Source organism: Bufo bufo, chromosome 1, assembly GCF_905171765.1.
Source record: "Bufo bufo chromosome 1, aBufBuf1.1, whole genome shotgun sequence".
In the NCBI taxonomy this organism is placed as follows: Eukaryota; Metazoa; Chordata; class Amphibia; order Anura; family Bufonidae; genus Bufo; species Bufo bufo.
The window spans coordinates 817,240,148-817,312,236 of NC_053389.1; the positions used below are offsets into that span (position 1 = coordinate 817,240,148).

General features: G+C 44.3%; 2 protein-coding genes across 4 annotated transcripts; one reads left to right on the top strand and one right to left on the bottom strand.

The window, feature by feature from the left end:
• Window positions 1–4,999: 4,999 nt before the first annotated feature.
• LOC120986630 lies at window positions 5,000–46,454 on the top strand. Of its 3 annotated transcripts, none has more exons than XM_040415296.1 (8): window positions 5,000–5,147; window positions 20,799–20,838; window positions 29,904–30,022; window positions 30,127–30,154; window positions 41,714–41,865; window positions 44,000–44,158; window positions 44,286–44,426; window positions 45,953–46,454. In XM_040415296.1, exons 2-8 carry the CDS (start codon window positions 20,829–20,831, stop codon window positions 46,238–46,240), a joined length of 897 nt encoding a protein of 298 aa, XP_040271230.1. In that variant the 5' UTR covers window positions 5,000–5,147; window positions 20,799–20,828; the 3' UTR covers window positions 46,241–46,454. The 3 variants fall into 3 exon arrangements, with proteins under 3 accessions (XP_040271230.1, XP_040271231.1, XP_040271232.1); XM_040415297.1 differs by lacking the exon at window positions 5,000–5,147 and adding an exon at window positions 15,290–15,393; XM_040415298.1 differs by lacking the exon at window positions 5,000–5,147 and adding an exon at window positions 15,469–15,572.
• Window positions 46,455–58,699: 12,245 nt separating this feature from the next.
• Window positions 58,700–59,662, bottom strand: LOC120989091 (olfactory receptor 10A7-like). Its single transcript, XM_040416983.1, has one exon. It carries the CDS (start codon window positions 59,660–59,662, stop codon window positions 58,700–58,702), a length of 963 nt encoding a protein of 320 aa, XP_040272917.1.
• Between the last annotated feature and the right edge of the window lie 12,427 nt (window positions 59,663–72,089).

Here is a 72,089-nt window from a genome sequence, read left to right on the forward strand (position 1 = left end):
GGGGCTTAGCTATAGTGGGCGCAGTTGCTTTGGAGCACAAATTCAGAAGAGGTCCACCAAGTTGGTGGTAGGATATGTTCTATATTTTTGTGTATCCAACAGCACATGGTGTGATGTCTGCATCTATTGCGGTCCCATTGATATGAATGGGTCTGCGTCCGACTTGCAAAAAATGCCGATCGGAAGCGGACAAAAACAACATACATGTGAGCCCTTACTGTGTGAATCTAATTTTCTTCTGTTTTAGGTATACCAGAAGCACAAATCTATTTTTAAACATTGTCCTAATGTTCAATCAAGACCTGTCACCATACTGTAGAACAAGTTTACCAGTTCTGAATTCTGTCAACACCCAAGCTGACATCTCTGCTGGGAGGTGGTTACTCATGCTGATTAATTTTGTACATTTTCCTAGAAGGACATGACGTTGGCGTCATATATTTACTGCTCATTGCTTGACAGCTGGGAATTACAGGAAACACAAAAACTCACAGAAAAAAGTGGCCTAAATGGGTGGAAATCCTCCAAACCCAGACACTGTAGCATGTCTATAACCAGGGGAGCAATTCCTCTGCATGCGGTCCACAGATACCGGCAATCCCTAGCAAAAAATGTGTACAATGGAGGATGCCTGGGCGGACCACATGCACCACAAGGACATTGTCATGCCCTGCTCTGACTATTGTTTTGTTTTGGAGTCGTGCTGGATCCGCCTCCCTTCAGGTGCACTGGGTGGGGTCATTGGTTTAAATCTCACTCAATCCCAGTGTTCTGTGCGGGTTATAGAAATCAGTCTGGCCTTGGAAGCAAGGAAGGAAGGATTGTCTGTTCCAGCTCAGATAAGATAAGTTTGGTTTCTGTTTTTGTTGTTTGCTGTCTAGGTTGTTTGTGTGTCATCTGTCCCCTCCAGGTTCTGAGGGAGCAGGCTGCTCCTATTCCCCTTTTCACCATCTCAGGGATTCTAGGGTATTTTAGCCCAGGCACGAGTACACATTATTCCTACCATCAAGGTCTGAATGTGGGCTTAGCAGTGTAGGGAGAGAAGTCAGGGATTTGCTAGGAGGTGACCCTTCCCCTGCTTCTCGCCTAGAAACTGGTTTGTTGGTTTATCTGTGTATCTGAGATCCCGTCCGCCGTGAAAGACATCTTACACAAAATGATACATTGTGCAGATGAAAAAATACACATACACAAATCACAGCAAAAAATGCACCAAAATGATACGCAACTGACAATACTAGCTAATTCCTCAAGCCGATGTTAAAAGCTGAGAACTGTGCCAATATCTTCCAGTCAGGAACATATCGGAGCCCCTCATGCACCACGTCACGGTGTCTCAGCAAGCATGGGGTCCTACCACTAACCTGCCCGTGGTGTGTGAGCAGGGTCTGAACAGTGCAATTAACTCACAGCCAGGCTCTCACATGCCTCCATAGTGGTATCACCAATGCACTGTAAGGTAGGATAAAGCTGTGAGCCGCACCCACAACAGACCATGTGACACAGAAGCCGCACCCACAACAGACCATGTGACACAGAAGCTACCAGGTGCAAAAGAATGTTACCAACAATATAAAGTGGCACATTCCATACACATAAGGACAAAAACTCACTGAAAAAAGTGGCCTAAACGGGTGGAAATGGTCCAAACCCAGACACTGTAGCGCGTCTATAACCGGGGGAGCAATTCCTCTGCACAATGTATCATTTTGTTTAAGATGTTCTTGTGATGCATGCGGTCCGCCCCGGCATCCTCCATTGTACGCATTTTTTGCTGGAGATTGCCGTTGTCTGCGGACCGCATGCGGAGGAATTGCTCCCCCGGTTATAGACACGCTACAGTCTCTGGGTTTGGAGCATTTTCACCCGTTTAGGCCCCTTTTTTTAGTGAGTTTTTTGTCCTTATGTGTATGGAATGTGCCACTTAATTTTGCTGGTAACATTCTTTTGCACCTGGTAGCTTCTGTGTCACATGGTCTGTTGTGGGACGCGGCTTCTGTGTCGCATGGTCTGTTGTGGGTGCGGCTTCTGTGTCACATGGTCTGTTGTGGGTGTGGCTTCTGTGTCACATGGTCTGTTGTGGGTGCGGCTCACAGCTTTATCCTACCTCACAGTGCATTGGTGATACCACTATGGAGGCATGTGAGAGTCTGGCTGTGAGTTGGTTTCTAGCACTGATTCGGACCCTGTTCACACACCACGGGCAGTTGAGTGGTAGGACCCCATGCGTGCTGAGACATCGTGACTAGAGATGAGCGAACTTCTGTTTTAAGTTTGGCGTCTAAAGTTCGGCTTCCGGTTAGCGGAGGATCCCGATATGGATTCCGAATTCCGTTGTGGTCCGTGGTAGCGGAATCAATAATGGTCATTATTGATTCCGCTACCACGGACCACAACGGAATTCGGAATCCATATCGGGATCCTCCGCTAACCGGAAGCCGAACTTTAGACGCCGAACTTAAAACAGAAGTTCGCTCATCTCTGATCGTGACGTGGTGCATGAGGGGCTCCGATATGTTCCTGACTGGAAGATATTGGCAACGTTCTCAGCTTTTAACATCGGCCTGGGGAATTAGCTAGTATTGTCAGTTGCGTATCATTTTGGTGCATTTTTTGCAGTGATTTGTGTATGTAAATACAGAAAACACCTAGTAAGTCCTTGCTCTTCCTGTAAAGTTGACGTTAATGTTGGTGAAACATTCACTGGAAACACAATATAAATGCTGTTCTTCAGTGAGATAGTGAGACACCTGTATTAATACTAATACATTTATCGATATGCATTAGTGCTCAGTCTGGCACATTGATGCTCTATAAGGGTACGGCCACGTGGTCAGGTTTCCTGATGACATTTTTGAAGTCAAAAGCAGGATTAAATTCAAAATGGGGAAATGTTGTTCCTGTCCTTTATACTTTCTCTTCTTTTATGATCCACACCTAATTTTGTCTTCCTGACTGTATGGCCATATCTTAAAGGTATGACACAATAAACGAACTAGGTAACAGCACTTAGACACCATCTGTGTATCCTTCACAGATATGTTCAGAGATGGAAATCTTTGATCCAAGAAGGATAAGAGTGTTCACCTCTTGTATTTGTCCGTAGCCTTATAAACATGGTGCACTGCTGGGGTTATGAGAGTAGAGCCTATTTTCCTCAATTACCAACACTTCCATCCATTTCTATAGGCTGCTAGCTAGTACATGTATTCCATTATCTAAAACTGCACTGAGTCTACCCATCTCCACTGTCAATTTCATCAGGGGTCAATTAGACATTAGCGGCAGAATTGAGGATAGTTTAGAGGGGTGCAAGGGTAGTAGATGGGAGTCCATAGAGGAGGATTTTGCAGTAGTCCAGGTGGGAGAGCACAAGGGCAAGCACTAGCATTTAAGTTGACTCATGGGTGAGGATAGAGAAAATACAATAGATGTTCTTGAGTTGAGCGGCAGGTGGAGGTAAGGGTTTGGATTTGTGGCGTAAAGCAGTGTTCCCCAACTCCAGTCCTCAGGGCCCACTTACAAGTCTTGATTTGAGAATATGCCTCAGAATGAAAACTATATTTCCTTCCCAATACTAAGGAAATCCTGAAAACATGACCGGCAGGAGGCCCTGAGCACTGGAGTTGAGGAACACTGGCTTAAAGGACAGGGTAAAATCAAATGTTATCCTGAGGCAGTGGACTTGTGAGACTGGAGAAATTGTGGTGCTGTTAACTGTAATGGATAGGTGCCAGGGTGGAAAGATAATGAATTCAGTTTTCTCTATGTTGAATTTTAAGAAGCAGGAGGAGAAGAATGAAGATAGAACTGATAGACATGCTGGGATTCTAGACAGAAGGGAAATTACATCTGGGCCAGCTAGGTAGATTTGAGTGTCATCAGAATAAAGGTGGTATTGGAAGCCCTGGGACTCTATGAGATGCCCAAAGCCAAATGTATAAATGGAGAAAAGTTGGGGACACAGATCAGCGCATTGGGAGACACCAACAGAGAGAAAAAGCATGATGAGGAAGTGGTATATGAAGCCATAAAGGTTCTGTTGGTGAGGTAAGAGGAGATCCAGGGGAGGGTCAGGTCTCTGATGCCATGGGAGACATTAGCGAGTAAATTTGTTAAAAGCCAGGTTTGCCTTTGTATTCACATATACATTCTGACAGTACGGTGCTGGCATTGGCAAGTGCTGTATGCTGGAGATTTGCTCAAATAGAAGAGAATACAGTGACTTTATAGTACATTGTCCTCTGGAACATTACTTTTTTATGAAAAAAAGCCTTGTATTTTTCTTTAAAAAATTGGACACATGCAACAGTACACTAAGGGTGGCCATACACATTAGACAGACGTTGTTTGATGGTTGAAAAGCAGTTGAACAAACAATCATCTGGTGAGCATTTATTTTGCACGTTACAGTTGTTCAAACTGGCCTTACACATTCAATGAACCCGGGCGATGGATGAAAGATCTTTTGTCTAACTATTGGATGAAAATTTCACTGCTGGCTTCTTTTCAGATATTGATAATCTGTCATCAATGAATTAAAACAACCATTCATTGTTAAATTACACACAATTAAAGATCATTTTGGTTGACAATTTTCCATTTTGGTCATCTTAAGCCATGTGTATGAAGCCTTAAAATGCCACTTAAAATAAGTAAAAACAGCAAAAAAAAGTTATAAAACTATAAGACCCTGATAGATAAAAAAAGGTAACAAAAATAATCTCGCATTACTACTACTGTATATGTAGCTTGAACATAGTCTACTCCAGAGACAACTTCAAGTTTTTTGTAGACCTGTTTGAACAAAGTTATCGTCCTGAAATCTTCATCAAGGAATTTTAACTGAGGGCCTGAGGGTATTTCTTGCGTAGTATACTTTTCACATCACATTACTGTGGTTGGCGTCTCTCCAGCTCTTTGGGGCTGACAGTCTTGTTCACCACTCCCATTCATTTCAGGGAAGTGTCATTACTTCATCTGATAATTAACACTGGAATCTACATTATGACGATGCATATTGAGTTATTCACCAGTTTCTGGAAATTTGACCCTAATCCGAGCTCTTAACCTAATCCAGACTTCCGTCTTCTTTATATTCCAGGTGAAGAACAGAAGAACAGAACTGAATCTGACCTCGAGCATTAGTAAGTTGAAATATTCTATTATAATGAGCAATTAGTGTAATCAGCAACAAGCTATATAAGTATCTTCGAGATGGAATGGGATGGAAATGGAAGACCATTATGAGGAACAACCCTACTACTTAGCATGGTTAAACATTGTATGATGGAGGGGTTCTTATGCTATTATGGCGATTCTTAGGGGTTTTTCAAGGTGGACCTACATCAGCTTCAGCTTCACCACCGTCTATCAGCTGCACTTCAATAGAGGTAGTAGGAGAGACAGTTTGACTTCATAGAGACCCATATATTACAGAATCTTGAGGCCTTTTTGCCACATTACTAGTGTTTTTTCCTTATTTTTTTGAGTAATGAAAAACTAGATCAAAATTTATTTTTGTTAAAGAAGCAGTCTTTACTTTCTTCTGAAAGCTGCACTGTTTGCATCAGCTTGTAAGCCATGATTGGTATTCTCACTAGAGTTGTATCTATCAGCTCAATATGACAACCTTCGTGAGAACGGCATGTTGTAGACAGAGCCTGAGGTAAGTAATAAGTTGTTTTATTTCATTGCCTCCTTTAGACAAGGTGACTCGCTTCCCCCACTGTAAACATGCTCAGCTGTTCCTGTAGCTACCATAGGAGTAAATGAAGGCAGTTCACATTTTCATTCGTTCTCCATCGTCTGTTAGTGGCTTCTTCAAAATACTGGACAATGGTCACAGGATACCTGTTCTCCACCTACAGTGAGGAACAGAAGTATTTGAACACCCTGCTATTTTGCAAGTTCTCCCACTTAGAAATCATGGAGGGGTCTGAAATTCGCATTGTAGGTGCATTCCCACTCTGAGAGACAGAATAAAAAAATAAAAAAATCATGTATGATTTTTAAAGAATTTATTTGTCTTGCACTGCTGAACATAAGTATTTGAACACCTGAGAAAATCAGTGTTAATATTTGGTACAGAAGCCTTTGTTTGCAATTACAGAGGTCAAACGTTTCCTGTAGTTCTTGACCAGGTTTGCAGACACTGCAACAGGGATTTTGGCCCACTCCTCCACACAGATCTCCTCTATATCTGTCAGGTTTCGGGGCTGTCGCTGAACAACATGGAGTTTCAGCTCCCTCCAAAGATGTTCTATTGGATTGAGGTCTAGAGACTGGCTAGGCCACTCCAGAACCTTGATATGCTTCTTACGGAGCCACTCCTTGGTTATTCTGGCTGTGTGCTTCGGGTCGTGGTCATGTTGGAAGACCCAGCCATGACCCATCATCAATGCTCTGACTGAGGGAAGGAGGTTTTTGCTCAAAATCTCACAATAAATGGCCCCATTCATCCTCTCCTTAATGCAGTGCAGTAGTTCTGTCCCTATTGCAGAAAAGCACCCCCAAAGCATGATGTTACCACCCCCATGCTTCACAGTAGGGATGGTGTTCTTGGGATGCAACTCATCCTTCTTTTTCCTCCAAACACGACGAGTGAAGTTTAGACCAAAAAGTTCTACTTTGGTCTCATCTGACCACATGACTTTCTCCCATACCTCCTCTGGATCATCCAGATGGTCATTGGCAAACTTCAGACGGGTCTGGACATGTGATGATGAATTGAGCAGGGGAACCTTCCGTGCAATGCATGATTTGAAACCATGATGGCGTAGTGTTCTACCGACAGTGACCTTTGAAACTGTGGTCCCAGCTCTCTTCATGTCATTGACCAGCTCCTCCCTTGTAGTTCTGGGCTGATTCCTCACCTTTCTTATCATCAGTGATACCCCACAAGGTGAGATCTTGCATAGAGCCCCACTCTGAGGGAGACTGACAGTCGTCTTTAGCTTCTTCCATTTTCTAACAATTGCTCCAACAGTTGATCTATTTTCACCAAACTGCTTGGCAATTGTCCCGTAGCCCTTTCCAGCCTTGTGGAGGTCCACAATTATGTCTCTGGTGTCTTTTGACAGCTATTTGGTCTTGCCCATGGTAGTAGTTGGCGTCTGACCAAGTGGGAGGACTTGCAAAATTGCAGGGTGTTCAAATACTTCTGTTTCCACTGTAGACGAGGGTCCACTATTCTGTGGATATCCCATAATAGGGGGTCCTCATTCCCCACATAGGTGAAGGTCCCTGAGGGCCCACTATCCAGTCGATATGTCATAAAAGAGTTGTGAATACCATACCAAAAGAGTGTCCTGTACATCAGCATACTGTACCTTTTCTAAAACCATATAGTCTTCTACACAATTCAGCACAGAAACACCCTATAAAATACACCCTATGATTTTTTTTTTTTTACATGGTGCCATTTTGTTGACATATGCACCTATAGCGGCATGAGGCCTTTATCTGTGGAATATCAGGAAATATTCGGCATGCCATGGTGTAACCGGCTTTGCTCTATGTTTCGGCCAAGAGGACCAGGAAGTGGTTCTGATCACTGTGGTCGCAACGGCTTTCTGTTTTTTTTTCCTTCAATTCAGTGATAGGTGGAACTGAAAAGTAAAAACTGGAGTGGGATCTGTAACGGTATAAAATGTTTTACTATATTGACAAAATTGGTATACTTTGGGCATGGTGATACAGGGTAACACAGTGATAGCCCTTGGTGAGCCACCATAGCTCTCAGCATGCAAAATGTGGAGAGCGGTTGACTTCTTGTGTGGACTCATTCTTGACTGTTAACAATTTATTTTGTTGCAGTAAAGACTTGTATTTTGGCCTCTGCACATCATTATTAATTCACTGTGATATGCTTTAGGACCTGTGGTCATATGACTATATTAGCAGGTCCTCAAGTGAGAGATGTAGAGCATGCTGCTGTAGAGACACTGTGGTGTAGGCTCGGTGAGGTGGCAGTACTTTCCCTGAGTACTGAAGAGTGATAATGGCAAGGATTATGAAAAACGACCAACAGATTAAGGCAATAATTTGGACTTTCCGATTCCTCAGATCTCAATCCAATTAGGCTCCTGTAGGATGTTCCTAAAATACAAGGCTATTCATGGAGGTCACACCAATAGCTTATGGGACTTAAAGCTGCTAACAACTTATGGCAGATATCATAGGACAACGTGAGAGGATGTGTGGAGTCCAAGCAAAAAATGGGTCAGGGCAGTTTTTTTGGGGGGTAACCTACACAATATGAGGCCTCATGCAGATGACCACATGTTCGGTCTGTGTCGAGACTCTAGTACAAATAATATAGTAGATGTCACCTGCAGTCCTAAGTAACACTACAGTTAACACACAGTGTCAGCTCTCTGAGTACAGATAATGTAGTAGATGTTCCCTGCAGTCCTATGTAACACCTCAGATAACACAGTGATAGCTGTCTGAATAAATATAATGTAGTAGATAGTACCTACAGTCCTATGTAACACTACAGATAACATAAGGTAAAGGAGTTCTCCGAGATTTTAGTATTGATGGCCAGTCCTTAGGATAGGTCATCAATATGAGACTCGCGGAGGTCCAACTTCTGGCACCCCTACCAATCAGCTGTTTGAGAAGACCTCACTGCTCACAGCACTGCTTGGTATTGCAGTTCAGGCCCATTCAATTGGATGGGACTGAGCTGCTCCTAGAATACGTGACCAATGAATGTAATGTCACATGGCCTTGGAAGAACTAAGGACTGCAAGTAATATCTACTACACTATCTCTACTCAGATAGCTATCACAGTGTTATATGTGGTGTTACATAGGACTGCAAATGACATCTACTATATTATCTGTATTCAGAGCATTATCACTGTGTTATGTGGAGTTACATAGGACTGCAGGTGACATCTACTACATTATCTGTACTCAGAGAGTTATCACTGTACTATCTGAGATGTTACATAGGACTGCAGGTGTTATTTACTATCTGTACTCAGAGAGTTATAACGGTGTTATGTGGTGTTACATAGGACTGCAAATGACATCTACTATATTATCTGTATTCAGAGCATTATCACTGTGTTATATGGAGTTACATAGGACTGCAGGTGAAATCTACTACATTATCTGTACTCAGAGAGTTATCACTGTGCTATCTGAGATGTTACATAGGACTGCAGGTGTTATTTACTATCTGTACTCAGAGAGTTATAACTGTGTTATGTGATGTTACATAGGACTGCAGATGACTAGAGTTGAGCGAACACCTGGATGTTCGGGTTCGAGAAGTTCGGCCGAACTTCCCGGAAATGTTCGGGTTCGGGATCCGAACCCGACCCGAACTTCGTCCCGAACCCGAACCCCATTGAAGTCAATGGGGACCCGAACTTTTGGGCACTAAAAAGGCTGTAAAACAGCCCAGGAAAGAGATAGAGGGCTGCAAAAGGCAGCAACATGTAGGTAAATCCCCTGCAAACAAATGTGGATAGGGAAATGAATTAAAATAAAAATTAAAAAAATAAAAATTAACCAATATCAATTGGACAGAGGTCTCATAGCAGAGAATCTGGCTTCATGTCAGCACAGAATCAGTCTTCATGTCATAGCAGAGAATCAGGCTTCACGTCACCCACCACTGGAACAGGCCACTGTCACATATTTAGGCCCAGGCACCCAGGCAGAGGAGAGAGGTCCCGTAACAGAGAATCTGGCCTTATGTCAGCACAGAATCAGTCTTCATGTCATAGCAGAGAATCAGGCTTCACGTCACCCACCACTGGAACAGGCCACTGTCACATATTTAGGCCCCGGCACCCAGACAGAGGAGAGAGGTCCCGTAACAGAGAATCTGGCCTTATGTCAGCGCAGAATCAGTCTTCATGTCATAGCAGAGAATCAGGCTTCACGTCACCCACCACTGGAACAGGCCACTGTCACATATTTAGGCCCAGGCACCCAGACAGAGGAGAGAGGTCCCGTAACAGAGAATCTGGCCTTATGTCAGCACAGAATCTGTCTTCATGTCATAGCAGAGAATCAGGCTTCACGTCCCCCACCACTGGAACAGGCCACTGTCACATATTTAGGCCCCGGCACCCAGACAGAGGAGAGGTTCATTCAACTTTGGGTTGCCCCGCAATATAATGGTAAAATTAAAATAAAAATAGGATTAAATAAGGAAGTGCCCTGGAGTAGAATAATATATTGTTAAGGGGAGGTAGTTAATATCTAATCTGCACAAGGGATGGACAGGTCCTGTGGGATCCATGCCTGGTTCATTTTTATGAACGTCAGCTTGTCCACATTGGCTGTAGACAGGCGGCTGCGTTTGTCTGTAATGACGCCCCCTGCCGTGCTGAATACATGTTCAGACAAAACGCTGGCCGCCGGGCAGGCCAGCACCTCCAAGGCATAAAAGGCTAGCTCTGGCCACGTGGACAATTTGGAGACCCAGAAGTTGAATGGGGCCGAACCATCAGTCAGTACGTGGAGGGGTGTGCACAGGTACTGTTCCACCATGTTAGTGAAATGTTGCCTCCTGCTAACACGTTCCGTATCAGGTGGTGGTGCAGTTAGCTGTGGCGTGGTGACAAAACTTTTCCACATCTCTGGCATGCTAACCCTGCCCTCAGAGGAGCTGGCCGTGACACAGCTGCGTTGGCGACCTCTTGCTCCTCCTCTGCCTTCACCTTGGGCTTCCACTGGTTCCCCTGTGACATTTGGGAATGCTCTCAGTAGCGCGTCTACCAACGTGCGCTTCTACGCGCGCATCTTCCTATCACGCTCCAGTGTAGGAAGTAAGGTGGGCACATTGTCTTTGTACCGGGGATCCAGCAGGGTGGCAACCCAGTAGTCCGCACACGTTAAAATGTGGGCAACTCTGCTGTCGTTGCGCAGGCACTGCAGCATGTAGTCGCTCATGTGTGCCAGGCTGCCCAGAGGTAAGGACAAGCTGTCCTCTGTGGGAGGCGTATCGTCATCGTCCTGTGTTTCCCCCCAGCCACGCACCAGTGATGGGCCCGAGCTGCTTTGGGTGCCACCCCGCTGTGAACATGCTTCATCCTCATCCTCCTCCACCTCCTCCTCATCCTCGTCCTCCTCGTCCTCCAGTAGTGGGCCCTGTCTGGCCACATTTGTACCTGGCCTCTGGTGTTGCAAAAAACCTCCCTCTGAGTCACTTCGAAGAGACTGGACTGAAAGTGCTAAAAATGACCCCTCTTCCTCCTCCTCCTCCTGGGCCACCTCCTCTTCCATCATCGCCCTAAGTGTTTTCTCAAGGAGACATAGAAGTGGTATTGTAACGCTGATAACGGCGTCATCGCCACTGGCCATGTTAGTGGAGTACTCGAAACAGCGCAACAGGGCACACAGGTCTCGCATGGAGGCCCAGTCATTGGTGGTGAAGTGGTGCTGTTCCGCAGTGCGACTGACCCGTGCGTGCAGCAGCTGAAACTCCACTATAGCCTGCTGCTGCTCGCACAGTCTGTCCAGCATGTGCAAGGTGGAGTTCCACCTGGTGGGCACGTCGCATATGAGGCGGTGAGCAGGAAGGCCGAAGTTACGCTGTAGCGCAGACAGGCGTGCAGCAGCAGGGTGTGAACGCCGGAAGCGCGAACAGATGGCCCGCACTTTATGCAGCAGCTCTGACATGTCGGGGTAGTTGCGAATGAACTTCTGCACCACCAAATTCAGCACATGCGCCAGGCAAGGGATGTGCGTCAAACCGGCTAGTCCCAGAGCTGCAACGATATTTCGCCCATTATCGCACACCACCAGGCCGGGCTTGAGGCTCACCGGCAGCAACCACTCATCGGTCTGTTGTTCTATACCCCGCCACAACTCCTGTGCGGTGTGTGGCCTGTCCCCCAAACATATGAGTTTCAGAACGGCCTGCTGACGTTTACCCCGGGCTGTGCTGAAGTTGGTGGTGAAGGTGTGTGGCTGACTGGATGAGCAGGTGGAAGAAGAGGAGGAGGAAGCTGAGTAGGAGGAGGAGGAGACAGGAGGCAAAGAATGTTGCCCTGCGATCCTTGGCGGCGGAAGGACGTGCGCCAAACTGCTCTCCGCCTGGGGCCCAGCAGCCACTACATTTACCCAGTGTGCAGTTAGGGAGATATAGCGTCCCTGGCCGTGCTTACTGGTCCACGTATCTGTGGTTAGGTGGACCTTGCCACAGATGGCGTTGCGCAGTGCACACCTGATTTTATCGGACACTTGGTTGTGCAGGGAAGGCACGGCTCTCTTGGAGAAGTAGTGGCGGCTGGGAACAACATACTGTGGGACAGCAAGCGACATGAGCTGTTTGAAGCTGTCTGTGTCCACCAGCCTGAATGACAGCATTTCATAGGCCAGTAGTTTAGAAATGCTGGCATTCAGGGCCAGGGATCGAGGGTGGCTAGGTGAGAATTTACGCTTTCTCTCAAATGTTTGTGAGATGGAGAGCTGAACGCTGCCGTGTGACATGGTTGAGATGCTTGGTGACGCAGGTGGTGGTGTTGGTGGTACATCCCATGTTTGCTGGGCGGCAGGTGCCAACGTTCCTCCAGAGGCGGAGTAAGAGGCCGAGGTGGCGGCAGCAGCAGAAGAGGCCGAGGCGGCAGCAGCAGAAGAGGTACCAGGGGGAGCCTTAGTGACTTCCTTGTTTTTAAGGTGTTTACTCCACTGCAGTTCATGCTTTGCATGCAGGTGCCTGGTCATGCAGGTTGTGCTAAGGTTCAGAACGTTAATGCCTCGCTTCAGGCTCTGATGGCACAGCGTGCAAACCACTCGGGTCTTGTCGTCAGCACATTGTTTGAAGAAGTGCCATGCCAGGGAACTCCTTGAAGCTGCCTTTGGGGTGCTCGGTCCCAGATGGCGGCGGTCAGTAGCAGGCGGAGTCTCTTGGCGGCGGGTGTTCTGATTTTGCCCACTGCTCCCTCTTTTGCTACGCTGTTGGCTCGGTCTCACCACTGCCTCTTCGTCCGAACTGTGAAAGTCAGTGGCACGACCTTCATTTCATGTGTGGTCTAGGACCTCCTCGTCCCCTGCATCGTCTTCCACCCAGTCTTGATCCCTGACCTCCTGTTCAGTCTGCACACTGCAGAAAGACGCAGCAGTTGGCACCTGTGTTTCGTCATCATCAGAGATGTGCTGAGGTGGTATTCCCATGTCCTCATCATCATGAAAAATAAGTGGTTGTGCGTTAGTGCATTCTCTCTCTTCCACCCCAGGGGAAGGGCTAGGTGGATGCCCTTGGGAAACCCTGCCAGCACAGTCTTCAAACAGCATAAGAGACTGCTGCATAACTTGAGGCTCAGACAGTTTCCCTGATATGCATGGGGGTGATGTGACAGACTGATGGGCTTGGTTTTCATGCGCCATCTGTGTGCTTTCTGCAGAAGACTGGGTGGGAGATAATGTGAACGTGCTGGATCCACTGTCGGCCACCCAATTGACTAATGCCTGTACCTGCTCAGGCCTTACCATCCTTAGAACGGCATTGGGCCCCACCAAATATCGCTGTAAATTCTGCTGGCTACTGGGACCTGAGGTAGTTGTTTCACTAGGACGTGTGGCTGTGGCAGAACGGCCACGTCCTCTCCCAGCACCAGAGGGTCCACTAACACCACCACGACCATGTCCACGTCTGCGTACGCGTCCCTTATTAGATGTTTTCCTCATTGTTCCCGTTCACCACAATTTTGCGAATGGCAAATTTGGGAATAGTTTTTCAACCCAGAACAAAAACTGTGCTTTTACGGTCACTACAAATAACTTGACCAGCTAAAACAGTACAGATTTGGTTGAATAGAAATGTCAGGTCTATTTTTTAGGCGCTGGGTGACAGGCTCAACTTGCCCCTGATGTAATATATGGCCAAAAAATAACCAGACTGTTGATGGTTAAATGCACTTCGGTGACACAGGCTCAGCCTGCACCAGATGTAGTATATGGGCAAAAAATAACCAGACTGTTGATGGTTAAATGCACTTCGGTGACACAGGCTCAGCCTGCAGCTGATGTAGGATATAGCACAAAATAACCACACTATTGATGGTTAAATGCACTTGGTGGTAACTTGTGCTGGCGCACCACAAGCCACAAAATGGCCGCCGATCACCCCAGAAAAAAGTGATCTAAAAACGCTCTGGGCAGCCTCAAAAAAGTGAGCAAGTCAATATCAGCACTTCAATGATCCACAGCTGCAGATCGATCACAGAATGAAGTCTTTTGGAGGAGTTAATCTGCCTAATCTCGCCCTAACGTCGCAGCTGCATCCTCTCCCTACGCTTGTATTAGCAGAGTGACGTGCAGCGCTACGTGACCCAAGCTTATATAGAGGCTGGGTCACATGCTGCACTGGCCAATCACAGCCATGCCAATAGTAGGCAAGGCTGTGATGGCCTCTTGGGGCAAGTAGTATGATGCTTGTTCATTGGCTGCTTTGCAGCCTTTCAAAAAGCGCCAAGAAAGCGCCGAACACCGAACCCGAACCCAGACTTTTACGAAAATGTTCGGGTTCGGGTCCATGTCACGGACACCCCAAAATTCGGTACGAACCCGAACTATACAGTTCGGGTTCGCTCATCCCTATAGGTGACATCTACAACTTTATCTGTACTCAGAGCATTATCACTGTTTTATCTCTGGTGTTACATATTGAAGGCAACTACACATTATCAGTACTCAGCACTATCACTGTGTTATCTGAGGTGTTACATAGGACTGCAGGTGACATAAACTACATTATCTGTACTCAGAGAGTTATCACTGTGTTATCTGTGGTGTTACATAGGACTGCAGATGACATCTACTACATTATCTTTAGGCCTCATGCACACGGCCGTTGTCTTGGTCCGCATCCGAGCAGCCATTTTGGCGGCTCGGATGCGGACCCATTCACTTCAATGGGGCCGCAAAAGATGCGGACAGCACTCCGTGTGGTGTTCCGCATCCGTTGCTCCGTTCCGTGGCCCCGCAAAAAAAAATATAACGTGTCCTATAGAATAGGCATTTATATTAAACGCTGTCCGTGCCGTTCCGCAAATTGCGGAACGCGCACGGACGCCATCCGTGTTTTGCGAATCCGCGATTTGCAGACCGCAAAACACACCACGGTCGTGTGCATGAGGCCTTACTCAGAGAGTTATCACTGTGCAATCTGAGGTGTTACATAGGACTGCAGGTTATTCCTGTGTTATGTGGCACTGCATTATTCCCATCCACGCAGTATCAGTATTTCTCCACCTCCCGCCCTGTGTCTTGATGAATCACCTGCTCACAATCCCGGGCTCCTTCCTCTCACCTCAGGCCCATTACTCAGGAGGAGGAGGCGGCAGACGTTGTGTTACCTAATCAGCCCCTTTGCTGCCTTCTGATGCTGTGCAGACTTCTGGGGCTCAGTCTGGCATTGAGGTAATGCCCCCTCCCTCACTCCCCTGTATGTGTTTTGTCTCTTTGTGCAAATTTTGCTTTTATCGCTGTAATCTACTAAGACAGAGCGACCCTCACCCTCGGCAGCAGAATGGCTCATAGTGTAACACATAGGGCAAGTAGTTGTATGTTCTCCCCATGTTCCTGTGGGTCCGGTGCAGGTGAGGCAACAAATGGACAGACACATTGGAGTAGATTTACTAGTCCTGCCTAAATTTCACACTAAACTTTTGGGGGACGTATCAAAAACGGAGTGATTTTGCTTGTTTTGTCAGTGGAGTAGCATTTGTGAGAAATTCATTGCATTGTTTTTAGGGAGTGTTGCACCCTGGCCTGAAGTTTTAATTTTCTGAAGGGTTGGACATGTGTTTGTGCCAAAAAGTCGCAGGTGTACTCCAGTCCCTGGTGGCGTACAGACTGACAGGCCCTTTATAGTAAATATGACAAACTTCGGACTAAAGAATCCATCAGTATTTTGTGGGACAAATTTAAAAAAATGGCGTGCAACATTTTGTAATTTTTTTTTTTTAAAAAAAAAAAAAAAAAAATTGGCTTCAAACCAAGCTACAAATAAAGAGCAAAAGAATATCTGACCCCCTAAGCCAGGCCGGGTAGACCTTCACAGTTTCGCAGGTCATGCTACCTAGTCTAAGGGGGTGATGTATCAAGATGCAACTTTTTGGGCTTTTTTTTTTTTTGGTATGTGCTTGGTTTTTGACAAATTTGCAAAATGTTGTGCACCATTTGTTACTTTTCCCTTATTATTTTTATTTTTTGCACAAAAGCTTCCAGCTAAGTCAAGCCTGCTCATTGAGTGTCTAACTCTACTTTCACACTAGCGTTTTTGCAGGGTCCAGCAAAAACGCTTCCGTTACTGATAAGTTATGAACGGAGGACGGATCCGTTTTTCATTGTGGCAGAGAAAACGGATTCGTCCTCATTAACTTGCATTGGGGGTCATGCTGGATCCATCTGGTTCCGCATCCCATGACGGAAAGCAAAATACAGCATGTTGAGGTTTACTCTCCGGTATGGGGATGCAACTAAACGGAAATGAAATGCATTTTGAAGCGTTCCGTTCAGTTTTGTCCCTATTGACAATGAATGGTGACAAAACTGAAGCGTTTTTTTTCCAATATTGAGCCCCTATAATGGATATCAATACCGGAAAACGTAAACACTAGTGTAAAAGTACCCTAAAACGGAAGCCCTTAAAGGGTTTTCCAAGATTTAAATACATCCTCAGGATAGGTCATCAGTGTCTGATCGGTGGGGGTCTAACACGTGGGACCCCGGCCGATCACCTGTTTGAGGAGGCACTGGCACTCCTGTGAGCGCCACAGCCTTCTCTCTGCTCTTCCCAGGCTGAGTGATGACACGTTCATCGATCACGTGGCCTAGGAGCAGCTCAGCTTCAAGTGTTCCACCAACTGCTATATTACGGCGCCGTGCTTGGTAAGTTTGCAAAATCATTAAAAGGGTTTTCTGAGATATTTTTTTTTTTACCCTTTAGATCATCAGTATCTGATCGGTGGGGGTCAGACATGGTGGACCCTCACCAATCAACTTTTTAAATTTGGAAAACCTCTTTAAAAATGTGGTGCAGTGGTGATGTTCACATATAGCGGAAACGCAATAGACCTCCTGCTGTGGATTTGTCTATGGCAGAAATTACGGTTTGGGAGTATGTCACCACTGAGGCCAGTGATTGGCTGCAGTGGCACACATGATTCCATCCAGAAGTTTACACGCCGGGGACGGGAAGGAGCTGTACCCTCGGTGCTGGAACAGTAGAAATTAGCAAAGTATTGGAAAATTCGATTCAGCTGCTTCGCCAAATCTTGCAAAAAAATGTAGTTTGTGACAAATTCGTAGTGGGTGCAATGACAGGGAACGGTGATTGCGCCGCTCCCGGTCATTGACCTCAGATGCCCCATTCATAGCTGATCAGAGCATCTAACATTAATATAACAGTGAAAAATAAAAATAAAAAATCATACTTGCCTCATCCATTTGATTGCGAAGAGCTTGTGCAAGATCTTCAATCAAGATGGTGGCGACCAGCTCCTCACGCTCAAACGGATGAGGTAAGTATGTTTTGTTTTTTTGCCGCCATTCAGGGAAAATCGATTTGTTACCAAGAAGCACCTGGAAATTCGGCTTTGGGGCAATTCAAATTTTCCCTGAAATTCGGGTTTAAGTCCACTTAGTGGACTTCGATTCGCTCAACACTAGTTCTCGGTGTCATGCTGTAGACGCTCTGCATCAGAACCTTGAGGTCAAGTCCTCCATTGGTTTCTGTACTGTTCTTTTATTGGTTGTGCCATTGCAAACACGTCCATGGGATAGTGCATAAGTGTCTTATCAGGAGAGAGGTGTCTGACCTCTGGGGCCCCCACCCATCATGAGAACAAGCACTTGGCTCTTTTCGACAGTCCCACAGATTCTAATGGAGCAGCAGCACACATGCCAGGGGAACACAGGGCCCCAGTGGTTGGGCATGGTGCCATTAAGAAATATGACTTGACCCACAAATAGCAAGCCTTCTTACAGTACGGCTACAGTAATGGAAATGCAAAAAAGTTAAAAATAAAAATAGGCTGTGTCCTAAAAGGGTTAAAGGGAATGATATTTAAAGGGGTTGTCTGACTGTTTAACACTCAGGGTAGGTCATCAGTATCTGATCAGTGGGGGCAGCCCCTCCAATCAGCTGTTTGAAGAGGATGCAGTGGTTCGGTGAGTGCCACGGCCTCTTCCTAGGCTATGTGTGACTTTACGTTCATCAGGAGCTCTGCTTGGGAGGCTGAGTATCCTCTCACATGTCTTCTACATATGATTTACTTGTGTCTTTGTTCTCGATGTGACTCTTCGATAGTGACTTCATTAGATCCAAGGTTCTTCCTTGCTCGTCATTGGCCTGTGCTTGGAATTGACCACTAATATCTGATCAGTGGATATCCTACTTCTGGCAGCACTTTGATATTCTAAACAAAGGGTTCCATTCATCATTTAACCCCCCCCCAATGACACTTGCTGACTTTAATGTCCCGTATTGACTCTGGAGATTTAATTTGTGGACGTTCATACAGAATAAACTGTATATTGTGGGTCACAGTGTATGCTGTATGTGTATAACATAAACATATTTCACATGAAAACTTACAATTACTTGGCTTGGCCCTTGGAGATCTCGGACACCACTTCAACACTTGGCCGGGGGCTCGGTGGAGCTGATGTTGTGTTTTATCGTAATGAGAGAGATTTCATAATAAGCATTTGGAGAAGGGGCAGAGGGATAGCAGAGCAGGGAGAGGCTGGTGCTGCTACTAGGGGGTCATACCATGGGGGAGTAATAAAGCCCAACATAATGCCAGCCCAGTAGAAATAATTCTCCTTATAATGTGACAGTGCCAAAAATACCCCCTTGTAATGCCCCCAGTTGAGCTAATGTTTCAAATAGTGCCCGCATAATGTGCCAGTATAAAGTACCCCTATATAGTGCCCCCATAGTGCTCCTCTCCCCCCCCTCATGCCCCCCATAATGTACCAGTATAAAATGCCCCATATATAGTGCCCCAGTAGATGCCCTCAGTGTCACCCATAATTTGTAAGTATAAAATACCCCTTCTTAGTGCCCACCGTAGATGACCCCATAGTACCCACCATAATGTCACCCAGTAAAAAATGCCCATATACAGAGCCCCCATATAAAATACCTGTTCTTTGTGGCCTCAGTAGATGCCCCTATAGTGCCCACCAATAATGTGCCAGTAAGAAGTGCCCCCATAGATGTCCCGCAATAATGTGCCAGTAAAATGTGCCCCCATAGATGCCCCCCAATCATGTGCCAGTAATAAGAGCCCCCCCCATATTATGTGCCAGTAACAAGAGCTCCCCCATATTACGTGCCAGTAACAAGAGCCCCCCCCATATTATGTTCCGGTAGCCAGAGCCCCCCATATTATGTGCCGGTAGCCAGAGTCCCGCCCTATCAGGTGCCGGTAGCCAGAGGGACCCCCTCATATCAGTAGCCACCAGTATTGTACACATATAAAAAAAAATTAAAAACACTTATACTTGCCTCCATGTCAACGATGCGATGCAGGCCTCTTCTGGCCTGTGTCCCGCGCTGTACGGCTCAGGCGGCGCGATGACGTCATCACGCCACCTGCACCGGCCTCTAGGCCGGCAGCCTATCGGAGGAACAGGGAAGGGACACACCTCTCCCTCCCCTGCCCCACAACACAGACATCTGTATCACTGTCCGGAGGACGGCGATACAGATGACTATGGAGATTAGCGGGCCGACGGGGGCCACGGGGCCCACTAAAATATAGCTATTTGCGGGCCAACGGGGGCCCCTACGGACTTGGGGGCCCAGGGGCAATTGCCTCCCTTGCCTTAATGGAAGCGCCGGCCCTGATTTACCCAAGCACACCGCTACTGTAGTATCGGGAACAACCACAACCAGATGTATGGTGCTGTGCCTGGTAAACAATGAGGAGGATGCGGTGCTCTTGTTCTCTGTGATACATGTACTGTGTCTGAGATGTCTCTGGATCTTATGCAATGGGTGGCCTCTCCCCAGTGCCCTCTATATAGCGTTTTCCAGGTGTAGGAATGCTGAGAGGTACAGTGCGGCCTAAAATATCTCTTTGTGTGTCACGGTGCTCCTACCTGGATATGGCTGGACCCCAGGCTTTGGCTCCGAAGCAATAAATAGGGGGAATAATTGAGGGATAAAAGAATAACTGGAGACCAGACCTTGAGATGGAGTTCAATGGCAGCTTTACTATGAAACTGGCAGGCAAACTCCACTCTGTTATATCTCTGTTTCTCTCTGACTATGCTGTACTGACAGGCTGGCTGTATAACTCAGCTTCTTCTGTATGCTGCACCTCTGCTCTGTAGTTATGCCAGGGAACTTTCCTCCTGGCTCCTGAGGCTTTAACCTTTGGCCTCCATGACCAGCAGAGCTTAAGGTGCTCTAGCTGGCATGGGCACGTCAAGCAGAGACATGCCCTGCACACTCTTCCCCTATCTAGGGAAGACTTAAAACTGGAACTAACTGGTCCCCACCCTTCCTGCAGAAAGTAGGACTAGTCCACTTCTCTCCAGAGGGGGGTTAGAAAGGAATTTTAAGTTCCATTCTACCTAAGTACAGCGCTGCTTTGTTTGCTGCCACCTGCTGGTGAACCAGGCATATTACATGAACATAACAGTTGCAAAAAAGATTAAGAATGAGCAGTGTATAGGACCTGGACAAAAAAACATAAGATGACCCTGTGTTAGCCCATTAAAGACAGTAGCAGGGTGCAGGAGTGGTAACACCACTCTGGGGTGTTACACTTACACATCGCTCTAAACTGCATACATTTATTTTATAGGTAGAACTTACTGAATGCTGACAAGAGGCCATGACTTCAGGTAAGTAGCCTTCATGATGTCTTTTTTTTGTATCATGCCTTAACCAAGATGTTAAAGGGATTGTCTCACTTCAGTAAGTTGTATTTATCATGTAGACAAAGTGAATGCCATGCACTTACTAATGTATTGTCATTGTCCATATTGCCTCCTTTGCTGGCTGGATTAATTTTTCCATCACATTACACACTGCTCATTTCCATGGTTACGACCACCGAGCAATCCAGCAGCCGTGGTTGTGCATGCACATTATAGGAAAAGGCACAGGCTTTTCTGATAGCCGAGACTGTGGTAGTGCACATACTGTAGGCACATGTGCAGCAGCTCCTGTCCTGGCGGCAGGGTGGTCGTAACCCCTGCATATGAGCCGTGTATATGGACAATCGCAGTATGTGAGTATAACCTATCCTGTTATCTCATTGTCGGGGGTCTGAGTCCTGGCGCCCCATCGGTCAGCTATTTCAGGAAGCAGCGGCACTCGCCGGAACTCTGGCAAGCGTGTTGGCCTTCCAGGCACTTACCAAGCACAGCGTTGCCCATCGTATAGTGGTAGTGCATGGTATTACAGCTCAAACCCATTGATTTGAATGGTGCTGAGCAGCAACTAGGTCATGAGACTGATGTACGGTGATGTCACATGGTCTATGAAGAGGCCGCAGTGCTCAAGAAGCATCAGGCCTCTTCTAAAAGCTTATATGCGGGGGTCCCTGGTGTCAGACCCCCGCCAATCTGATATTGATGACTTATCCAGATTACAGGTCATCAATATTAATTCCCGGATAACCCCCTTTAACTTTGTCTACATGATGAAAGCCATTTGCGAAAGTGAGACAATCCCTTTAATGTGACTTTCATTAAAGAGGTCTGTCGCCAGGAAATTCACTGATAAACCAGGCACAATGTCTTGTAGGGCTATCTCCGCTGAACGCAACGATACCTTTCACTTACTAATCCGTTGTTTCATTCGGGAGAAATAGTGCTTCGAGTCCACATGCAAATGAGCAGTTAAGTGCACTGAGGGCGGGTCCAAGCCACTCTGTGCACCCTTGCTTCTCCTGCTTCCTCAGCCAGCCCCTCCCTCTCCTTATTGATTGACAGGACCAGGTGGGATCGGCCATTTGTGCGTGCCTATTAGGCTCTATACTGAAAACAACAATACAAAGAGATCATACGATCGAGCCGCCTTGTGGCGCTAAATAAGACTTGAATAATAAATACGACGCCGCGTTCATCGGTCACATGGTCTAAGTGAAGCTCAGGATAGGTCATCAATATCAGATTGGTGGCGGTCCAACTCCCAGCCCCCTCACCAATCAGCTTTATGGGATGGCTGTGCTTGTACAAGCGCTGCCTTCTCTGCTCTATTTACCTAGTCGCCAGAGGAATTGCAGTGGTGAGCAGGTGTAATTACAAGTATGGCGTCCCTATTCATTTCTATCGGATGGCTCTGTTTGTTCAAGTGTATAAGAAGGAGGTGTCACATAGAAGAGAAAGGGGACACCATACTTGTAATTACACCTTCTCACCACTGCAACTCCTATGGCGACTAGGTAAACAGAGCAGAGAAGGCAGCGCTTATACGAGCACTCATTCTCTAATACTGATGGGTGAAGGTGCCAGGAGTCATACCCTCGCTGATCTAATATTGATGACCTCTCCTGAGGACAGGTCATCAATACTAAAAAAGCAAACAACCCCTTTAAAGTAATTGGGACTGAGCTGCAATACTAAGCACAGCCAGTAGATGGTGCTGTGCTTGGTAAGTTGCCAGGAGGCCACAGCATTCACCGGAGTCCTGTGGACTATTCAAACAGCTGATAAGTGGGGATGCCGCACATGGGATCCCCACCGATCAGATGCTGGTGACCTATCCTTAGGATAGGTCATCAGTAGCTATGAGCGAAATTATGAAACATTCAATTTGGCTGCTTCGACGAATTTCGCTAAGAAATTTGATTTGTGACAAATGGCTTAGTCACAAAGCGCATTCCTTTGTATGTAGTGGGCGCAATGACGGGGAGCGGCGTGATCCCGTCATTGAACCCGTCAGATGCTAGAATTGAGGCCTTTTCAGGGGTTAGTCAGGTTAAAAAAAATAAAAATACATACTCAACTTATCCATTTGCGAGAAAATGGATAAGATGAGTATGTATTTGTTTTTGTTTTTTACCGCCATTTCAGGAGCATTAAATTCATTACCATAAAGCGTGAAGAAATTCGGCTTTGTGGCAAATCGAAATTCGGATCGAAGTCAATTAGTTTGGCTTTGATTCGCTCCACACTAGTCATCAGACATCCCCTTTAATGAAATTATTTTCTGCACACAGTGAACAATGTAAAAAAAAAACATCCACAGAATGCAATTAATTATGGTTCTCATAATATGAAGACTCAAAAACAAAGTTTTTTTTTTATAGTGCAAAAGTAATAAAACACAAAAATTTTATGTGTTTTATTTTTTTTATTTTTTTAAACCCAACCCCTGCAGTGCCCTCAGTATATATAACGCCCATGCATAGTGCCCCCCTCGGCATTCCATTGCCCCCAACCCCCAGTAGTGCTGACAGATCTTTTGAAAAAATATTCTCCTCATCCACTTGCAAAATCCACTTTATTTATATTTTAACCACTAAAAGGCCTTTTTATGTTTTACCTACTGTAATCGTTTTTAACGATTATTAGATGGGATACGCTCCTGTCTAAAGGGCCACTAAAAACAGGCTCATTGATTCCATTGAGGTCCATCTGACTGTGAACACTGGCAAAAATAGGAGATGCCCTGTTTTTTGATGGCCATTATTCACTTGCCATGTGTATAGCCCCACGGACTTCAATTGGTTCTGAAAACGGCCGCGTGACACTGTTACAAAAATGGCCATCACCCAGCCATTTTTCATTGTCGTGTGACTGTAGCTTTAGGCCAGACCCACTGACCCACTGTCTCACTAGGCCCTGCCTCCTTGTCGAATTAGGTGCAGAGGTTTTTCCCAAATGTAGATGCTCCAAATTGCTCAATTTGCATCAACTTGAGCTAAATTAATGACACGGTTTAGGTGCACTCACATTAGTAAATCTGGGCCATTATACTGTATGTACATGAAAATAGTGTTCTAAGAAAATGCAACGTATCCCACAAAAAGCAATCCCTTATGCTGTTGTGTTGATGGATTTTGGGCTTTTAGAATATAGGAATAAATGGGCACTAAATAGCTGCATCCAAGGGTCCCTTTTTAATAAACAGATCAAAAAGTGACCACTTGCTGGGACCTTCAGCTATCAGCTAATGTGTTGTATGAGTTGGGAAAGGGTATCTGTATTTGAGTGGGATCTGTGTGTGTCTGTGAGAGGTGCCGAGGATCTGTTTGTGGAACGGGGGGGTATCTGTGTGATTGAGGAGGTGCGATCTGTGTGTGTATTTGAGCAGGGAGGCAGGAGGTGTGTGAGCGGGGAGGCGGGATCTATGTATGAGCGGGAAGGCGGGATCTATGTATGAGCGGGAAGGCGGGATCTATGTATGAGCGGGAAGGCGGGATCTATGTATGAGCGGGAAGGCGGGATCTATGTATGAGCGGGAAGGCGGGATCTATGTATGAGCGGGAAGGCGGGATCTATGTATGAGCGAGAAGGCGGGATCTATGTATGAGCGAGAAGGCGGGATCTATGTATGGGAAAGGAGGCGGGATCTGTGTATAAGTGTGTGAGCAGGGAGGTGGAATCTGAGGGTGTATGTGTGAGTGGAGAGGTGGGATGTGCAATGTGCTGTCCCCTAGCCCGATCTTGTCCCAGGTTTTTAGCAATGCCTAATGGTGATGTGTCCCTATTAGTTCTGTGTGTGTCACGGTGCTCCTACCTGGATAATGTTGCTCCCCAGGGTTAGGCTCAGTAGCAATAAAGAGGGAAGTGATAGATGGAGTAAGAGTCCAGACTTGGTAAAGTTCAACAGCTTTACTTGAATAAACTTTCATCCAGACAATATTTAAATTTGTTCTGGCTCCAGCAAGTTTTGGGGTAAACTGGCAAGCAAACTTGGATACCTTGCTTTAATCTTTCTCTTCTGTGCTAGACTCTGGCTTTAGTCTGGTAACTGGACTTTCTGACAGTTCTAGTACCTTTTGAGTGGGGTGACTTTTGGCTGTTGATCCCCTCGTAATACTCTGTATACTGTAAGCAGTCAGGATGCTCTATGAGCTCCTTCCCTTTGGAGACTCCTGCTGCAGGGGGCGGGGGAGCATTTGCCTCACAGTACCATCTCTTGTGTCTTTCCAGCTCCATTATCGACTCTAGACTGTAGCTTCCTGCAACATGTCCCTTGGTAGGAAACAGGACTAGCCCACTACTGCCCAACAGGAGGGAGAATGGAATTGTAAGTTCCATTCTATCTAAAGATCTATCTCCGCCAAATACACTGCCACCTGCTGGTGAAACAGGCATAGAACATGAATTACAGTAAAAGTTACAGTACATAGCAATGTTATTAATGCACAGTATAAGAGGACCTGGGAATAAATACACAGCTGACATTCTCTGCTAGCCATTAGAGACAGTAGCAGGGTGTAGGAATGGTAGTGGCCTCTCTGGGGTACTACAGGATCTGCGTGTGTATGAGGGGAGGTGGGATCTGTGTGTTTGTGAGTGGGGAGGCAGGATCTATGTGTGAGTGGGGTGAGAGGGTGAGGTAGTGGCAGAGTCCTTCCCTGCATAACGGAAACGGGACGGATCCGTTTTGCAGCCCATAGACTTCTATTATGACGGAATGAATAACGGAATACCTCTAAAGGCATTGCGTTATGCATTCCGTCATGGCATTGCGTTATGGTCCGTGGTGTCGGAATCCATGACGCATTTCACCTTTAACCAACAAACGAAGTGTGAACGAATTTCAAAATATGAAATTCGCTCCTCTCTAGCTGTAACGTTGGGGATTTTGCTTTTTTTTGCTTTCCTTTGCTGTTTTTCATTATGTACACTCAGTTTTGTGCTATTTCTTTGAATCTGCCGCCAATCCCATCCTATTTATCTTTACAAGTTAACTCCTTAGGCCCCTTTCACATGGGCGAGATTTCTGCGCGGGTGCAATGCGTGAGGTGAACGCATTGCACCCGCACTGAATCCGGACCCGTTCACTTTAATGGGGCTGTTCAGATGAGCATTGATTTTCACGCATCACTTGTGCGTTGCATGAAAATCGCAGCAAGCTCTATATTCTGCGTTTTTCACGCAAAGCAGGCCCCATAGAAATGAAGGGGGCTGCGTGAAAATCGCAAGCAAGTGCGGATGCGGTGCGATTTTCACTCCCCTCATCCTGTTGTTTGCGCAGCTGGCATCATCTTCTTTCTTCTTCTTTCTTCTTCTTTCAGGACCTGCCAAAGGACCTTTGATGACGTCAGAAGATTTCTGTCTTCATTCAGCAGGACCTGCGCTGACGTCACCCATTAAGTCATCAAAGGTCCTTTGGCAGGTCCTGAAAGAAGAAGATGCCGCCTGCGCGAACAACAGGATGAGGCGAGTTCTTTTTTTTTATTATTTTTTAACCCCTAAAGCCACATTTTGAGTAAGCATGTTATAAGGGAAAATAATAAAATATACAGAACACCTAACCCGAACCCGAACGTCAGTGAAGAAGCCCGGGTTCGGGTCTGGGTACCACAGTCAGTTTTTTTTTTATCACACGAGTGCAAAACGCATTGCACCCGCACGATAAAAACTGAACATTGGAACACAATCACAGTCAAAACTGACTGCAAGTGCGTACCTATTCGCACGATTTTCCCTGATCACAGAAGCAACGCATCCGGACCTAATCCGGACACGCTCGTCTGCAAGGGGCCTTAAGGACACACAGTGCCGTAGATAAAAAAAATTCCTGGGGGGGGTTCAACTTTCTCAAATTATAAGACTTTAGCAGACACACCAGGGTTTGAAAAAAATATACCAGCCACCGCAGGGCCGGTGCAAGGTTTTTTACCAACTCAAGCGAACATACATTTTGGCGCCCCCAACCCCCCCCCTTCAGCTCACCTGGGGGGGGGGGGGATGCGCTAAAATGTAGGTTTGTCTCATAAGACGCACCTAGCTTTTAGAGGAGGATAATAGGAAACAATATTTTTCATTCCACCTCAGGTCAGACCAGCCATCAGACCCCAGCTCACAGGCACAGCCCCAATGCCTCAGATCAGACCCCCGTGTCAGCCATCAGCCCTCCATGTCATATTTCTCCCCGTCCATGGCACAGACAGACTACAGTCATTGTCTCCGGCCCATCATGTAACCCCATCCTCACCCATGTCACATTTCTCCCCCTCCATTTGATTGCTCTAACACCTAAAGAAAAAATAATAATTTAAAAAACCTGATGTTTCTCCAGATGATCTTATGCTAAAAGTAGGGGTAGCGCCATCCTGGCTGTTACCCTTCTGGTCTACCTTTTGGTGAGTCCCTCCTGCATGGGTATTTGTTAGATTTTTTTCTTTCCTGGATGTTTATTGACCATTTGGTCTGCATTCAGTGCGGCTATTCACCATGGCTGCTTGTCTTTACTCATTTCATTTTCTATTTCCATTATTTTTGTTTTTTTGCAGTTGATCAGTGACTCACCATTTATGTACATGCATGTGATCTTAGGGTTGGTTATCAAACCATACACATCCCTATTTTGATCCTCTATATTTATGTATTTTTTGACCAGTGTGTCCCTCCCAGGGTGGCGCCGTCATTTCCTTCCCTGTTCCTTTTTGTCCCTTGTCCCCCGGCATCATATGCATGCAATTGCATTTTTACTTGTGTTTTGTTACATAATAAAAGTCTACATTTATACTACTCATCTGGCATTTTTGGCTCCATTTTTTTCTGTTATTCTGTAAAAGTAGTGGTAATAGAGTCTGAAAGGTCTATAGAAGCAGGTACACTGTTTTTACAAACCTTTGAGACTCTATTAACGCTACTATCAACATCAGGTCATTTAGAGAAACAACATATTTTTTTAATTATGTTTTTCCTTTAGGTGTTAAAACATAACTTTCATTTGATTGCTGTAACACCTAAAGGAAAAATCATTTTAAAAACCTGCTGTGTCTCTAGATGACCTTATGTTGACAGTAGTGTTAATAGAGCCTCAAAGGTCTGTAAAAATAGGGTAACTGCTTCTATAGACCTTTCAGACTCTATTACCACTGCTATCAACATCTTTAGAAACAGCAGGTTTTTTATTTGTTTCCCTTTTAGGTGTTCAAGCAATCAAATAAGTTATGTTTTAACACCTAAAGGAAAAAAAAAATAATTTAAAAAACTTGCTCTTTCTCTCCTTTTATGATCCCCTCCTGATTCTGTCTTCCAAAACTGCATCAGGAAGCCTGACATTGTGGCCTTACCCTTAAAAGCTTCCCTACGCTTCTTCATCTGTGCATTTTAGAGTCTTAACTTTCTTTTTCTTTTTCCATCAACATGAGGACTTTTTTTTTTTTTTTGCCGAACCCTGGAAAAGACATTTAACCCCTTCCGACCAGCACGGCGCTGCCAGAAGTGACTTCCCGACCAGAGCCGTAGTACTTCGGCGGGTGCAAGAGCTGCGCCTGCCCGATCACCTGCAGGAGTCCGGCTGGTGAAAGCTGTAAAAATAAACAAATAAATAAAAAACTGTGCCAGAACAGTCATTTTTAGTCACCATGCCTTATAAAATGAGTAATATCGAGTGATCAAAATGTCATATGTACCCTAAAATGGTTCCCATTAAAAGTCATCCTGCAAAAAATGAACCCTGACATAAAAAAATCACTCAAAAAATAAACCAATGGCACCCGTAAACCAATCTATCAAAATCTGCGTTGCAAAAGCCATATGGTTCACCTTTTCTGCCATGTGCCCCCACAGCAGTTTACCACAATGTATGGGGTGTTTTCGTATTCAGGAGAAAATGGGTAACAAATTATTGGGTGCTTTTTCTTCTGTTGCTCCTTGTGAAAATGAAAATTTTGGGGCTAAAGCAACATTTTATTGGAAGAAATGAAACTTTTCATTTTCACAGCCAAGTGTTTCCAAATTCTGTATACCGCTTACGGGGTCAAAGTGCTTAGTACACCCCTTAATAAATTCTTTGAGGGGTGTAGTTTCCAAAATGGGTTCACCTTTTGAGGGTTTCCTCTGTAGGGGTATGTCAGGGTCTCTTCAAATACAAAATGGTGCCCAAAAACCATTCTAGCAAAATCTGCCCTCCAAAATCCATATGGCGCTCCTTCCATTCTGACCTTTGCCTCGTACCCATAGAGAAGTCTACCACCACATATGGGGTATTTATGTAAACTGCAGAATCAGAGTAATATATATAGAGGTTTATTGTGCTGTTAACCCTTGCTGTGTTGCAGGAAAAAATTGATTAACATGAAAAATCTGCAAAAAAAAATGAAATTAAAAAATGTTGCCTCCCTTTTCCTTTAATTCTTGTGGAACAACTAAAGGGTTAACAACATTTGTAACATCGGTTTTGAATTATTTGATGGGTGTAGTTTTCAAAATGGGGTCATTTATGGGTGGTTTCCATTACGTAAGCCACTGAAAATGACTAACTGAATTGGTGCTTAAAAAATGGTTCGGGAAATTTTGTTGATAATTTGAAAAATGACTTCTAAACTTCTAAGCCTTCTAACGTCCTAACAAAAATAAAATGAAATTTACAAAATGATGCCAGCATAAAGCAGACATATGGGGAATGGTGACTTCTTACTTTTACTATATATCCTAAAAGTAGAGAAATTTTAATTTAGAAAATTGTGAATTATTCCACATTTTTGGTAAATTTTGGGATTTTTTTTTATAAATAAAGGAAAAATATATTGACACAAATTTACCACTGTCATAAAGTACAATGTGTCACGAGAAAACAATGACTTGGATAAGTAAAAGTCTTCCAAAGTTATTACCACATAATATGACACATGTCAGATTTGCGAAAAATGGCCTGGGCAGGAAGGTGAAAACTGGCCCGGGGTAGAGAGGGTTAATGTAATGCAAAAAGTATTCAGAGCGGGGACAATGTATGATCTGTGATGATTTTATAATTTTTTTGCATTTTGCAGATAACAAATATATTCCTATCCAAATCCAACCACAAAGACAAGGGCAATCTACAGTCTACCAGGACACCTCCACTCCATCCACAGCCAACATTCCCTGTGAACTGGAAAACCTTACGAAGGTTAGAAATGTCTCTTCTCATGAGTCTACCATTAGTCATGTTCTTCTCTCGAACTCCTTACAAGGATTCACTACCAAAACCTCAACCCTTCTTTTTTCTTACAGGTAGAAGAGATTATATTTAAAGATAAAGGTAAAATAGTGGTAGAACCTTATTACTTATGATAATTGACCATAGTCCTGTTCAGAGCTAGTCAGGATGGTCTGTGGTCTATTTCTCGAATGTCAACTAAACAAGGTCTGAAATATAAAGTTGAATTTGTGGTGTTAGACTAAAGAAACCGTTCGAAAAAATAAATCAAAGGTTACTGGTCCAATTTGTAGAACATGAGCATGCCCTCTTCAGACCATAGACCTTGTCAACCATGTTGAGCCAAACAGAAGGTGGTCCTACAGTTGATTCCATGACTGCCACACAATTCAGTTGAACAGGAAGATTGACTTCTAGTCTCGGACACTCAAAGCTTGTCATGATCACCCTTGCTAGAGTTCACGTGATGTGTGTGTGTGTGTGTATGGGCAACCAAAACAAAAACATGTGATATATCTAAATAATGAATATTTCCCATTTATACTTCACCCTCAATACTGACACCCCAAATCTGCCACCAGTAACATATGTTTCAAGAGCTCACACTCTTACAGGTAGCATTCAGTTACTCCCTCTTATCTCCACATAATCATTAAACTTTTCAGGACTGGGACATTTTTTGTTTTTGCTTTTCTATTTTTTGCTCCCTGCAAGCCATAACTTTTTTATTTTTCCATTCACATAGTCGTATGAAGGCATGTTTTTTGCGGGATAAGTTGTACTTTCTAATGGCATAATTTAAGGTTGCATAGGATTTAGTAGGAAACTGAAAAAAAAAATTCCACCACAGTTTTATGGATTTTGTTTTTACTGCGTTCCCCATGTGGTAAAACTGACCTGTGCCATTCATTCTCCAGGTGAGGGCAGTTACAGCAATGCCTCATTTTTAATACAGAAAAAAAAATATATATTTTCATCGCCATATTCAGAATATAACCGTTTTATAGTTACATCTACGAAGATCTCGGCTCAATTTTTGCAAGCTGATCTGTAGTTTTTATTGATACAAATTTTGTGTATGACTTTTTGTTCAAAATATTTTTTGTTGGAGGTTAAGCAAAAAATAAAAATAGCAAATCGGCAATTTTTTTTTTTTTTTCAGTTTCGGTGTTCACTGTACAAGATAAATACATTTATATTTTGATAGTTTGGGCATTTTGGGATGCAGAAATGTCTATGTTTTTTTAATTTATTTTATCTTAATTATGGGGTAATTTGAATTTAATATTTTTAAAAACTTTGAAAAAAAAAATTAAACTTTAACAAGCAAGTGTTGGATTACTTGTCCTACAGACTTCACTGATTTAACACTGCTGTCTGCAGAACATTCAGTGTATTCCTATGGAGCCGTGCCACCTGCAGACCTCCAAAGGAACTACAGCTGTGGCAGGCAGGGATGCAGCTTTCAACCCAGCCTATACAGCGAAGGACCTATTTCCCTATAACCATGAAGGAAAGCTGTATCGGCCTTTCAGATGTATTGGTCACAATTGAAGGGTTAATGTGTGCGATTGGTGGTACCACTGATCACAAACAGTAGCCCTGGGTGTCTGCTGTATGAAACAGCAGAAATCTGGCGACTATGGCGTCCACTCCGATTGCAAGCAGACACCATTCTTATGCCTCATGCACACGACCGTTGTTTTATTCCGTGTCCGTTGTGCCGTTTTTCGTGATTTTTTTTACAGACCCATTGACTTTCAATGGGTCCGTTGAAAACTCGGCTAATGCACCGTTTGCCATCCGAGTCCGTGATCCGTGGTTCCAGTCCGTCAAAAAAATATAACCTGTCCTATTATTTTTGCAAAAAACGGTTCGCGGACCCATTCAAGTCAATGGGACCGCAAAAAAACATGGAGGCACACAAGATTGACATCCGTGTCCGTTTTTTTCCTATCATTTGCATGGCAAACCTGTCTTAGACTTTTTTTTACATTCCTTTATGTCTCGTGGTCCTCCGAAAATAAAGGAAGACACACGGAAACAAAAACGGATCACGGAACAACGGAACCCCTTTTTGCGGAAACGGAACACAACAACGGTCGTGTGCATGAGGCCTTAAAGGGTTCCTGTCACCTGAAATACCTAAATTAAACTCGCTGACATTAGCGATGTGCTCATGTCAGCTGAACCTAACTAGCCTATTCCCCCGTTACTCCATTAATGTAACTTTTATAATATGAAAATTAGCCTCTAGGAGCGGGGGGGGGGGGTGTGTTCTCCCTCCTCTGGCTCTGTTCTCCCACCTCTGTCACCTCCCTCCAAGTCTTGATTGACAGGGCCATGCAGTGTTGGCATCCTCCTGCCAGCCCTGAGTGCATGGTAAATCTCGTGCCTGCGCTGTGCCATTTAGTATTCGCCGCAGGCATAGTGAAGGAAGGACGCTCACTGGCTGCAAACTTCCTTACTGCGCCTGCGATGAATACTGAACGGCACGGCGCAGGCGCAAGATTTACCATGCACTCAGGGCTGGCAGGAGGATGCCAACACTGCATGCCCTGTCAATCAAGACTTGGAGGGAGGAGACAGAGGTGGGAGAACGGAGCCTCTAGGAGCAGGAGCAATGCCCCCCCTTCCTGATCCTAGAGGCTAATTTGCATATTATAAAAGTTACTCCATAAATGTAACAGGAATAGGCTAGTTAGGTTCAGCTGACATTAGCACATCGCTAATGTCCGCCTGTTTAATTTAGGTATTTCTGGTGACAGAAACCCTTTAAAGAATAGACTTCAACAGCGGTGGCGCTGAAGGTGTTAAATACTAATATTTGCCACAAACTATTAATTGATCCCCATATGTGCTCCAAGCTTGGCATGTACCTTCATTCAAGAACAAAGCAGAACTTTTTAAAAGGAGTTTACTAGGGTTGAGCGAACCCAAACTGTAAAGTTTGGGTTTGTTACGAACTTTAGGATTTTTGGACCCCGGACCCAAACCCAAACTTTTCAGTAAAAGTTCGTGTTCGGCGAGTTAATGGCGCTTTTTGAAAGTCTGCAGTGCAGCCAATCAACAAGCGTTTAACTCTGTGCCCTTAGAAGCCATCACAGCCATGCCTACTAATGGCATGGCTGTGATTGGCCAGTGCAGCATGTGACCCAGCCTCTATATAAGCTTGGGTCACTTAGTGCTGCACGTCACTCTGCTGTGCTTAGTGTAGGGAGAGGATGCTGCTGCTGTGAGGGAGAGAATAGGACAGATTCTTGAAGTGCTTGTTAACTCAGCGATCTACATAGATTTAGTTGTGTGGGTGCAGTGCACAATCTTTTTACCCTGCCCTGAGGCCAGTGACAGAGAAAAATAACTTTTATCCGTCTGTTAGTTAGGTGGGCGGCGGCGGCCATTTTATGCAAGCTCAGTGCACCAGCATAGCATTTGTGCTTTTGTGACATTCAAATCCAAGCTTGAAATACTGCAATAATAATCTGGGTTTAAAAAAACACCCATTTTTTGGCAATAGCCAACATCTGGTGCCTTTGCAGCATTAGTCAGTGTGAAATAGAAGCTTGCATTGCTTAAATAATTTTCTGGGTTTAAATAATTACCAATTTTTTGCAATACCCTACATCTGGGGCCTATGCAGCATTTGTCAGTGTGAAAGACAAGCTTGAAATTTTGGACAAAAAACTAAATTTGTGGCCTTTGCTGCATCTGTCAGTGTGAGATAAACGCGTTAGATACTGCTGTTTTTTCTGTTATTAAAAAACACCCATTTTGGGCAAGATCCTAAATTTGAGAAATATGAGGAGAGCGTCAAATAAGGGACGTGGCCCCGGTAGTGGTGCTGCTGGTGGAGCTCCTGTTGCAGGGACAGATCGTGGTCGATCTGTGCCAGCTACACGCACAACGCCTTCCTCAGGTGCAAGTAGACGTCAGAACCTGCAGCGGTATTTGGTCGGGCCTAATGCGGCTCTACGAATGGTGAGGCCAGAACAAGTACAGGCGATAGTAGATTGGGTTGCTTACAGTGCCTCCAGTTCCATTACATTGTCTCCCACCCAGTCTCCTGCTGAAAGATCAGAGTTGGCACCTGCAGCCGATGTCCATCAGTCTTTGACCTCACCTCCTTGCAAATCAGCCAAGCAGTCTGAGCCCCAAGTCATGCAGCAGTCTCTTCTGCTTTTTGATGACTCTGTTAGCAGGGTTTCCCAGGGCCATCCACCTAGCCCTTCCCCAGAAGTGGAAGAGATTGAGTGCAATTATGCCCAACCACTTAGGTTTCAAGATAAGTACATGGGAGGACCACCGCAGCACGTCTCGGATGATGACGAAACACAGGTGCCAACTGCTATGGCTTTAGAAAGTGTGCAGAAAGACAAGAAGGGCAGGGGTGAAGACTGGGTGGAAGATGATGTGGAGGACGATGAGGTCCTCGACTCCACATGGAATCAAGGTCATGCGAGTGACCTGTGTAGTTCAGAGGAAGAGGCAGTGGGCGCACAGAGCCACCAGCACAGCAGAAGAGGGAGCAGGGTGCAAAAGCGGAGCAGCCGTCCCCTAGACAGTACTCCTGATACTGCCCACCGCAGCAAGGGACCGAGCACACCAAAGCCAGCTCCAAGGAGTTCCCTGGCGTGGCAGTTCTTCAGACAATGTGCTGACGACAAGACACGAGTGGTTTGCACGCTGTGCAATCAGAGCCTGAAGCAACAAACAACCTGAGCACAACCTGCATGACCAGGCATCTAATTGCAAAGCACGAACTGCAGTGGAGTAGATGCCTTAAAAACCAATAAATTTCTCTGGCTCCTCCTGCTTCCTCTTCTGCTGCAGTCACGGCCTCTTCATCCACCTCTGGAGTGACAGTGCCACCTGCCACCCCGCAAACAGAGGATCTGCCAGCAACACCCCCACCTGGGTCACCAAGCATCTCCACAATGTCCGACGGAAGCGTTCAGCTCTCCATCTCCCAAACACTGGAGCGGAAGAGGAAGTACCCCCCTACCCACCAGCGATTCCTAGCCCTGAATGCCAGCATTTCAAAACTACTGGCCTTTAAAATGCTGACATTCTTTCTGGTGGAGACAGAGAGTTTTAAAGGCCTTATGGCGGTGGCTGTCCCACAGTACGTCGTCCCCAGCCGCCACTACTTTTCCAGGCTTGCCATCCCTTTCCTGCACAACCAAGTGGGGGCCAAAATTAGGTGTGCACTGCGCAACGCCTTCTGTGGCAAGGTGCACCTCACTACGGACGCGTGGACCAGTAAGCACGGTCAGGGACATTATATCTCCCTGAAAGCACACTGGGAAAATGCAGTGGCGGCTGCTCCTGAGGCGGATAGCAGTTTGACGCATGTCCTTCCACCACTGGGGATTGCAGGGCGCTTCAGTTTGCCTCCTGTTACTTCCTCCTCCTACTCCGCTTCCTCATCCTCTACTGCCTCCTCATCCGGTCAGCGTAACACCTTCACCACCAACTTAAGCACAGCCAGGAGTAAACGACAGCAGGCAGTTTTAAAACGTATCTGTTTGGGGGACAAACCCCCACACCGCGCAGGAGCTGTGGACGGGCCTTAAACAATAGACCGATGAGTGGATGGTGCGAGTGAGCCTCAAGCGCGGCCTGGTGGTGTGCGATAATGGGCGAAATCTCATAGCAGCTCTGGGACTAACCGGTTTGACGCACATCCTTTGCCTGGCGCATGTGCTGAATTTGGTGGTGCAGAGGTTCCTCAAAAATGACCCCGATATGTCAGAGCTGCGTTCTCACCCTGCTGCTGCTTGCCTGTCAGCGCTGCAGCATAATTTCGGCCTTCCAGCTCAACGCCTCATATGTCGCCCACAGGGTGGAACTCCACCTTGCACATGCTGGCCAGACTGCGAGCAGCAGCAGGCGATAGTGGAGTTTCAGCTGCAGCACGCACGGGTGAGTCGCTCTGCGGAATAGCTCCACTTCACCACCAATGACTGGGCCTCCATGCGAGACCTGTGTTCCTTGTTGCGCTCCACCAACATGGCCAGTGCCGATAACTCCGTTCTCAGCGTTACTATCCCACTTCTATGCCTCCTTGAAAAAACGCTCCTGGCGATGATGGAAGAGGATGTGGCACAGGAGGAGGAGGAAGAGGGATCATTTCGTAGGGTTTTCGGCCAGTCATTCCCAAGTGGCTCAAAGGGAGGGTTTCTGCACCCACAAATGCAAGGTACGCAATTGTCCAGCCAGTCAACCATTCTGGAAGATGAGGAGGTGGAGGATGAGGAGGAGGAGATGGAGGATAATCTGTGTTCACAGCAGGGTGGCACCCAAACCAGCTCATGGCCATTACTGGTGTGTGGCCGGGGGGATACAGAGGACACAGACAATACACCTCCCACAGAGGACAGCTTTTTGTTGCCTTTGGGCAGCCTGGCACACATGAGCGATTACATGCTGCAGTGTCTCCGCAACGACCGCCGAGTTGCCAACATTCTAACTTGTGCTGATTACTGGGTGGCCACGCTGCCGAATCCCCGTTACATGGACAACTTACCGTCCTTAATTCCGTCACTGGAGCGTGATCGTAAGATGTACAAGCGCACGCTGGTAGATGCGCTGCTGGTGGCATTACCACCTGACAGCGGGGGCACAGTGGAAGCACAAGACGAAGGCAGAGGAAGAGGTCACCAATGCAGCTGGGGGCACCGTCAGCACCTCAGAAGGCAGGGTTAGCATGGATGAAATGTGGAAATGCTTTGTCAGCACGGCACAACAACCAGCACCACCAGCTGATATGGAACGTCTTAGCAGGAGGCAGCATTTCACCAACATGGTGGAGCAGTATGTGTGCACACACCTACACGTACTGAATGACAGGTCTGACCCCTTTAACTTCTGGGTCTCCAAATTGGGCACATGGCCTGAGCTTGCCCTTCCCGCCTTGGATGTGCTGGCCTGCCCTGCAGCCAGTGTATTATCTGAACGTGTGTTTAGCACGGCAGGGGGCGTCATCACAGACAAGCGCAGCCTCCTGTCCACAGCCAATGTGGACAAGCTTACGTTTATTAAATTGAACCAGGCATGGATCCCTCAGGACTTGTCCGTACCTTGTGCAGAATAGACATGTATATACGGCCTTAACCAGCCATTGTTCTACTACAGCGCAATTGCTCATTGTTGTATTTTGTTTATTTCCCAAGTGTTGGCTACCTCGTCCACCTACACCGCTACCTCCACCGCCTCCTCAAACTCCTACTCCCTATGGACCTCCACCTCATAAATCAAGATTATAATTTTTTTTTTGTACGTATTTTATTTTATGTCATTTCACTAATTTGTCTGTTACATTCTTGGGTGACATTTGATCATTTTTGCCGTGATTAAACCCCTGCTCTGCATAGGTGATAGGGACAAATATTTCAAAAATTCTTCTTTGACGCGCGCCCCCTCCTTTCATTCAATGCTTAAACTTTAAAAAATTCTCCCACATTTGCGCTTCAATAATTTGTCCCACATTTCAATCATATTTAATTTCAAACAATTGACCTCCCTTGGATGTGGTCTCCCTTTCTCGCGCTCCCTCTCCGGCATGGAACCCTGATTCGCCACTAACCGTGATCAACATGGTAGGCTCAGAAAAGAACATCAAAAGTTGATAGAGCAGATATCCAATTGGATCGTGGACATCACGGGGACGTGTGACATGGTGAGCAGTATGTGTGCACACGCCTATAAGTACTGACAGATGGGTCTGCCCCCTTCAACTTCTGAGTCTCCAAATTTGGCACATGGCCTGAGCTTGCCCTTTACACCTTGGAGGTGCTGGCCTGCCCTGCAGCCAGTGTATTGTCTGAACGTGTGTTTAGCACGACTGAAGGGGGTTATCACAGGTTATATTTCCCAATGTTTTGGGGTGTACCCTAATAAAAAAAAAAAAATATGTAAAACCAAAAATCAGTGTAGGCTACCTCCTCCTCCTCCTCCTCCACTGCCGCTTCCACCTACACCGCCACATCCACCGCCTCCTCAACCTCCTACTCCATATGGACCTCGTCCTTCTAGATCAAGATTATTATTTTTTATTTTTATGTATTTTATATTATTTGAAGTCATTTCCCTATCCACATTTGTTTGCACAGCACTAACCATGCTCTCAACCACATTTCTGCCCTCTAGCCCTTTCCATGACCTTTTTAGAGCCTTTTTAGTGCTCAAAAGTTCGGGTCCTCATGACTTCAATGGGGTTCGGGGTCAAGTTCGGGTCCCGAACTCAAACTTTTTTGTGAAGTTTGGTCGAACCCGAACATCCAGGTGTCCGCTCAACTCCAGAGTTTATTATGATGAGAATAGTCACAATGTGTGTATGTGTGTGTGCAGTGCCTTGCAAAAATATTCATACCCCTTGAACTTTTCCACATTTTTTCATGTTACACCTATTCAAATGTATTTTATTGAGATTGCATGTGATAAACCAACACAAAGTAGCAACTATGTGTGAAGTAAAAAGAAAATTATACATGAATTTCCAAAAAAATAAAAATCTGGAAAGTGTAGTGTCCATTTGTATTCAGTCCCCTGTACTCTTATACCACTAAATAAAATCCAGTGTGACCAATTGCTTCAGAAGTCACCTAAGTATTAAAGGGATTCTGTCATGAGATTTTAGCCCTATAAGGTATACATGTGCCCATGTCCGTACTAATAACATGAATCCTAAACTGGCCTTATTAAACCTGCTTGTGGCTCTATTAGCCCAAAAAACTGGTTTTTATAACCGATCAATCGCCTACCTAAGGTGCCCAAGGGGACGTCAGTTAATACAGGGTGCCTGGCCATCTGGTGCCCAGCGCCTCCTTCCCAGTCTTAATCGCCGCCCTCCTCACCTCAGCGCTGCCTCCGCCAGATCCGGCCGGCCCTCTGCCAGATCCGGCGCCTGCGCACTATGCTCAGCCTGATGCGCCGCGGACTCCTGGCAGCGGCTTCATTGAGCGAAGTGTGCATGTGCACCAGGCTGGCCGGATCTGGCGGAGGCGGCGCTGAGGTGAGGGGGCGGCGATTAAGACTGGGAAGGAGGCGCTGGGCACCAGATGGCCGGGCACCATGTATTAACTGACGTCCCCTTGGGCACCTTAGGTAGGCGATTGACCGGTTATAAAAAACTGTTTTTTTGGGCTAATTGAGCCACAAGCAGGTTTAATAAGGCCAATTTAGGATTCATGTTATTAGTACGGACATGGGCATATGTATAGCTTATAGGGCTAAAATCTCATGACAGAATCCCTTTAAATATAGGCCACCTGTGTAACTTATTCTCAGTACAACTACAGCTGTTCTGTGAAGGTCTCAGTTTTTTTAGAGAACATTAGTGATCAAACAATATCATGAGAACCAAAGAACACACCAGACAGGTCAGGGATAAAGTTGTGGAGAAGTGTAAAGCAGGGTTAGGTAATAAAAATATCCCAAGCTCTAAACATCTCACGGAGCATTGTTCAATCCATCATCCGAAAATGGAAAGCGTATGGTACAACTGCAAACCTACTGAGACATGGCCATCCACCTAAACTGACAATCCAGGCAAGGAGGGAACTGATTAGAGAAGCAGCCAAGAGGCCCATGGTCACTGTGGAGGAACTGCAGAGATTAATAGCTCAGGTAGGAGAATCTGTCTACAGGACAACTGATAGTCATGTGCTCCACAAATCTGGCCTTTATGGAAGAGTGGCAAGAAGATCATTTTTAAAAGCAAGCCATAAGAAGTCCCAGTTTGCCACAAGCCATGTAGGGGACACAGCGAACATGTGGAAAAAGGTGCTCTGGTTAGATGAAACCAAAGTTGAACTTTTTGGCCTAAATGCAAAATGTTATTTGTGGCGGAAAGCTAACACTGTACATTACCCTGAACACACCGACCCCACCGTGACACATGCTGGCGGCAGCATCATGTTGTGAAGAGGATTTTCTTCAGCAGAGACAGAGAATCTGCTCAGAGTTGATGGGAAGTTGGGTGGGCCAAATACAGGGCAATCCTGGTAGAGGCTGAAAAAGACTTGAGACTGGGGTAGTTTAGAACAAAGCATATTTATGTGTTAGAATGGCCCAGTCACAGTCCAGACCTAAATCCCATTGAGAATCTGTGGCAAGACTTCAAATTTGCTGTTCACAGACGCTCTCCATCCAATCTGACTGAGCTTGAGCTATTTTGCAAAGAAGAATGGGCAAGACTTTCAGCCTCTAGATGTGCAAAGATGGTAGATACATATCACAAAAGACTTGCAGCTGTACTTGCAGTGAAAGGTGGTCCTACAAAGTATTGAAAACCTTGCATCATTTTCTTTGCACTTCACACATACTTGCTACCTTGTGTTGGTCCATCACATAAAATCCCAATAAAATTGATTTAAGTTTGTTAGTGTAACTTGAAAAAATTAGGGCCATAGGATCCAGTGTCGTAGATAATAGAAGTCTATGGCTGCAAAACGGATCCGTTCCGTTTCCGTTATGCAGGGGAGTCCTCTCCTGCATAACGGAAACGGGCCGGATCTGTTTTGTAGCCCATAGACTTCTATTATGATGGAATGAATAACGGAATGCCTCTAAAGGCATTCAGTTATGCATTCCATCATAGAATTGCGTTATGGTCCGTGGTAACGGAATTCATAACGCAATTCGCCTTTTACCATTAAACGAAGCGTGAATATATTTCAAAATATGAAATTCGCTCATCTCTAGTTCTCATGTTGATTTTAGAATAGATACAGATCTAGGCCCGAGAGAGATATGTAAATGTCCTATTGTACAGGTACACGGTGTAGTTTAGGCCCGATGTGAGTGAGGTGGCCTTGTCATGACAGATGGGCTAACACAATTTCATGGAAGTTTGTACTAAGAACTTCAAATGTTTGGTGTGGCATAGTGCTGACGTGTAGTGTTGAGCGAACTTGTGTTTTAAGTTCGGCGTCTAAAGTTGGAGTTCGGGTTATTGAAGAATCGCGTTATGGATTCCGCTACCACAGACCATAATGGAATTTAGAATCCATAACGCAATTCTTCGATAACCCAAACCCGAACTTTAGACGCCGAACGTGTCTTTGCTTTTGCATTGTAGTTATAGTATCTTTTCTTCTGCTTATTTTGCTTTGTTAGAAGGTGCAGACTAGCTTTGTCTTTTGCATTGAGTGAAAGGGGTCACCTCATTGGAGACATTGGTGGCATATCTCTGGAATATGCCACCAATGTCAGATAGGGGTGGGTCCCTCCTCTGGGACCGGCACCTATCTCCAGAATGTGACTCTCGAAAATAGCACAGTGCTAGCTCTGCTATTTTCAGCACTCACATAGAAGTAAAAGGAGCAGTGGTTGTGTTTGCTCAGTACATTTACCATTCAATTCCAGGGGACTTCTGAAAATAGCTGAGCACGCTTGCAAGGCTTTTTTCGGAACTCCCATAGAAATTAATAGAGAGCAGGCCATGCATGTGCGGTGAGCTCGTCTTCACTTTCAAAGGCCCGCTTTTAGATAAAAGTCTCGGAGGACTATGTTGGCATTTCCTAGCTATATGCCATCAAAGTCCCAGATAAAACAACTACTTTAATCTTTTCATGGGTCAGAAAGAAGCTGTATATAATAGATGGTTTGTACGACATTGTTTTCTAAACCCTTATTCCTGCACCGTTGCCTATTTTCTAGTCTTCCAGACTCGTGATGGGAAAACCCTCTTCTCAGTACATCACAAAACGGAACCCTCTGGATCCTCCCTAAACCTATATCTCAGAGATTGCTACAAGAAGGACACAGTTTGGCTTCATTTGATTTCAGATGATGCTGGTCATGACCCTTATGTAAGTACAATACTGATCTGTATCGTAGTCAAAAGTGGCAAATAATTTTTTAAAAAGTCTATCCAGCTAGTTTATCCAGAGGATGAGTTTTGACCAGGCTGTAAAAATATTCACAGACTGAAACAACTCTTGACTTCATGACATGTAATGAAATGCTATTATAGACATTTATTGGTAGCATCACTGAGTAGTTGCATAGTCCTAGTCCCTCCCCCGCAGAGCCGATTTCCGTACCCAGAGTCGTAGCTATATAGGCTGCTGAAATAGCAGTCACACAAGGACTTTGATGCCTCGGAAGTCCCAAAAGCTTCTTTGCAGAGACAAATGGTACGTAGTAGGTTGGGGCCTGTTACAGATTTAGCATCAAAGCCCCTGGGTTTTATGTTGCACATCTGCTGTTAACCTTCTACTTTCCTGCACAATGCCCTCTTTTCCATTAGAGTAGGTCTGATGGAATCAATTAGTGAGGGTGAAGATTCTCCATGAGTTGGACCCTAAAGAGAAAGGGGAGTCTATATATCTGATCACAAATTCCATGCCTCTACATTATCCATACACTTCAATAGAGGGGGCTTGATCTTACCATAACTTAACCACCAAGCGTATGGAGTGGAGAATGTGGTGATCGGGAATCATGAATAGAAGTCAACGTCTCCCCTTTCTCTTGATAAGTAAGGGTCCCAGGGGTGGAATCTGCAGTTATAGTACCAGACATTGTATATCATGATGATGCTATACCATAAAAGGCTAATATGGGAGCAGAAGCTTGAAGCTCCAGTGAAATGATACTGTGAGCCTTTATATAGGAATACTAAATCTGGTGCAAAATTGTACAGCACCATATATACCATTATTCTGTGCAAACGTCATACTGCAATATGGTGCCTAAATAATACCAAACCTGATACCATGAAGTAACTTTAATGCAATCCAATGGGGTTATAACCTTCCTTTCCCTTCCTTTTGGTAGTGTTCATTGTATTTGATATTGCCCTGTTATGTCGCTATCGCTGCCCCTGTGTGATTGCCCCTACAGTGGGGCACTGTACATGGTGGCAGTGCCGATCTGACAGTCCCTAGGAAACAGTGTTCTGGTTTCCAGTGCACATGAGAGAGAGTCCAGTGTCAAAAGTAGAGCAGAGTGTTGGATTGTGGCATGAATGTGTAGGGAGGGTACAACTGGATGGCACACTAAGTAGAGGAGGTGAAACTGTGTGGTGACTACGTGTCAGCAGGCCCAAGTACAGCCACAAGTTGTACAGGATAGTGACAAAGAGTTTTCTGATGGACTGAACAGTGGACAGAGAGACTGGCTGCTCTGGGGCCTACTGGAGGGTTTATAATAGATGAGTGGACTGGTTGGGCAAAAAGTGGGCAATGTCAAGAGTGCCTCTCAACCTCCTGAGAAACAATAGATAGTTCAAGGAGTTAGCTCTGTCTTCTGTGATTGGTCTTTACCTTATTTAAAGTTGCTGTTATATCATCACTACCAATGACAAATTTAGAGAGATGGCAGCACTTTTCAAAAGGACTTGGAGTAGACATATGTGTACCACCCTCTGGCTTGGGGGTCGCTTTCCAAGTAGTATGCATGTTACACACATTACATCTAGGCAGGATAGGCTATGGTGGAGGGTGTCCTATCAGTCAGTAAGGGGTCATGCACACGGACGTATGTATTTTGCGGTACTCAAAGAATACGGATGACATCCGTGTGCATTCCATATTTTGCGGAATGGAACAGCTGGCCCTTCATAGAACTGTACTATCCTTGTCTGTAATGCGGACAATAATAGGACATGTTCTATTTTTTTGTGGACATACGGAAACGGAATGCACAAGGAGTAACTTCCGTTTTTTTTTTGCGAACCCATTGAAGTTAATGGTTCCGCATACGGTCCGTAAAAAAACAAAAACTGAACTGACACGGAAAGAAAATACGTTTCTGTGCATGAGCCCTAACCCTGAGTGAGTGGTAATAGTCACCTTGGTATGTCCTACTGGAAATTGAAGTTCCCAACCCTGGTTTGCGGGCCACTTGGAAAAATCATTTTACTGTTAGTAAAACAAATAGTTCAACTACAATGCTATCCCGTAAACCACCTAACCAGATATTTTGCTTCTATTCTCCTAGTTGCAGATTGTTGCCCTTCCAATGCACGGCCTGGGTTCTGTAAAAATTGATCCTGTATCCGGAAACCTGAAAATTTGCATTCAGACCACAAAGGACACGTCTACGTTAATTGCAAGTCTTCCAATGTTTCTACAGACGCAAAGGAACACTTCTATAGAGGTCAGTGATTTTGTGTAGGTAGTTATAGCATAGAATAAAGATTTACTGGAAGGAGGGGTGGAAGAGCTAAGACTTACATTCTGAATATACAGGTCATCTCATTCTTTGTCCTCTTATCATCCCTAAGATACTGAGCATGAACGGGTCTCATCAAGTAGCCAAAATAATGAGCGAGAAAGAAGGTGGATCTGCCTGGGTCGTCTTCCGGTTCTCTGTAGACATGGAGTCCTGTGAGAAAATTGTAATTCTCGGGGCTTTCCTCTACTTGGTGAGTACATGCTCCTATGTCATCTATGATGATGTGGAAGACTATAGCTGAAGGTTTGGAATATTGTTTACCATATCTTATGTTTTCTGTCTCTGATGACCTGCTAGAAACCTGTCGGTGTAGCACTGATGGACATAGTATACCTATACTACATATATATTTGATAATATTTGTATTGATTTATTATAACAACTCTTGCTATGAAATGAATGGTAATCGGTCACCAGCGACCTCCGTTTCCCTTGCTGTTTTGGCACTGCCTGGCCTTTACCCCAAAATAAAATAAAAAATAATCAAACAAGGCAAAAATGATAAAAAAAATAAATGCATCTTAATACATAAGTAATCACAAGAACCATATAAAAAAATTAATTTATAAAACAGACGGATTGCCATATAATCCACCATGTCACCCTATAGCTGAGAGAGTGGAAAAGAGTGGAGCTTGGGTGAACAAAAAAAGTAATGGTGACACCCTCATTGCACTAAAGGCCTAATTTGCATATTGCAGGTGTTTACAGAGACTTTTTAACTGATGACCTATCCTCTGGGGGTTGGGGCTCTGACAGCCCACGATCAGCTGTTTGAGAAGGCCTGTCACTACTTTGAGCCTTCTCGCAGCTTAGTCTAGGGCATGGATGACACTTTTAAAGATGAGCAGAGTTTCTTAAATATTCAATTAAGTTGCTAAACCGAATTTTGCAAAAAAAAATTCACTGCCACAAAGCGCATTTCTTTGTAAGTAGTGGGTGCAATGACGGGGAACAGCTATTTTCGCCGCCCTTCCCTCCCTTCGTCATTGAACCCCTCAGATGCTACGTCTGATCGTAGCCTTTCAGGGGTTAATCATTCAAAAATAAAAAATAAATTGTACTTACCTCATCTATTTGAGCACGAAGAGGCCGCTGCGACCATCCTGCTTGAAAGTCCAACGCAAATTTTTGCGCAGTGCACGATGACGACATGGCGCTGCCTGCCGTGGTGACGTCATAAGTCGCAGTGCACAAGATTTCAAGCGGGATCGTCAATCAACATGGCCGTGGAGGCCTCTTCGCCCCCAAATGGATGAGGTTAGTATGATTATTTTTTTTTCTTACCATCATTTCAGGGAAAATTCATTTAGGAAATTCACCTTCGCAACAAATCAAATTTTCCCTGAAATTTGGATCGGAGTTCACTTTGGATACTTCGATGCGCTCAACACTAGTCACGTTCATCGGTCACGTGGCCTCGGCGCAACGCAACTCTATTCAAGTGAATGGGGCTGAGCTGCGATGCCAAGCAATGTACAGCACTGTGCTTGGTGAGCTGCGAGAAGGTTGTGGAGCTCACAGCAGCACCGGGGGCCTTCTCAAACAGCAGGGGTTCCCTGGTGTCAGACCCTCACCAATCATGTCATGTTTTTTTATTTTTTATTAGAAAAAAAAGTTATTTTACTAACTGGGCTGTTGTCTTCAGAGACTAGTGGGAGATGATTCTTATCAGTCATGTACAGCCAATTTATTAGTGCTTTTTCTATATTTTAGAACTTTCACCTCCATGAGGTTCGAAAACTGGAAAATTCTTCCACCCGTTTCCAAGATGTTTGGATTATTGACTGTATGGACTGGGAAAACGGATCCGGGTTAAGCAGCAGACTTTGTGAAAAACAGAGGGATGGAGTTTTGGATTCTGCTGAAGAAGGTGGCTGCTGCCGGGACTGTCACACTGGGTGCAAGAATTGCTTGTCCTGTTTTCACAATTGCCTGCAGTGCTGCACTGAATGCTGCTACCCCTGCTTATGTCTTCTCACCGTCATACACTGTTGTTTATAGTGCTGATTGCATTAACAGTGTTTGAAGAATATGCATACTGTGTGGTCTCAAAAACGGTGCTTCTATGTCCACAGGGCATTGAGTCCATTATTTGAGGTAGCTTTATTTGTCTTGGTGGTAGAAACTTTGCACATCAGAATGAATATATTTTTCCAATTCTTGGTCTCTTTGCAGTTAGTACTGTATATTGAGGGGTTCAGGACTACGCCTCTCAAAAGGAAAAATTTGATTAGCAACAAATGCAAATTTTCTCGCGCTTCGTGGTAACGAATCACATTTTTCCTAAAATGGCGGCTGCACATGTGAGGACATGGAGACAGGAAGTCTGGGAAGGCGGGATCACCCTGATTGACATGCATGCAGCCAATCAGCAGCCAGCCAGCCAGCCAGCCAGCCCTGTGATGTCACAGCCCTATAAATACGATGGCCATCTTAGATTCAGACATTTTCCAGCGTTCTGAGTGCAGGGACAGAAGTGAGAAGGCGCTAGGAACAGCAATTGGAAAAACCTAATTGTGAAAAAAAAAAATGAAAACTATTCAAAAGTACAGAGACTGCTGGTATTCAGGAGAGGGCAAAGGAGAGCTAGGAACCGGGCCGGCACCTCTGCCTACCTAAAGCTCCCCATATTTGAACACTGCCCATATAATAAACACGCAGGACAACAAGTAACCTTTTAGCTGGGTGATGATCGGCCACAGCTTATTTATTTTATGCGGCAAAACCAAATAACATCTTGGAGCGGTATGCCAACCGCCAGTCTCCCGGCGGGCAAGTACGCCATCAGCCATTTCCAACATTCCGCTGTATCAATTGCCGCCAGCTGTGACTTCGAATCCCAAATCCAACCGCCCATCTTAAAAGAAGAAGACAACGTAAAAACTCAAAACAAAAGCAAAGAATTAACATCTTCTTAAACTGTTCCTTACTTCATCGTCATTCCTATAACCTTGCTTTATCCCATCATTCTCTTTCATTCGTTGTTTTTTTTTTTTTTTTTTTTTTTTTTACAGAAAAAAAAAAAAAAACCTTGAGGTACCCATTCAAGGGCGGGAGGGTGGGCAACTTGGCTTCCGCTGCAAAGAGGAAGTGCAGCAGCCGGGGAGGGGGTTATAAACCCTAGCAAGAGGGAGGAGACCTCACATACTCGTCCCCCAGTGACGTGCCATTACACCACCATTAACCCCTCAAGCACCAAACATAAACCGGCAAGGTGCTATCTCAAACCCATGGCTAGGAAGGGGAAAAGGGGGACCACCAGTCCCTAATCGCCCTCCTTAGGAGTCGGGCGCTTGCCAGAAAGGATAGGGAGGATTTATTTCACAGCATCTTAGTGCAGGGAGAGATGTCAGAAAGCACTAGGGACATTGATAGAAAAGCTATTTACAAGTGCAGAGAAAGATTATTTGGGGATCCAAGTAGCCATTAGACAGCTCTGTCATTCCAGCAATTTATTCTTGTTATTGGGGTGCAAGTGCTATGTTGAAAAGCCTTTAGTGGCCTATTTTAGTACAAAAAGAAAAATATATATGCACTTCAGTGTTGCAGTTATTTGTGGTGAAAGCGTTTAGTGGCCTATTTCAGCACAGAAAAAAAATATATATACGCATTTCAGTTCTGCAGGTATATGTGGTGATGGCGTTTATTGGCCTATTTCAGTACAAAAAAGAAATATTTATGCAGTTCACTTTTTAATTTATTTGCACCATAAGCGTTTACCGCCCTATTTCTGTGCAAAAATAGAAATATATACGCAGTTCACTTCTGCACGTACAGTACAGACCAAAAGTTTGGACACACCTTCTCATTCAAAGAGTTTTCTTTATTTTCATGACTATGAAGGCATCAAAACTATGAATGAACACATGTGGAATTATATACATAACAAACAAGTGTGAAACAACTGAAAATATGTCATATTCTAGGTTCTTCAAAGTAGCCACCTTTTGCTTTGATTACTGCTTTGCACACTCTTGGCATTCTCTTGATGAGCTTCAAGAGGTAGTCCCCTGAAATGGTTTTCACTTCACAGGTGTGCCCTGTCAGGTTTAATAAGTGGGATTTCTTGCCTTATAAATGGGGTTGGGACCATCAGTGGCGTTGAGGAGAAGTCAGGTGGATACACAGCTGATAGTCCTACTGAATAGACTGTTAGAATTTGTATTATGGCAAGAAAAAAGCAGCTAAGTAAAGAAAAACGAGTGGCCATCATTACTTAAAAAAAATGAAGGTCAGTCAGTCAGCCGAAAAATTGGGAAAACTTTGAAAGTAAGGGCTATTTGACCATGAAGGAGAGTGATGGGGTGCTGCGCCAGATGACCTGGCCTCCACAGTCACCGGACCTGAACCCAATCGAGATGGTTTGGGGTGAGCTGGACCGCAGAGTGAAGACAAAAGGGCCAACAAGTGGTAAGCATCTCTGGGAACTCCTTCAAGACTGTTGGAAGACCATTTCAGGGGACTACCTCTTGAAGCTCATCAAGAGAATGCCAAGAGTGTGCAAAGCAGTAATCAAAGCAAAAGTGGCTACTTTGAAGAACCTAGAATATGACATATTTTCAGTTTTTTCACACTTGTTTGTTATGTATATAATTCCACATGTGTTAATTCATAGTTTTGATGCCTTCATAGTCATGAAAATAAAAAAAAATCCTTGAATGAGAAGGTGTGTCCAAACTTTTGGTCTGTACTGTATGTGTGGTGATAGCGTTGATTGGCCTATTTCAGTACAAAAAGAGAAATATAGACGCACTTCACTTTTGCAGTAATTTTTACTAAAAGTGTTTACTGGCCTATTTCTGTGCTAAAAGAGAAATATATACACAGTTCACCTTTGCTGTTATTTGCGCTGAAAGCATTTAGTGGCGTATTTCGGTATAAAAGCAAAATATATTCAGTGTTCACTGTTGCAGTGATATGTGTTAAGATCTTTAGTGACGTATTTCGTTACAAAAGAAATTTGTTCAGCGCTGCAGTAATATTTGTGGTAAAATCTTTAGTTTCGTATTTTGGTAGAAAAACAAAATTTTGTCAGCGTTCACCGCTGCAGTAATATTTGTGGTGAAATCTTTAGTGACGTATTTGTATAGAAAACTAAACATTTATTCAGCGTGAATGATATTATTCTACTGTTTCTTGTCCTGGAACAGATGGTGGTAACAATGGCTGGTCAAGGGATTGGAGACGTGGCATTTACATCTCTAAGCCACATGAGCTCTGTGGAGGCTGAACTGGAAGAGGAGGAGGAGGAGGAGGAGGAGGAGGAGGAGTAGGAGGAGGAGGACGAGGACATTGGTGCACGGGCAATGTTTAGCGAAATGGGTGGTTTTTCTACTCAGGGGACAGGAGAGGAGGAGCAGGAGCAGCCAGAGGAGCTACAGGGCGATGAGGGAGACGAGACAGAGGACCCAGACACACCGTGGCAGTATGCAGTGGAGATGGAGGCAGGGAGTCCCTCTGACTCACTTGCACAAATGGCCCACTGCATGCTCGTTTGCTTGTATAGTGACAGCAGAATTTTTACCATTCGGCAGAGGGATGACTTCTAGCTCTCCACCTTTTGGGACCCTGGCTACCAGTCCAAATTGGGGGACTTTTTTAACCACCTCAGCCCCCAGTGCTTAAACACCCTGAAAGACCAGGCCACTTTTTACACTTCTGCACTACACTACTTTCACCGTTTATTGCTCGGTCATGCAACTTACCACCATAATGAATTTTACCTCCTTTTCTTCTCACTAATAGAGCTTTCATTTGGTGGTATTTCATTGCTGCTGACATTTTTACTTTTTTTGTTATTAATCGAAATTTAACGATTTTTTTGCAAAAAAATGACATTTTTCACTTTCAGTTGTAAAATTTTGCAAAAAAAAACGAGATCCATATAGAAATGTTGCTCTAAATTTATTGTTCTACATGTCTTTGATAAAAAAAAAATGTTTGGGTAAAAGTTATAGCGTTTACAAACTATGGTACAAAAATGTGAATTTCCGCTTTTTGAAGCAGCTCTGACTTTCTGAGCACCTGTTATGTTTCCTGAGGTTCTACAATGGCCAGACAGTACAAACACCCCACAAATGACCCCATTTCGGAAAGTAGACACCCTAAGGTATTCGCTGATGGGCATAATGAGTTCATAGAACTTTTTATTTTTTGTCACAAGTTAGTGGAAAATGATGATTTTTTTTTTATTTCACATTCCATATTCCACTAACTTGTGACAAAAAATAAAAGCTTCCATGAACTCAATATGCCCATCAGCGAATACCTTGGGATGTCTTCTTTCCAAAATGGGGTCACTTGTGGGGTAGTTATACTGCCCTGGCATTCTAGGGGCCCAAATGTGTGGTAAGGAGTTTGAAATCAAATTCTGTAAAAAATGGCTGGTGAAATCCGAAAGGTGCTCTTTGGAATGTGGGCCCCTTTGCCCACCTAGGCTGCAAAAAAGTGTCACAAATGTGGTATCTCCGTATTCAGGAGAAGTTGGGGAATGTGTTTTGGGGTGTCTTTTTACATATACCCATGCTGGGTGAGAGAAATATCTTGGCAAAAGACAACTTTGTATAAAAAAATGGTAAAAGTTGTCTTTTGCCAAGATATTTCTCTCAGCCAGCATGGGTATATGTAAAATGACACCCCAAAACACATTCCCCAACTTCTCCTGAGTACGGAGATACCACATGTGTGACACTTTTTTGCAGCCTAGGTGGGCAAAGGGGCCCATATTCCAAAGAGCACCTTTCGGATTTCACAGGTCATTTTTTACAGAATTTGATTTCAAACTCCTTACCACACATTTGGGCCCCTAGAATGCCAGGGCAGTATAACTACCCCACAAGTGACCCCATTTTGGAAAGAAGACACCCCAAGGTATTCGCTGATGGGCATAGTGAGTTCATGGAAGTTTTTATTTTTTGTCACAAGTTAGTGGAATATGAGACTTTGTAAGAAAAAAATAAAAATAAAAAAATATCATCATTTTCCACTAACTTGTGACAAAAAATAAAAAATTCTAGGAACTCGCCATGCCCCTCACGGAATACCTTGGGGTATCTTATTTCCAAAATGGGGTCACTTGTGGGGTAGTTATACTGCCCTGGAATTTTCCAGGGGCCCTAATGTGTGGTAAGTAGGTAAATGACCTGTGAAATCCTAAAGGTGGTCTTTGGAATGTGGGCACCTTTGCCCACCTAGGCTGCAAAAAAGTGTCACACATGTGGTATCGCCGTATTCAGGAGAAGTTGGGGAATATGTTTTGGGGTGTCATTTTACATATACCCATGCTGGGTGAGAGAAATATCTTGGCAAATGACAACTTTTCCCATTTTTTTTCTAAAAAGTTGGCATTTGACCAAGATATTTCTCTCACCCAGCATGGGTATATGTAAAATGACACCCCAAAACACATTCCCCAACTTCTCCTGAGTACGGCGATACCAGATGTGTGACACTTTTTTGCAGCCTAGATGCGCAAAGGTGCCCAAATTCCTTTTAGGAGGGCATTTTTAGACATTTGGATACCAGACTTCTTCTCACGCTTTGGGGCCCCTAGAATGCCAGGGCAGTATAAATACCCCACATGTGACCCCATTTTGGAAAGAAGACACCCCAAGGTATTCAATGAGGGGCATGGCGAGTTCATAGAAATTTTTTTTTTTGGCACAAGTTAGCGGAAATTGATATTTTTTATTTTTTTTTCTCACAAAGTCTCCCTTTCCGCTAACTTGGGACAAAAATTTCAATCTTTCATGGACTCAATATGCCACTCACAGAATACCTGGGGGTGTCTTCTTTCCGAAATGGGGTCACATGTGGGGTATTTATACTGCCCTGGCATTCTAGGGGCCCTAAAGCGTGAGAAGAAGTCTGGAATATAAATGTCTAAAAAATTTTACGCATTTGGATTCCGTGAGGGGTATGGTGAGTTCATGTGAGATTTAATTTTTTGACACAAGTTAGTGGAATATGAGACTTTGTAAGAAAAAAAAAAAAATAATTCCACTAACTTGGGCCAAAAAAATGTCTGAATGGAGCCTTACAGAGGGGTGATCAATGACAGGGGGGGTGATCAGAGAGTCTATATGGGGTGATCACCCCCCTATAAGGCTCCATTCAGATGTCTGTATGTGTTTTGCGGATCCGATCCATGTATCCGTGGATTCGTAAAAATCATACGGACATCTGAATGTAGCCTGACAGGGGGGTGATCAATGACAGGGGGGTGATCAGGGAGTCTATATGGGGTGATCACCCCCCCCGGAAGGCTCCAGGGAGATGCCTGTATGTGTTTTGCGGATTCGATCCATCTATCAGTGGATCCGTAAAAATCATGCGGACGTCTGAATGGAGCTTTACAGGGGTGTAATCAATGACAGGGGGGTGATCAGGGAGTCTATATGGGGTGATCAACACAGTCATTGATCACGCCCCTGTAAGGCTCCATTCAGACGTCCGTATGCGTTTTGCGGATCCGATCCATCTATCAGTGGATCCGTAAAAATCATGCGGACGTCTGAATGGAGCTTTACAGGGGTGTAATCAATGACAGGGGGGTGATCAGGGAGTCTATATGGGGTGATCAACACAGTCATTGATCACGCCCCTGTAAGGCTCCATTCAGACGTCCGTATGCGTTTTGCGGATCCGATCCATCTATCAGTGGATCCGTAAAAATCATGCGGACATCTGAATGGAGCTTTACAGGGGGTTGATCAATGACAGGGGGGTGATCAGGGAGTCTATATGGGGTGATCACCACAGTCATTGATCATGCCCCTGTAAGGCTCCATTCAGACGTCCGTATGCGTTTTGCGGATCCGATCCATCTATTAGTGGATCCGTAAAAATCATGCGGATGTCTAAATGGAGCTTTACAGGGGGGTGATCAATGACTGGTGGGTAATCAATGACAGGGGGGTGATCAGGGAGTCTATATGGGGTGATCAAGGGTGACTAAGGGGTTAATAAGTGACAGGGGGGGGGGTGTAGTGTAGTGGTGCTTGGTGCAACATATTACTAAGCTACCTGTGTCCTCTGGTGGTCGATCCAAACAAAGGGGACCACCAGAGGACCAGGTAGCAGGTATATTAGACGCTGTTATCAAAACAGCGTCTAATATACCTGTTAGGGGTTGAAAAAAACACATCTCCAGCCTGCCAGCGAATGATCGCCGCTGGCAGGCTGGAGATCAACTCTCTTACCTTCCGTTCCTGTGAGCGCGCGTTCACAGGAAATCTCGCGTCTCGCGAGATGACGCGTATATGCGTGACTGTGCGCAGCGCTGCCACCTCCGGAACGCGAATCTGCGTTAGGCGGTCCGGAGGTGGTTAAACCCACTGAGAAGGGAGTACAAACTAACCTACTACAGAGGCATCCTATGTAGTCAGTTGGCCACTGCCTATCTGTGCCATCGTCCATCTTCTCGCAGGTCTGACGGAGGGGGCCCCTCTGCGCTCTCGTTCCTTAGCCATGGCTGCAGGGTGGAGGGAAAAGAGCAGTTCCAGCTCCATCAGGAACAACTTGAGTCTAGAGTCACTGATGAGCAGCTTTTTTCAGCCACATAGTGAAAAACTACTCACCAGCAGCTAGACATAGAGCAGAACCTGACCCAGCAGTTGGTGGCATACTTGAAGTGCACCCTGACAGCTGTCATTGAAGAACCTCCGGACTACTGGGTAGCCAAACTGGATTTGTGGCCGCAACTGGCCGAGTTTGCCCTGGAAAAGCTGTCCTCCCCGGCCAGTAGTATGGCATTAGAGTGGGTGTTTAGTGCAGCGGGGGCCATAGTTACCCCAAGAAGAACTCGCCTGTACACCCAAAATGTAGAGAGACTGACCTTTGTCCAGATGAATCAGGCCTGGATCAGCCAGGATTTCCACCCACCAATGCCTGCTGCATCTGATTAGATCATCCATGTTGCCTCACCCAAACCTTGACAAAAGAGACCGGTTTCTTCTGGCTACCTGCCTCAGCTACTACTCTGATGCTGCCACCTGCCTGATGCCAAGCACTCCTTCTTTCAGTCACCTTCATCAGCGGGTACCGGTATTGCCACCCACCGCCCCACTCTGTAACTGAGTAACTTTCAGGTCTCCTGATGCTGCTGCTGCCGCCATCTCCATACTATGTCACTTAGCCACTCTGTGGTATCCTGATGCTGCTGCCATATCCACACTATGTCACTGGGTCACTTTCAAGTCTCCTGCTGCTGCACTCTACATACTATGTCACCTTGCCACTCTGTGGTATCCTGATGCTAATGCTGCTGCCATATCCACACTATGTCACCTTGCCACTCTTTGGTCTCCTGATGCTGCTGCCATGTCCACACTATGTCATCTTGCCACTCTGTGGTCTCCTCCTGATGCTGCTGCTGTCGTCACCTCAGGACTCTGTCATTGTGCCACTTGTTGCCCTCCTCATACTGCTGCCAACTCCAGACTTGATCATTGTGCCACTCGGTGGCCTTCTCCAAGTGCTGCCAAGTCCAGACTAAGTCATTGTGCGACTCGTTGGCCTTCTCCGAATGCTGCCACCTCCACACTCAGTCATTGTGCCGTTCTGCAGCCTCCTGATGCTGCCGCCACCTCCAGACTCTATCATTGTGCAGTTCTGTTGTCTCCTCATGCTTCTGCCACCTCCAAACTCTGTCACTGTTCCACTCTGCGGCCTCCTCATGCTGCTTCCACCCTCCCCACTTCATGACTGGACCTCTCTTTTGCCTTTCGGCCTGGCTGACATTATCATTTATTTGATCTTTCTTCTGATCTGTTAGAAGGAAGGAAAAATGAGACGCACAACGGATCCTGTCTGTGTAGCAGCTGTAAGGCCTGTATGGTCACATCAGAATTGGCTTATGATTTGGTAGCCAAAAGCAGGAATTGCTACAAAACATAGAAGGCATGCAAATATTCCATTCACGTGTCATCTCTGTTTTGGATCCATTTTTTTTTTTTGGCATTAGTAATACTAATGGATTACTGACCAAATGCTGACCAAGTGAAAGCGGATGCTCTACAGACAGGATCCGTTTTTTGTGGGTTATTGTTCTGACGGATCAGAGGAAGGGCAAAATAATCAGTGACCTCAACACAAACTTACTGCTGACACACCCCCTCCACACTGTCGGGGGCTCTACTTGTATAATCGTTTAATAGAACAGGTTCTGTAGACATCTATGTGGAATCAGCTGATGAGGGTGTTAAAGGAGTGCGCTTCTTGGCGCTAACATCGACCTGTAAGGCTGGTTTCATACTTGAGTTATTTGGATATTTGGTATGTTACGGGGTTGTAGAGGACTAGATAACCATGGTTGCTTTCTCAAGACGGCATTGGGCATCTGGTTGGGGTTGCTCCATCGATTTTCATATACACATGGGCTAATCAGTGGGACAGGCTGGTTCACAGTTTTTTTGCTGATGACACAAAGATTTGTAACAGGGTTGATGTAATCTGGCAACTAAAATTAAATGTTGATAAGTGTAGGATAATGCACCTGGGGCGTAAAAACCCAAGAGCAGAATATAAAATCAGTGATACAGTCCTAACCTCAGTATCTGAGGAAAGGGATTTAGGGGTCATTATTTCAGAAGACTTAAAGGTAGGCAGACCATGTCACAGAGCAGCAGGAGATGCTAGCAGAATGCTTGGGTGTATAGGGAGAGGCATTACCAGTAGAAAGAGGGAGGTGCTCATGCCGCTCTATAGAGCACTAGTGAGACCTCATTTGGAGTATGGTGCTCAGTACTGGAGACCATATCTCCAGAAGGATATTGATACTTTGGAGAGAGTTCAGAGAAGAGCTACTAAACTGGTACATGGATTGCAGGATAAAACTTACCAGGAAAGATTAAAGGACCTTAACATGTATAGCTTGGAAGAAAGACGAGACAGAGGGGATATGATAGAAACTTTTAAATACATAAAGGGAATCAACAAGGTAAAAGAGGAGAGAATATTTAAAAGAAGAAAAACTGCTACAAGAGGACATAGTTTTAAATTAGAGGGGCAAAGGTTTAAAAGTAATATCAGGAAGTATTACTTTACTGAGAGAGTAGTGGATGCATGGAATAGCCTTCATGCAGAAGTGGTAGCTGCAAATACAGTGAAGGAGTTTAAGCATGCATGGGATAGGCATAAGGCCATCCTTCATATAAGATAGGGCCGGGGGCTATCCATAGTATTCAGTATATTGGGCAGACTAGATGGGCCAAATGGTTCTTATCTGCAGACACTTTCTATGTTCCAGTCACCAACTAGGGATTCATGGCTGTCAACTATGACTATAGGCACTTATAGAGAAGGAACATGCAATTCATTTGATTACACGATGACAAATAAATTTAGCAGAAGGAATGATGTATTAGAACCATTTATTAATGTTTGAGAGGGAACAGCCTGCCACAGCTCTCTGGTTCTGGTGTTCCGTGATATTTCCCCTACCCGTGAAATTTCCCTACCCTTGTCACTTCCTGTTGTGACGTGGCCGCACCAGACATGACGTTCCCAGCTTTGGAGGAGGTGTACCGCGCAGGCGCACAACGACGGGGTAGGGAAATTTCACACCAGAGCTGGGGAGAAGGGGCCACCTAATGCGCTTGCGCCTTACCTCTTACCGGTGCGGCCGCGTCACGACAGGAAGTTACGAGGGTAGGGAAATTTCACGGGTAGGGAAATATCACGGAACACCGGCATTGCTGGACACTGCCTGAATGTCTGCCAACCCCATTAACTATGAAGGGGACCAGCTTTCCAGCCACAACCTGGAAAATATGATAAAAATCGGCTGGACAAATACTGCTGCACGCAGAGATGTTTGTCCGCCTGATTTTTAGCATATTTGCTGGGTTGCGGCCAGATCTCAGCCAGCCCCCATTATAGTTAATGGGGCCGGTGGGTATTTAGCCAGTATCCGCCAATGACAGATCAGGAAAGCTCCAGAAGGCTGTTCCCTGCCAGAGCAGCGTGCCAAAGCTCTCCAACACAAGGTAAGAGGAGCCGTGTTTATGGTAACATAGGATTGTGATCGCCACAACTCATTTGTAGGTCACGCAAAGAGGATAGATCTTCTTATTTTCAGGCATTGTGCTGATATGATGATGATGCATTTCATTTGGACGTTTTCAATTAATTTCAATGGGGCTGCAAAAGATATGGGCATCGTATCGTGTACTGTCCGCATCTGTACTTCTGTTCTGTTGCCCCCCGCAAAAAGGATATAGCATGTCCTATTCTTGTCCTTAATTGCGAACATAAATAAGCATTTCTGTCAAAGCACTGACCATTCCGTTCTGCAAAATGTGGAACAGGCCTATCCATGTTTTGCGGATCTGCAATTGACGGGCAGCAAAACGCATACGGCCATCTCAATGGGCCCTTAATACCCTACAGGCTAACTTGGAAATCCAGTTCCCAGTTGATTACAACAAGAGTACACTAGATCTCCAGCTTTGAGTACACAGGAATATGACTAGCAGAGAATTTGTTAGTAAGAACTGTGCAATGTTTTATGTGAACTACTCTACCTCCTTCCTCAGGCACACGCTTACAATAAATGAAGCATGAGGAGGAATACCAAAGACCCGGAAGTGACAAAAAATCAGTCGCAAGAACTTACATTTACAGAAATGTAATTACATTCAGACAGGATCCATCAAAACAAAGGTAGCATATCTACATACTGCACAAGGGACCATGTGGGAGTAGAAAACAATAGTTCATATATGGGTCTAGAGCAGCGGGGTTGAACAGAATCACATTTGAGAAAGATACTGTAGAAATTTCAGGAAGACGTACAGTTAGGGTCAGTTCACACAACGTTTTTCGCCAGATAAAGCCTCTGAAAAGCCTTGCATTCATTTCATTGGGAGACAGAAATAAATGACAGACTTTTCAGAGGTGTTTGTTGGCACAAAAAATGGTGCCAAAAAATGTTGTGCGAACTGGCCCTTAGAGCAGTGAAAAATGCTAGCAGGAAGTGCTAAAGATATGTAGATAGCAGAGGACGAGGGTAGCAGAGTGCAAGATATTAGTAGCAGAGGAGAGTGTGGAGCAAAAAGAGTGAAATGAGCAGAAATTTGATTAATCAGGAAAAGAGGGCACCAGGTGGTGTATTAGGAGCAAAAGGGTCGGAGAAAAGGGTGACATGGGAATGAACAAATGTGTGTGTGGTATAGCAGGGAACAAGAGGGCAAGGCGGAAAGAGGTAAAAAACAGAGAAGAGGAAGCTTTCAGCCCAAGCACAGTTACTTCATGTTCATTATCAGGAATTAACCTTTCAGTAGCAGGGGAGTCCATAACGCAATTCACCTTTTACCAGTAATTGAATCGCAAACGAATTTCATACCCAGAAATTCGCTCATCTCTAGACATTTTCTTTCTCTGTATGAAATTTTTTTAAATTGACAGTAACTGAGATTTTTTTTTCTTTTTTTGAGGCTACTGACTTTTGTTTCTGACCTTTCATTGGGTTTTTGTACATTGTTTATTACTGACTGGAAAGATAAAGTAGATGACCGATTCTAAACAGGCTCGCATTTCTTGGTTCCTTAGGCTGTATATTATAGGATTGAGCAAGGGAGTTAGCACAGTGTAGCAAAGTGAAAGGATTTTGTTGATTTCCAATGAACGTTGTCGGGAAGGAACCAAGTAGAGGATGAGTATTGTCCCAAAGTACATACAGACAGAGGCCAGATGGGAGCTACAAGTGGAAAAAGCCTTATATCTTCCAATATTTGAAGGTATCCTAAAAATGGTACAAAATATGACCACATAACTTAAGATGATGAGCAGAAAGGGGAGAAGGCCCATCACCATGGCGTATACCAAAACTTCAATTTCCACTAGTGAGGTGTCAGATGGAGACAAATGTAAAATAGGTTCTAAGTCACAAAAGAAATGATCCACTATATCTGATCCACAGAACTGTAGATTGGATATTGTTATGATTATTATAAACATGCCTATGAAGCCAGAAAGCCAAGCCCAGACCACCAGATGACAACAGGTTTTGAAATTCATGACTGAAGAGTACCTCAAGGGGTTGTAGATGGCTATGTACCGATCAAACGCCATTACAGTAAGAAGAAGGCACTCTGCGCTCCCAGATGATGAGTAAACATAAAATTGGGTGATACAACCACTCAAGGAGATTATCCCACCATCGCTCCACATGACGTAGATCATATTAGGCATGATGTTGGCAGTGAAAATAATTTCACAAGAAGAAAGGTTGCAGAGGAAAAAGTACATAGGGGAGCTGAGCCTTGGGCTTGTGGTAATCAAGATAATTATTAAAAAGTTTCCAGCCAGAATGATCAAATAGATTAGAAGAACCATTGAGAGAATCACAGGCTTGACCAGGTGGAGTTGTCCAAATCCTAGAAGGACCAGTTCTGTTGGTGATGTCTGGTTTTCTACACACATTCTCTGTTGCACTCTAATACATTATTATTGGAGTTCCTTATTGTATAAATTAAGAGCATAAAATCAGAAACTACAAAAAGGTGTCCTAGGCTAACGTAACTTGTGACTCCCAAGGCTGAAAATGACCTAACACACAATGTAGGGAAGGAGGAAACTGTGACTTGGTCAACTCACTCAGGTAGTGTTCCCCTTTATGTAGAAGTATGTTCTCTATAACAGAAGTACACATACTGTAAGTACACTTAGTAGGATCCTTCTCAGAAGACCCACCTTAGGGAAAGCTCCTACACACAGGATCACAACAAGTAACCAAGGAACCCCATGGAAAAACGTTGAAGCAGACCAAACCTCATCATTACCACCTTCTGCATCCCACAAGGATATTGTAAAGTGCATGAATAGCGCACAGTGATGTCGCATTACAGGAATAATAAACACAGCAATGTTACAGTACAGAGATAATGCACACAGCGATGTCACAGTACAGGGATCATAAACACAGTGATGTCACAGTAGAGGGATAATGCACACAGCGATATCACAGTACAGAGATAATGCACAAATCAATGTTACAGTACAGAGATAAAAACAATGATGTCACAGTATAGTGATAATGCACACAGTGATGTCATAGCACAACGTCGATGAACACACCGATATCACAGTACAGGGATAATGAACACAGTGATGTCACAGTACAGGGACAATAAACACAGTGATGTCATAGCATAGGGATAATAAACACAGTGATGTCACAGTACAAGGAAAATGCATACTATGATATCATACCACCAGACCACATAATATTGGATATCACAACATAGAAAACACACGCAGAGTTGCATGCAAATATAATGCACACATGATGTCACAGTCCTGGGATAATCCAGGGATAAGCACAGGAATAGTGCAGAGGATGAGGTGTAATGCAAAATGCACCTTATGTCTGAGTGGAAATGGGCCCCTTAATTGTAGGGCTACATAGTAATTGCTATCAAAGCTATCTTTGTAGTTACGCCCATTCTTACACAGCTTCCCTGTTCCACCCCAGCAAGGCCTAAATAGAGAAAACCTTGCTCCGCGCTCCCGACCCGAACAGCTCAGATCATGCTCTACACACTGACTTTCTTCCAGTATAAATTATCTCCTGGTTCCGAATACTATTCAGGAGCAAATATGTTTACTAAAACAGGATGACTAATCTAAGGAAAATGAAACTTGATAACTGGTCCTAGATCCTAGTCCATTGCAGATAAGGCATTGCTATGACTGTGAGGAGCAATGGTAAAATGGATGAGGTCTAAGTCATAAAATCTAGGCCAGGCATGAGCACAACTGTAGCCACGTGGCCAAGGGCTGAAGGGTCCACTCAGGAATAAGCTTCCTTTCTGGTGGGGAAAATCTGTGGAGAATTTCTGCTACCAAGAATTAAAAGTTTGTCTTTTAGTCTTTAGATCATGCAATTTTAATGGAGCAACATACTGCAGGGATCTACGTATTCAAATCCGAATAATTCAGGGGCAGATCATTTTCTGTGGAGACTCCAATGGAGAAAGAAGATGGTCAAAAGGTCTAGGCCATCAATAAAAGATTTTATTGAATCAGAGTTAAAGGCAAAGTGTATTGATCACTCAATGATCAGGGACAAGATGATAACTTACGGGAGGAGAAGACAAAGACTGGAAGAGGAATGGAAAAGGAACGGTCAAGATGGATCAGATGCACAGAGAGCTCGACCAGCAAACTGGGCCTTAGTATGAACCAGTGCCCTATTGTGCCATGGTTGTTTTTTTTATAGGGAATGTGGGAATATGCAATTAAGTGCATTGGCTCAAGTAGACAGCCCTCTTTTCATGCTTCATTGGCCTTTTCGGCTATCAATATGAGTTCTTCATCCGTAATCTTCATGTATCTGCAGATGAATGAGGGAAGATAAAATAATTGTTAACATGAGGTCATAAAGCATCCATTAAAATAAGTAGGTGACCAGATAAAGTATGACTTTACTGTGTCCTCCGGAGCAGCAGCATTTAGGCTGTTTCCATTTAGCTCAGAGGCAGGTGTTTGGAGTTGGGAATATGTTCTAACAGAAAATGTCCAATATGTAACTAAAGAACATTTAAAGGGAACCTGTCATGTGGATATTTGATTATAATCTAACTAATTATATACAATCAATAACTACTGTGAGGATTTGCTCTGGTAGGCAGGGTAAGCGGATGCAGAACAGAGGCAAAAGAAGCAGTTTGTAAAACAAAACTTCAGTGTTTATTCACACAGGATGAAAAAACAAAGCAACCTTTTTCAGTCTAAGTGTTCGTTCACACAAAGGAAAGTCCAAAGAACAAAACAGTCACCTTGTTAGCAGGTTTTTTCAGCGGTCCACATCAGGCTTTAGGGGGCCTGTTTCCCCGCATGCGGCTCTCAGCCCTCTAGCACGGCACCATGCCTCAGATCCCAAAACAGAGACCTCGATTCTGAGCCCAGCTGCCTATTTAACCTCTTAAGGACACAGGGCGTACAGGTACACCCTGATGTCCTGGTACTTACCTGTGTATTTCTGATCACCGCCGTTCGGAGGGCGGTGATCGGAACAAGGTGCCTGCTTAAATCATTGAGCAGGCACCTTGGTACAATGCCGAAGGGGGTCCTGTGACCCCCCGTATCGGCGATCGCTGCGGATTAACCCCTTCTATGCCGCTACCACGGCATAGAAGGGGTTTGTGTTTGAGGGAGCGCATCGAGTCCCCGCGCTGCTTTGGCGGGGACTCGATGTCTCAGAAGGCAGCCCGATGCCTTGCACGGCATCGGGATCTGCCTTCTACGGGAGCCGAGGAGATCCAGCCTCAGGCTGGGTCTCCTAGGCAACCTGTTTGTGTTCTACTCACTGTAGTACATGAACAGGCAATGCATTATAATACAAATGTATTATAATGCATTGCAGAGAGGATCATATCCCCAAAAGTGAACATCAGAAATAAAGTAAAGAAAAAAAAAGTAAAAAATAAAGTAATAAAATTAAACCCACACATATTAGGTATTGCCGCGTCCTTAATGACCGGCTCTATAAATATATTACATGATCCACCCTGTCTGATTACTACCATTAAAAAATTAAATAAAAACGGTGTAAAAAAAGCCATTTTTGTCACCCTACATCACAAAAAGTGTAATAGCAAGCAATCAAAAAGTCATACGCACCCCAAAATAGTGCCAATCAAGCCATCATCTCATCCCGCAAAAATCATACACTACCCAAGATAATCGCCCAAAAACTGAAAAAAACTATGGCTCTCAGACTATAGAGACACTAAAACATGATATTTTTTGTTTAAAAAATGAAATCATTGTGTAAAACTTACATAAATAAAAAAAGTACACATATAAAGTATCACCGCGTCTGTAATAACCTGCTCTATAAAAAGATTACATGACCTAACCCCGCAGATGAACACCGTAAAAAAATAAATAAATAAACCGTGTAAAAAAAGCCATTTTTTGTGACCTTACATCATAAAAAGTGTAATAGCAAGCAATCAAAAAGTCGTACGCACCCCAAAATAGTGCCAATCAAACCATCATATCATCCCGCAAAAATAATACCCTACCCAAGATAATCGCCCAAAAAACTGAAAAAAACTATGGCTCTCAGACTATGGAGTCACTAAAACATGATATTTTTTGTTTAAAAAATGAAATCATTGTGTAAAACTTACATAAATAAAAAAAAGTACACATATTAGGTATCACCGCGTCCGTAATAACCTGCTCTATAAAAATATCACATGACCTAACCCCTCAGGTGAACACCGTAAAAAAAAAAAAGTGCAAAAAAGGCATTTTTTTGTCACCTTACATCACAAACAGTGTAATTGTAAAATAGTGCCAATCAAACCATCATCTCATCCCGCAAAAATCATAACCTACCCAAGATAATCACCCAAAAACTGAAAAAACTATGGCTTTCAGACTATGGAGACAATAAAACATGATATTTTTTTTTCAAAAATTAAATCATTGTGTAAAACTTGTCAAAAAGTTGACATATTAGGTATCGCCGCGTCTGTAATAACCTGCTCAATAAAAATATCACATGACCTAAGAAAATACCGTAAGAAAATAAAAATAAAAACGGTTCAAAAAAAGGCATTTTTTGTCACCTTACATCACAAAAAGTGTAATAGCAAGCGATCAAAAAGTCATACGCCCCCCAAAATAGTGCCAATCAAACCATCATCTCATCCCGAAAAAAATTAGCCCCTACACAAGACAGTCACCCAAAAAATAAATAAAACTATGGCTTTCAGAATGTGGAGACAAAAGAATATATATATATTTTTTTAATGCTTTGTTATGTAAAACTTAAACAAATAACCAAAAAAAGTAATCATATTTGGTATTGTCGCGTTTGTGACATAAAAATACCACATGATCTAACCTGTCAGATGAATGTTGTAAATAACAAAAGATAAAAATGGTGCCAAAACATCTATATAACCCTAACCCTAACCTTTGCCTCACAAAAAGTGTAATATAGAGCAACCAAAAATCATATGTACCCTAAAATAGTACCAACAAAACTGCCACCCTATCCTGTAGTTTTCAAAATTGGGTAACTTTTTTGGAGTTTCTACTCTAGGGGTGCATCAGGGGGGCTTCAAATGGGACATGGTGTCAAAAAACCAGTCCAGCATAATCTGCCTTTCAAAAAACGTATGGCATTCCTTTTCTTCTGTGCCCTGCCGTGTGCCCGTACAGAAGTTTACGACCACATATGGGGTGTTTCTGTAATCTACAGAATAATGGCCATAAATATTGAGTTTTGTTTGGCTGTTAACCCTTGCTTTGTAACTGGAAAAAATGGATTCAAATGAAAAATCTGCCAAAAAAGTGAAATTTTATCTCTATTTTCCATTAATTCTTGTGGAACACCTAAAGGGTTAACAAAGTTAGTAAAATCAGTTTTGAATACCTTGAGGGGTGTAATTTGTAAAATGGGGTCATTTTTGGGTGGTTTCTATTATGTAAGCCTCACAAAGTGACTTCAGACCTGAACTGGTCCATAAAAAGTGGGTTTTAGAAATTTTCTGAAAAATTTCAAGATATGCTTCTAAACTTCTAAGCCTTGTAACGTCCCCAAAAAATAAAATGGCATTCCCAAAATGATCCAAACATGAAGTAGACATATGGGGAATGTAAAATAATAGCAATTTTTGGAGGTATTACTATCTATTATAAAAGTAAAGAAATAGAAATTTGGAAATTTACGAATTTTTCAAAATTTTTGGTAAATTTTGTATTTTTTTATAAATAAAAATGAATGTTTTTGACTCCATTTTACCACTGTCATGAAGTACAATATGTGATGAAAAAACAATCTCAGAATGGCCTGGATAAGCAAAAAACCTTTTAAAGTTATTCACACATAAAGTGACACTGGTCAGATTTGCAAAAAATGGCCTGGTCCTTAAGGTGAAATATGGCCATGTCCTTAAGGGGTTAAAGGACAGCCAGTTGCTGCCAAAACCCGGATCGGCACTTAAACTCCGGTCCGGTATTTGATCTCACCTGGCTGGAAATCAGCCCAGCCGCCCATGTTGGGAGGAAAATACCCGCCTTCCCAAACAAAATCCCTTGCTATGTCACACTACTAAAAAGTACCTTGGATGTATTCACTTACTGGTGTGACAGTAAGATGCCACACAAAGATGCCACATGCCGCATGCAAACGACCTGATTTGAGTCCAGCGTGACATCAGTGAGTCCAGTGTTTTTTTTTTATTCAGAGCTATAGCCACTCCCCTGCCCAACTGCTGCTGATTCATATGGAAAAAACTGTCAATCAGCAGCAGGTAGGCAGCGAGTCAGGAGCTCATGAATATTTAGGACTCATCATTATGAGCTGTAGCTTTTCAATACAAGTGTCACGGATGTAATAGGGGAGAACAGCAAAAGACAACAAGAAGGAAGGGGAAAGACACTAGGCCTCACCGCTAGGGAAGGAAAAGGGTTACCACCTATAAAACCCTTCTCCTGGCCCTTACTCCTATCCGTATGGGCACCTCTCGGTGGTAGAGCTACCCATACACAGGAACCTAGAAAACCCCGGTGACCCTCGGATGCCCTAAAGGTAATGACAGGGCAGAGACAACCCGTTCCTTCCCTGGTGAAGGATCCAGCATCTCGCTGAGGCCTAGTAAACACCCGGGTGGGGGGGGGGGGGGAATACAAAACACAACAAGCGGAACACTTAACTTCTGAAGATGATGGATGAACAGGACTTCAACAAGAACCAAACTCCAGCTCTTCAAAACCAAATGAAGCTATCCAGAGTAAGGAGTGATTGGTAAAGTCAGACTAAATAGGGATAGGTAAAGGTCACATGATCCACACCTGAACAGGAGGTGTGGACAACCACACACAGACAAAGTGAAACCAAAAGAGGCTGTCAGATCACTAATGTGCAGATAATATTTCAGACATTCTAAGACCTGTCACAGGTGTGACAACAAGATGTTGGCAGATTGACTGGGTCAATTAAAGAGCATTTTGCTAAGAGAATCAGTCACTTTTTTATGTTGCCCTTAGTTAGGACACTATAAAAGTGGTGACAGGTTCCCTTTAAGAAAAATTCAGCCTAGGCCTTAAGTTATCAGATAGTCAGAACTGGCTCAGCTGGTAAACCCTAAAAGTTATCGGTTCAAACTGTTATATCTGAGATGGAGCCTATGCTTCCTGGGAATTTAGGACAGTGGTGGGCATGGGCACTGCTCTGCTTACCTCTAATCTCCTTATCTTGCAGCCTTGGCCTGCCAACCTTCAACTGCTCCCTCGCGGTGGGCCTGGCCACTGTAGTCGCCTGATTATTCTTCCCTGCAGGTCCCAGCTTACTCCTTGAGTTGCCCACCATGACCTTGGAATGTTTACTGATTGCATGTACTCTACTTGCGCTGACCTAAGCCTGTCGCTGACTACAGTGTTGCTTGACCCTTCTGTGCTCCAAAACAGTGTTTCTTGGCCACTGTGGGTCAGCAATCATCCAAACAGAAACTACTCCAGGTGGTAGCGGCCTGATGGTCCCCTTGCAATGAAGTCCAGATTCCTGTACATTGGATATGGCACATAGGAGTAGCCCCAAGTCAAATTTGTTCAGATGACACAGTGACTCTACCCCATGGAGGAGCATGGCCATAGTGATCGTATTACATGAGAACTGAGCTTTCTTTCTTAAGATGTTTGTTTGGTAATGAGTTAGATAAGCAGCACCAAACAACTGTTCAGAAGGGAGAATGCCAACCCACATCCAAACTGGACAAAGAGTGGAATTTGTATTTTTCTGTTCCAGCACTCACAGTTTCTTCTTTAGTCAATTTAAAGAATAGCTAAAAGCGTTACAGTTGCAAGAAAAAGTATGTGAACCCTTTGGAATGATATGGATTTCTGCACAAATTATTCATAAAATATGATCTGATCTTCATCTAAGTCACAACAATAGACAATCACAGTCTGCCTAAACTAATAACACACAAAGAATTAAATGTTACCATGTTTTTATTGAACACACCATGTAAACATTCACAGTGCAGGTGGAAAAAGTATGTGAACCCCTAGACTAATTGGAGTGAAGTGTCAGCCAACTGGAGTCCAATCAATGAGATGAGATTGGAGGTGTTGGTTACAGGTGCCCTGCCCTATAAAAATCACACAGCAGTTCTGGATTTGCTTTTCACAAGAAGCATTGCCTGATGTGAATGATGCCTCTTCGCACAAAAGAGCTCTCAGAAGACCTACGATTAAGAATTGTTGACTTGCATAAAGCTGGAAAGGGCTAAAAAAGTATCTCCAAAAGCCTTGCTGTTCATCAGTCCATGGTAAGACAAATTGTCTATAAATGGAGAAAGTTCAGCACTGCTGCTACTCTCCCTAGGCGTGCCATCCTGTAAAGATGACTGCAAAAGCACAGCGCAGACTGCTCAATGAGGTGAAGAAGAATCCTAGAGTGTCAGCTAAAGACTTACAAAAGTCTCTGGCATATGCTAACATCCTTGTTAGCGAATCTACGTTACATAAAACACTAAACAAGAGTGGATTTCATGGGAGGATACCACAGAGGAAGCCACTGCTGTCCAAAAAAACCATTGCTGCACGTTTACAGTTTGCACAAGAGCACCTGGATGTTCCACAGCAGTACTGGCAAAATATTCTGTGGACTGATGAAACCAAAGTTGAGTTGTTTGGCAGAAACACACAACACTATGTGTGGAGAAAAAGAGGCACAGCAAACCAACATCAAAACCTCATCCCAACTGTGAAGTATGGTGGTGGGGGCATCATGGTTTGGGGCTGCTTTGCTGCGTCAGGGCCTGGACAGATTGCTATCATTGAAGGAAAAATGAATTCCCAAGTTTATCAAGACATTTTGCACGATAACTTAAGGCCATCTGTCCACCAGCTGAAGCTCAACAGAAGATGGGTGTTGCAAAAGGACAATGACCCAAAGCATAGAAGTAAAACAACAGAATGGCTTAAACAGAAGAAAATACGCCTTCTGGAGTGGCCCAGTCAGAGTTCTGACCTCAACCCGATTGAGATGCTGTGGCATGACCTCAAGAAAGCGATTCACACCAGACATCCCAAGAATATTGCTGAACTGAAACAGTTCTGTAAAGAGGAATGGTCAAGAATTACTCCTGACCGTTGTGCACATCTGATCTACAACTACAGGAAACGTTTGGTGGAAGATATTGCTGCCAAAGGAGGTTCAACCAGTTATTAAATCCAAGGGTTCACATACTTTTTCCACCTGCACTGTGAATGTTTACATGGTGTGTTCAATAAAAACATGGTAACATTTAATTCTTTGTGTGTTATTAGTTTAAGCAGACTGTGATTGTCTATTGTTGTGACTTAGATGAAGATCAGATCCCATTTTATGACCAATTTGTGCAGAAATCCATATCATTCCAAAGGGTTCACATACTTTTTCTTGCAACTGTATCTGCTTTGGAGAATCGCTTTTTACAGAAAAGGTCCCTCAAAGTTAAATCAGTTGCAGGGTATCCTTCTGCTAGGACCTGAAGTGGTCAGTTGTAAAATGTAGAGAATTTAGCATCAAGTGTTTGAATCTCATGTAGCACCACCACAGGGGAAATAAAATATTACACAACCCAACAAGGTGGAGGGTGAAGGCTTTGTTTGTGGCCTCTCCTCTCCGGGTAATAGATGAGAATCCTGTACGGGGACTCTGTAAAACACATGACAGGCCAGTGCTCTCATTAGCAGGGAGAGAGAGACAGTGCACACTGTCGTGTGCTGACAGGAGTAACAGAGAATCCCTCAGCTGAGAGCAGCCTGCTGTGCATAGGAAGCACATGCCGGCTGGAGAACAAAAAAGAAAAAAGAAAGATAAACACAACTAATTGGAGAAATGATTTTCTCCACATAATACATTAATTAATTTTATTTCTTTTTTCCTAGTAAAGCATTAGAATTTTTTTTCTTTTTTTAGATTCATACAAATAAACTAAAAACATAATAACAATAATAAAAATCTAAATATACTCTGACAAAAATACTGCACCCAGATAAAAATGTTGAAATGCAGGGGTGACCCACTCACTATACCCATCCCCTCTCTTTAGGATAGGCATTAAGAATTTTATCACTGGTTATCTGACTGCTGCATCTTCCAAAGATCATGAGAAGTGGTGGTGTGCATTCAGCTTTATGGGACTGCCGAGTACAGTCCTACTGCTAATTCTTGTACTGCCTTAGACGTGCATGGAGTGGTGGTCATACATGTGCTCCACTACTCTATTTTCAAAGGGCACTCTGGGGCCTTTATTCTCATGATCTCTGGGTTGGAAAAACAGCAATTTAGATACTTAGCCCCTACCCTGTGGATGAGAGTTAAGTATTGTTAGTGGGATAGCCCCTTAATGAGACAGATATCATAGAATGTATACCCACCATCCTTCCAGTGAAGTGATGTTAATGCAGAAGTATAAAGGGCACATAAAGTAGATAAAACACATAACAGGCTTCCAGAGACCTGCATGGAACGTGTTATACATGAAATGCTTGCATCTTTTATGCTGTATTTATACATGAATCTGCCCATCGGGGACTCAACATATAATAACCTCAGGAGAGAATTCTAGGAAGAGTCATTTATTTAATTGGATAAAGATAGAACTTCTATATTTATAGTTTAACCCTAACCCTAATTAACCCCTTCAGGACACAGCCTTATTTCACCTTAAAGGGTTTCTATCACTTTGTTTCACCTATTTAGCTTTCAGACACTAGCGATCCGCTAGTGTCTGCTCTATTTAACCACCCTAATATAAGAGCTTATTGTCCTGCCGTTTAGCTAAAAAAATAACTTATATAGATATGCAAATGAGCCTCTAGGTGCTATGGGGGCGTGATTAGCACCTAGAGGCTCCGTCTACCTTAACAAACTGCCGCCGCCCAGCGCGTCCCTCCAGCCCGGCCATCTCCTCCGGAATGCGATGCTCCTCGTATTCGGCGCATGTGCAGTGAATGTCTGATCGCTTCCCTGCTCAGACATCTCCACTGCGCCTGCGCCGATGACGTCATAGTGCTCCGAGGAACAGGCGCAGTGGAGATGTCTGAGCAGGGAAGCGGTCAGACATTCACTGCGCATGCGCCGAATACGAGGAGCATCGCATTCAGCAGGAGATGGGCGGGCTGGAGGGACGCGCTGGGCGGCGGCAGTTTGTTAAGGTAGACGGAGCCTCTAGGTGCTAATCACGCCCCCATAGCACCTAGAGGCTCATTTGCATATCTATATAAGTTATTTTTTTTAGCTAAACGGCAGGACAATAAGCTCTTATATTAGGATGGTTAAATAGAGCAGACACTAGCGGATCGCTAGTGTCTGAAAGCTAAATAGGTGAAACGAAGTGATAGAAACCCTTTAAGGACCAGGCCATTTTTTGCAAATCTGACCAGTGTCAATTTAAGTGGTGATAACTTTAAAACACTTTGACTTATACAGGCCATTCTGAGAATTTTTTTCCGTCACATATTGTACTTCATGACACTGGTAAAATGAAGTAAAAAAATATCATTTTTATTTATAAAAAAAATACAAAATTTACCAAAATTTTTTTAAAAATTGCAAATTTCCAAGTTTCAAGTTCTCTACTTCTATAATACATAGTAATGCCTACAAAAATAGTTATTACTTTACATTCCCCATATGTCTACTTCATGTTTGGATTAATTTGGGAATGATATTTTATTTTTGGGGGATGTTACAAGGCTTAGAAGTTTAGAAGAATTTTCAAAAACCCACTTTTTAGGGACCAGTTCAAGTCTGAAGTCACTTTGTGAGGCTTACATAATAGAAACTGTGGCGAAACCAACCTCGCCACTGGGTTTTGGAGGGGCCTGGCTGCTGGCCTCTTGCCCCAGGATTATGGGCCCTCTCATCAGCCAGGCCTCATTTGTTCACAAAGGACTTGAATTAACTTGAACTCCTGGTCTAATTCGTGCCATTTTGGGATGTTAAATGTCTGTGTATTGATAAGGGTTGTGACATTGTATGTTTAAATGGTGATTTCTGTTCTGTTGTCCCCACATGTGTATTGGTGATTTCCCTTTGTCTTGAGAGATGATTGGATTGCTCCTCGGGTGTCTCCAGGGCAGAGAGGAGGAAACCATGATGCATTGTGGGGATGTATTGTCTCTGCATATCTGTCCTGTGTCCCAGTCTTCCTTCTGGTCCCCTAGGGGCGTGTACACCAGATGGGCTTGGTTGTTTTATACCTCCCTGTGGGCAGACCTGTATTTGCAACAACTGTAATAAAAACCAGGCTGGGTGTGCCAGCACCTCAGACCACTGCTTGACCCTCAACACGGAGCCTTGTCTCGTTATTGGGGGGATCCACTGTATGCTGTTGGAGACTGATTGCCAGGAGTGTAAGCTGATTCCTGTTCGTCTGCTAGCAGCTATTCGTGAGGTTCCAGTTTGGAGTGCTATTTTGTATCCAGTTCGGGAGTTTGGTGTTCTGCAGTAGCTGTGCCTGTCTCTCAGAAAGGGGCCTATCGCCTAAATGGATTTTAACCCCTTGTCTGCTGAAACGGTCCGTTACATTGGTGGCAAGCAGCGGGATCGTTCCTACAGCCAGAAGGACAGCTAGAGGAGACACCATTTCTTTGGATTTTACAACTTAAGGGCAACGCATGTCTCAGTACAGCGACCCTAAAAGCACCAGGATGGAACCAGCAGTGGAGTACAGATACTCTGTTGAGGAATTTGACCGTATGATGTGGTTGCGGCTGAACTTCTTCGGACCCAATCCAGCTGAGAAATCCGTGAAGTTCGTGAGGAGTCTAGTGTTCAAGACCCTACTATACCGGGCAGAAGGTGATGGTCAGCTGCCACGTTGGGTGGACC

Bases quoted from the DNA above. Each gene is read 5' to 3' on its own strand.
- LOC120989091 (XM_040416983.1), bottom strand. From the start codon at position 59,662: ATGTGTGTAGAAAACCAGACATCACCAACAGAACTGGTCCTTCTAGGA.
- LOC120986630 (XM_040415296.1), top strand. The intron at 30,155-41,713 runs GTAAAATAGTGG...CCTATTTTCTAG, and splicing joins GATTATATTTAAAGATAAAG to TCTTCCAGACTCGTGATGGG. The intron at 44,159-44,285 runs GTCAGTGATTTT...ATCATCCCTAAG, and splicing joins AAAGGAACACTTCTATAGAG to ATACTGAGCATGAACGGGTC.